This window comes from Lottia gigantea, assembly GCF_000327385.1.
Source record: "Lottia gigantea unplaced genomic scaffold LOTGIsca_114, whole genome shotgun sequence".
Taxonomy (NCBI): Eukaryota; Metazoa; Mollusca; class Gastropoda; family Lottiidae; genus Lottia; species Lottia gigantea.
Window position 1 is genome coordinate 266,134 of NW_008707106.1, and position 72,089 is coordinate 338,222.

Genomic DNA, 72,089 nt, shown 5'->3' on the forward strand with positions numbered 1-72,089 from the left:
CTTACCTGCAATAACGACTAATGTGGTGCAGACAACAATGGAACCAAAATCTCCTACTGATCAAATTCTTAATTACCATTCAGATTGGAGAAAATTGAAAAGAGCAACAGCATGGTATTTTGCTTACCTTAAAATAAAATCTGAAAAGAAAAAGATTGATGAAATACAACTGAAGTCCAAACTAACCCTGGAAGAAGTAAACTCAGCAGAAACAGTGGTGTTAAAATATGTACAGTATTCAGATGAAATTAAGAGTCTACAATCAGAAAACAGGGCACTGAAAACCAATGGAAAACTTACCAATTTACCAATCCTTTTCTAAAAGATGACTTACTTAGAGTTGGTGGTCGGCTTAGAAATGCCAAAATTCCAGAGAATGCTAAACACCAAATAATTCTTCCAAAAGATCATCACATTTCAAGTCTTATCGTCGTTTACACCCACAGCATGGTGAATCATCAAGGAAAGAATCATACAATAGCAGAAATAAGACAAAGATATTGGATTCTAAATTGTGGAGTATTGGTGAAGAATATTTTACGAAGATGTGTACAGTGCCGGAAATACCAATCAAGAGTAAACCAACAGAAGATGGCTGATCTTCCCAACTTTCGAGTTCAACCAGAAGAACCAGCATTTACAAGAACAGGTGTAGATTATTTTGGGCCTTTCCAAATAAAATATGGACGATCAATTAGAAAGAGATACGGCATGATCTTTACCTGTCTAGCCTGCAGAGCTGTGCATATTGAGGTAGCAGATTCAATGGATACTATATCTTGTATTGATGCAATACGACGATTTATTGCACGTCGTGGTTACGTGAGAGAGATGCATTCCGACAATGGGTCTAATTTTGTTTGAACCAACAACGAAGTCAAGTTAGCTATGAAAGATTCGAACCAAGATCAGCTGAACAACTTTGCCATAGATCGTAACTTCAAATGGATTTTCAACCCACCAGCAGCATCCCACCACGGAGGCGTATTGGAGTGTCAGATCCGCACAATTAGGAAGATACTGAATTCTATCTTAAGTGAGCAATACTTGAAAACATGTCAAAGTGAAGAGCAATTACGAACCTTCATGTGCGAAGTCGAAGCGACAATTAATAGTCGTCCATTGACCAAGTCATCAGATGATCCAAATGATTTACAGACAATTTCACCCAATCATGTATTATTATTCAAACCAGTAGGAACGTTTCCACCAGGACAATTCAAGAAAGAAGATCTTTATGTAAGAAAACGCAGGAGGGAAATTCAATATCTATCTTCTGGAAACGGTGGGCTCGTGAATACTTACCTATGCTCCAGCAACGACAGAAATGGTTACAACCTTCTAGGAACATCCAGAAAGATGACGAAGTTCTTATAGTAGATGAATCAGCTCCAAGAGGATCCTGGTTAATGGGACATGTAATTGAGGTGTATCCAGATAAACACGGACTTGTAAGAAGTGCGAAACTTAAAACCAAGACTTCAATTTGATCAGACCGCTTGATAAACTATGTTTTTTTTTAGAATTAGACAATTAGGATTATTGTCTGAAGGGATTTGACATTTGTGTTTGTTTCAAAAATTGTGTTAAATATTTTTATTAAAACAGTTTTATATAGTGAATCGTGATAGAATTTGAACATTTTAGTATTTGAATATCGTATTCATCGTTTTCATTTGATAGGGGCCGGTATGTAATGTCCAAATATCACATACACCTCTTAATCGTTAGTGACTAAAGGGACAGAACTCTGTTTAGCTAGTTAAAGGCGAAACTAGAATGACGTCATAGTTTTTCCTGAACGACATGGACGAAGTGAATGGTGAAAAATGTGATGGGTTTTATGTTACGTCCTGGCGTCTTCATATCGTCTTTTACCTATCTTGTGAACTATCTTTATGAACTATCTTGTGAACTATCTTATCTATCTTATGAACTGTGAAACCAAGAAGAACTTTATGTGTAAGAATATAGAAATGTGAATCGCTAAATCATCATTTATAGTCTAGAAACTTTGTTTACATCGATAGATTCGTGTGTATTATTGTTTATGTTTAGATTGATTGAGTAAAGACAAAGACACAATCTTTTCCAGAACGTTTCATTTACTCTTTCGTTTAAATCGCATTTCACCTTCCCCTATGAACGATATGTGGTCTCCCTATTCCCATAGGCTTGCTTCATTATAGTAGTCTATAGCCTACCTAAAAGCCAAATTTTACTAAGTCAAGGGCAATAACCCTGAAATCGTTCATCCAACTATTACCAACTTCAAACTTGACCGATATCTCATCAATATATTCATGCATACTAAGTTTTATCAAGATGGTATCAAAAGTAGCATTCATTGGACATACCAGGAAATTATAATACAATTTTACTATGTCAAGGGTAATAACTCTCAGACCGATTATCCGATTATTACCAATTTTGAACTTTACCGAAATCTCATCAATATATACATGCATATTAAGATAAAAATTGCAGACTCTATCGTGCATACAAGCCAAATTTAACGCGTTTTTACTAATTCAAGGGCAATAACTCTGAGACCGATTATCCGATTATTACGAATTTCGAACTTGACCGAGATCTTATCAATATATACAGGCAAACCAAGTTTCATCAAGATCAGATAAAAACTGTAGCCTCTATCGTGCATACAACAAATGTGGACGGACGGACGGCAACAGCAATATACGTCCACATTTCCATGTGGGCGTATAAAAATAATCTGCTATAGAAACAACTAAGTAGTCTTAAGGTCCAACATGTTTCAAGAGCACAAAGGCTCCCTTCCTCAGGGACAGATACACATCAAATGTCAGTTGAGGTGCAATGATGTCAACAACCAAGACAAATATATCAATTTTTACCCAGAACTTAAAATGAAATTTATATAAGTATTTACATCTATACAATCTATGCCACCTCAAACCATCCAGGTCTGATTAAACCTGTATTACTCCACTTATATGAAGAGATTGTCCATCAGTTGTTGCACACAAAGTGTACCACCACAATTTCATATTTACCACTAACAAAGAATATTCTCTGGACCTCACACTGAAGAACATCGATGAAGTTATTAACAATTCTAACAATGCTTAACCCACCGGCCAAGCCATAACCAGAATGTTTCTTGGACAAACCGAATGGCCACAAAATATGAATATATTCTACAGAGGCAACTCTCCATCCAAACCTACTTTAATTCCAGAACAACCCAAAAATCACTCATTGGTTCCACTGGCAGACTACCCTTCCCTTCAAAAGTACCAATTAGAGTCTAAATCAGCCCTATTTAAACATATAAATTTCCCAAATATGAAATTCTCTAAAACAACTGTTGATTCTTACGAAGAATTTACCTTAAATCAAAGAAAGATCTTGTAAAGCCTGAGAAATTCATCACCACTTGCCAAAATTAGACTGCAAAAACAGTTTCATTGGCTGCATAAATCTCCTAATTACCTAATTATTTTATCTTTAATCTCACCTTTAACTTGTTAAATCTTCCATTAGAGTTACATTGTTATTTGTAACTGTGTATTTTATTTTGTTTTCACACTTTACGTTTCCTCTCTGTCTTCATTAGTCCAGAAGATGCAGAAAAGTAGAACATAAAACTCCATAAATTTCATTTCATCTGATGAAAACACATGTTGAGAGATTATGTTTAGTTTTTTAAAGAAGTGAGTAACAACTTAATGTGACCTTTGTTATATTTAACATTCTCTTCTTACTGGCGTTTATTTAAAACATTTAAACCGTGCAGAATATGTAACTTGGGTAACTTGGTGCTAAGTGATTAAACCTTGGTCAAAAACATTTGTATCATTGGGTTTTTAATAATAATACTTGTATATTTTTATCACATTTACCTAAAGTCTGATGATAATAATCTCTTTAAAGCATCACCGAAATGGACAGCTGAAAAATTTTTCTTGGGTAAACATAAAAAACCTTCAGATCTGAAATCACAAAAAAGTGAGAAAAAACTCATTTTTCTACAAAAAACTTGAAGAGCATTGAAAAGTAAAAATTCATCAAACCTCTGTGCTTGTACATTAGGTCATTATACTTCAAATAATCATTCTGACCACATAAAATTGCAAGCTAATCTCATCCATTTTTGGAGCTTTGTCTCATTCATGTACATGTCGGGAAAACAAATTATTTGCCTTGAAAAATCTGGAGATTATAAATTTGTGAATTTTAAGCTACAAATTCCTTTATTTTTTTAAATTATGTATCATAGGCCCCTACATGATATATGTTGGTTTAATTCAATTTAGATTACATTTTCATTTCATTATTTTCCATTTCCGGTCTGCATTGCAATCTAAAAAGATTTATATCAAAGTCAGGTACTGTTGGATTTCATTTCAACTAATCGTAACTAGTCATGCTGAATCTGTTGTGGAAAAGCAAAATCCACAGTAGACCGATTTAACCAATGAAGCGTGACCACGAGTAGACAACCTTGGTATAAATCTAATTAGATTACAATGGAGACCAAAAAATAAAATAAAGAAACAAAAATGTTTATCTTATCCTGATTAAACTTGGTCTACATCATGCAAAAGTACTGTTCCAAAAAATTAAAGGAATCTAAGCCTCGATGTCATTATTTATTTAGACAAATAAAAATGCAGACTATCACAAAGTTTTGATGCGGGTAATACCATGCAACATTTGTCTGAGACAATATATTCAATCAAATTGTGGAGAATCGCTCAAAATGAATGTATTGTTTCAATTAAGTTTTTAGATAATTGCTTACGAACGCCCTGCTTTGTTTTCGAATTGATTTTGATCGGGTTTTCTGCATCGTATTTCTTGTAACAAAGGACAAATGATAGCAGTTGAAAATTTTGGAAAATTCGTTGCATACTTTTTTTGCCGAAATTAATCGAAAAATACTATTTCGGTTGTTATCGGACGGATTGACTTGAAACTTACGTGGTGTAGACCGCCAGCATAGAGACATAAAAGTACACATTCAATTTTTTTTTATCACTTCCGGTTTCGATGTTAGTACTTCCGGTGGTATCACTTCCGATGGAATTGAGTTATGTCAAAAGTAACATATGCATTATATTACCAGCCTTAATACAAACTTATTGAACTAAAAAAATCCGCACCGGAAGTAACATTTAGGCCGCCATTTTGGTTTGCCTCATTTTGCAGAAATTGCTATTCAGAGGCCATTTTTCATCCGATTTTCGTAACTTTTGTGTCAAACGATACGTTTAATGTCTGTCTACAATCCTTAGGCAGCATAATTTTGAATTTTGGTTTTACCTTTTTTGTACGACCGGATGTTTTTTTTCAAAGTTTGAACGCATATATCTCATGACCTTGACCTTTGATGACCTTCATATTTACTGTGATGATAATTTGTGACCTTGTCTATCTGATGACCTTTTGACCTTTGGGGTCAGACAACTCTTTCCGATTTTACAGGGGTCTAAAAATGGACCATTTTGAGTCTTTGCAGTGCTATATCTCGGTCCCTAATAGAGATATGGCTACAATTCTTTCGATTTTGTAATGTAGAGATTCCGAGCTTTCCAATGATATAAAACATGCATACCTTACATGCAAATTCAAAACCCCATTCACTTAACATGGGACTATTATTAGATAAATCTCCTAATTAGATTAACCCGGCTGTCAACCCCAATATAAATCAAAGTTTAAGTAGTTTTAAAGATACCCTCCCTTCAATATTTTTTTAAAATGTAAGTTGAGCTTTTGAAAGCACATTAAAGGCATACCCCCAACTTAATTTTCCAACTTTCTTATTTCTTACCAGATTTTCACCAAACTTGGTATTTATGTGTATAATCCAATTCTAAATTTGATGGATATATCGAATTTGCTTAGTGCGCATGCGCATTACCAACTTGCTTATTTCTTATCCGAATTTCACCAAACTTGGTATGTATGTATATAATCTAATTCTAAATTTGATGGAAATATTGAATTTTTGTTGTGCACTACCAACTTTCTTATTTCTTATCAGAATTTCACCAAACTTTTAATTCTAAATTTGATGGAAATATTGAATTTTTGTTGTGCGCATGCACATTACTAACATTCTTATTTCTAATCCGATTTTCATCAAACTTGGTATGTATGTGTATAACCCAATTCTAAATTTGATGGAAATATTGAATTTTTGTTGTGCGTATGCGCATTACCAACATTCTTATTTCTATTCCGATTTTCATCAAACTTGGTCTTTATTAATTGACAAATATTCTTTTATTCCTAGTCAATATACTTTAAACTCCAGGCACTTTTGGATATTTGCATTTAGAGATGCAGAAAATATTTACATCAATGTAATTGCAATAGACCATCTTCGTATGTATCTGAATGTCGTAACCCGCCCTGCATCAGTACTGTTATTAGAACAGTTCTAGTTTTTATTGATTTTTTTTTTTACAGCTTTCGAGTTGAGCTTGAAACTGTATTGTTTCCATTAATTTTTTAGGCATTTTATTTTTTGTAATCGTTGTCAGAGTACCCAGCAAAAATTGTATACTTAAAACATTTTTGGCATTGGGTCAGACATTCCAAACTGCGGAATTACCTTTTAAATATATTTCCAGACATCGGATTGTTTGCAAAATCTTGAATATTTTTTTTCATAGAATTTGCACCTTCAATATCTTTGTTTTGTACTTTTGCTTTATATGCAAACTCCTAACCGTTAAGACACCATCTTAAAAAAAGCAAAATATCGAAAAATACTACCTGTCCGCCATTTTTAATCCGATTTTTTTCAAACTTGTTTTAAATTGTGATTTTGAAAAATATCTAAGTCCTTTAGAAGCCCTTTTTTGAATTTTGAATTTTTCATTTCACAGCCTTCATTCAAAGTTTTATGTGATATGCTTTGAATATCAAAGCTGATAACTTTTGCCCTTGACCTTCTGCAACCTTTAACTTTCGGCAAAAATATCTTCTGTGGCTACACTTTCATTTGATACCTACATTTGTTATTTTGGTAAATTACTTTTGATTTTATGGGGTCTTGAAAAAGAACAACTTTCTAAAATTTTAAAACAGGAATATGATGTAAAAATTCACAGTTTTAAAACAATATATAAATCATTATTCATAATATAATTTATTTCATTTAGTAAATATATTGGGTTATCTCAGTGGAATACAATTATAGTGGGTTTGACCCGAACAGACGGCAGAATGTTTTATGAAATTTTATTAAATTAATCTGTTGACTTTAATTGAGAGCATGGTAGCTTTAACGTAACCAACTTACGCTCTTCTATGCTTACGTAATGATCACTTAGTAACCCGAAAAGGGGTTTGACATCATTTTATTCATCAGTATCTAAGCATTTTCAAACATCTTCGGGTTGTAGCGGATAAAGTTAGATAAAAGAGTAACGGCACTAAAATAAAATAACATAATAATAAAAAACTAGAGCCACTCGTGGCACAGAGTGGGACTTTGCAAATGTAGCAATTTGCTAAAGACCCCGAAAAAATCAACCATCGACGATAATTAGGTCAAGCGCAAGAACAAGTCTAAAGTTGATAATTTTTTATTTTTTAGAAGATTCTAAAACCGGAAGTAGACGTCAGACCTCACAAATGAAAGTATAGGAAAAGGTCTAAAAAGGTCACGATCAAGAGATATACGTCATCAAAATTTCTAATTGCATACGACTATAAAACCGGAAGTTGACAGTAGGACATCAAATATAAAAGTATAAATAGATAGCCAATGCCAATGACGTTTGATCCTAGAAAGGTCAAGGTCAACAAAGGTCAAGGTCAAAAATTGAAAATTTTGAATTTCCAAAACCTGTTCCTTTTTTTGATCTATGAAGCGGAAACAACCGAACTTCTAAGACAAAGTGACTCAAAACATGAGATAATTGTATGCAAAGTTCCATTTTGAACAAACGTATACTTTGCGAGTTATGTTCCTGGCCAAAAATGTCAATAATGAGTAATATAACCCAGATGTGCCACGCCCACCTTAATTTTTTTTGCATAGGGTAATAGATATTCCAAATGTTATGTTGTGTTTTAAATTTCAAGCTTCTACATTATTCAGGTCAAAAGATATAGGTCAACAAATGTCAATAAAGGTCAAAATCGAAAAATGAAAATATCCAAATGTTAAAACCCGTTCCTTTTTTGGAACTATAAAGCTGAAACAACTGAGCTGTTAACATAAACTGGCCAAAAGGATGAGGTAATTGTGTGCAAGTACCTTTTTGAACAAACGTATCCTATGCGAGTTATGCCCCAGCCGCAAAATGTAAACAATTAGTAATTCAACCCGGATGTGCCACTCCCACCCCAATTTTTTTGTCATAGGTGAATTCATATTCAAAGTGTCTAGTTGTATTCCAAATATCAAGGTTCTACATAGAATAGGTCATAAGATATACATACACCAAGATCAAAAAGACACAAATATGGTAAAACTAAACTCAAATTTGAAAAAATCACAAATTTCAATATTGCTTTAAAAAAGCAATTGTTCTATATCTATGTAAAGTGCATGAGAAGCACATTAGAAAACCGAAAAATTAACCCTCTAGGTTAATTAGGTCACGTGCTAGAGCAGTCGAAAGTTGCGAATTTGGCTTTTTACGGATAGCTATAAAACCGGAAGTACATGTCAGAGGTCAAAGGTCAAAGTATCAAATGATAGCCAAGGTCAATGACCTTTGACCCTATGAAGGTCAAGGTCATCAAAGGTCAAGGTCACGAGATACAAGCCTTCAAAAATTGAAAAAAATTCGACCGGAAGTTGCAAAAAAGCAAAAGTCAAATTCAAAAATCCATTCGCAACATTTTTGTCGCCACCAACTAAGGTATACACCAACATAAAAATTTGACCAATCCCATTCTCCCCCGAAGCCCCATTTTGAGTTTTATGAAAAAGTATCAAATCAAGATGGCGGACTAAATTTTATTTTAAAATCAGCCATAGAATTATGATTATTAACGATATACATAATTTCGTTGAAATATTTCAATCACACCGGAAGTTATTCAACCGGAAGTGAAAATCGATTTTCCACTTTAACCGGAAGTGACGCAAAAATTTTGAATACGTCAAATGGTTTACATTAGTGACATGCATCTTTTATCAAAATTTCAGATTAATCTGAAAAAAACTGAAAAATGGTCAAAAAATTTCGAAAATCGGCCAAAAAATGTATGCTACGAATTTTCGAAATTTGAAATTTTTTAACTCATATCACATCGGAATTTAGTCACAGATTCCAAAAATGAAGACCCGAGCAAAATCGGCCCAAAAATGTGGCTTCCAGGGTCAAAAAACCCGTTTTTGATCAGGTTGCAATGTGCAATTTGCTTTCTTGCAAAAATGTTCCAATTTATATTTAAAAAGTAGGTCGCCATGATGCGACGTCAGAACATATTTCAGAAATGTTGCAACTAGCATAGTTTAGGCTGTGTGCCCTGTGAAAATCGAAAAAAAAAACAAACTAGAACCGTTATAACGGTACCGAAGCAGTGCGCATCCAACCTGATACATCGATAAAACGTTGCATTTTAAAGTCACAATGGGATTTCTTACCGGAAAGAAAAGCATGTAAACGTTCAATAGTAGAAAAAATCGTTTAAACCGTTTACCGTTTGGTAGTGAAAAGACGCATGAATTTGATACCATTCGGTACTAAAAGGTGTTAACATTCGGTAGTAAAAAGTCGAATTTTCAAATAGCTGTAAAATTAAAAGTTCAATTCGCACAACAAAAATGAAAATATTTTTGGAAAGGTACAATAATTTGTGTTTCGGCCAAGAGGTCAACAGAGGTCAAATAAAAGAGAATATACGCCTTAAAAGTGTTGAAAATTGCTGTTTTGGGACGTTTGTAAAAGCGAAAATATATGTCGGACATCAAAGATAAAAGTATGAATGGACATCGTAGATCAATAACCTTTGACCTGGTGAAAAATGCAAACTTTTTGAGTTATAACAATTTGAATTATTTATGGTAAAGGTAAAAGTAACCCGGATTTGCCACGCCCACTGCAAAAATTTTGTGTTGTCTGTAATAATGTGTACAATGTCAAATAATGTTCAAAATTTCAAGTGTTTACAATCATTAGATCATGAGATATTTGTAATTAAAAGTTTTTTTAAGGCAACGGTGACTGTCGCTGGATTATAGAAACCGTTAAAATTACGCAAAGTTACTATAGAAGTCAATACAAAATTTTCAAATTCTAAAAAGCGCAATTTTAATCAAAATACCAAGTGTTATATATCATTTGAAAGAATAGATTGGGTGTAATAAGGACAAAAGATAAATTTTCGCTTATGTAAATTAGGTCACGTGATAGACCTTTTTTTTAAGTTAAAAATCGCGATTTTCAATTGGCTGTAGAACCGGATGTTAACGAAGCAGGACAAAAGTGAAAATATTATCGGATATATCTCGTAATGGGCAACTACCTTTGTTCAGGTCAAAAGGTCAACAAAGGTTAAATAAAAGTAATATAAGCCTTTGAAGTTTCGAAAATTTGACCATGCAAAGGTCAAGGTCATTTACGTTAAAGTTCAAAAATAAAAATTTTTAAAATTGTTAAACCTGTTCCCTTTTTTAAAGTGAAAAACGCAAACAACTGTAATCTTATCACAAATTGTCCTCAGCAGTGATCTACTTTCATGCAAAATTTCTAGGATGACAATTGCAAACTTTGCGAGTTATGACAATTGCAAATATTTCAGGTAAAGGTAAATGCCCACCGGATGTGCCACGCCCACTTCAAAAATTTTAATTTGTCTGTGATGATGTCTACATTGTTAAATAATGTTCAAAATTTCAAGTCTTTACAATAATTAGATCACGAGATATTCGTAGTTAAACTTTTTTTAGGGCAACGGTGACTGTCGGTAAATTATAGACACCGTGATTTTACGCACAGTTACTATAGAAGTCAGTACAAAATTTTCAATTTTAAAACGCGCAATTTTGATCAAAATATCAAGTGTGATATATCGCCAAAAAGGAGATTGTATGCACTCTAAGAATATATAAGAAATTTTGTTATATGTTAATTAGGTCACGTGACAGAGCTCTTCAAAGTTAAAAATCGCGATTTTCAAATTGCTGTAGAACCGGAAGTTAACAATGCACAACAAAAGTGAAGATATTATCGGATATATCTCGTATGGGGCAACAACTTTTGTTCAGGTCAAAAGGTCAACAAATGTCAAATAAAAGTAATATGAGCCTTTGAAGTTTCGAAAATTGCTGTTTTCGGACGTCTGCAAAACCGGAAGTATATATCGGACATCAAAGATCAAAGTAAGAATGGTCATCCTTAGTCAATGACCTTTGACCATGCAAAGGTCAAGGTCATTCATGTTAAAGATCAAAAATGAAAATTTATAAAATTGTTAAACCTATTCCCTTTTTTAAAGTAAAGAATGCAAACAACTGTAATCTTATCACAAATTGTCCTAAGCAGTGATCTATTTTCAAGCAAAATTTCTAGGGTGACAATTGAAAACTATGAGAGTTATAACAATTGCAAATATTTCAGGTAAAGGTAAATGCACACCGGATGTGCCTTTTACGCACAGTTACTATAGAAGTCAGTACAAAATTTTCGATTTTTAAAACGCGCAATTTTAATCAAAATATCAAGTGTGATATATCACCAAAAAGGATATTTTATGCACTCAAAGAATATATAATAATTTTTGTCGTATGTTAATTAGGTCACGTGACAGAGCTCTTCAAAGTTAAAAATCGTGATTTTCCAATGGCTGTAGAACCGGAAGTTAACGATGCACAACAAAAGTGAGGATATCATCGGATATATCTCGTCAGGGGCAACAACTTTTGTTCAGGTCACAAGGTCACCAAAGGTCAAAGTCACTAGATATGAGCCTTAATATTTTTGACAATTATTGAAAACATAAAACCGGAAATAAAAAAAATACGAATCCAAAATTCAAAAATCGGCTTCCTAAGTTTTGTTAGCAATCGATTGCAGATTCTTTAGACACCAAAATCACACAAATCAGATTTACCCCTGAAGCTTAATATCGATTTTTACAAAAATTGGTCACATCAAGATGGCATCTAACACGTTACTTCCGGTTCAAATTTTTTCATTCCAAAATTGTTATAGGGACAATTTTAACTAATTTCAAAAAGAATTTTTCAAATACCTACAAAATTCCGGAAGTTGAAATTTCAAGTTTAGAGGCGAATGACGTCAAAACCGGAAGTGATATCGAAATTTTGAAAATAGATTTTTGTCAGGAATCAAAATGCTTATCTACCATTAAATTTTTAGACCGATTGAAATAAAATTGTACAAGTTGAAAAAACGCTAAAATTAAAACAAAAAAAGTCAGCGACAAAAGTCAAAATCTGAAATTTTATAAAGTGCTATCTTTTAGTCATTGTTTTAAAGTAATGAACAAAACAAAAGTTACGGTCAAAATAGATGCAGAATTAGAGCAGTAATTCGAAATACGTAATGAATGGTTAACGTCATACGTCATTTCCGGTTGGAAGAAAAAGCGTCATTTTACATTTAAACAGTAGCGACACGCAAAGTATAAGAAATAATAGTGTCGAAGAACGCACTGCAAAAAGAATAGACATTTCGATAACAAACTGGGACTTTGCTTTCAGCAAATAAATAACAATAAATGGTTAAAAAATCTGGTAACATGAATAAAAACAACAAGAAATCTTCGAGGAAAAGGCCAGCTTATAAATCGTCAAATGAGTCAAGCAAGTCAAAGTGCAAGTGCAATCACAACATTATTGATGTCAATGATGAAGGCGAAGGTTATTTGATTGCTGATCAAGTGGAGCCTGTTTTTGTGGATAGATCTGACGGTGTTAATCAAGGTGAGAACATAACTTCACCTCTTAATTTCCCTCAGTTGACTCCTATAAGGTCCCACCAGGAGCGCCTGGGGAATGAAATTTCTCAGGCAAATAGAGATAGAATAATAAATGGCCAATACCTTGATTTGTCAATATTTTTGGAGAACAAGGTCTCAGATGATGAAAAAGATGAGAAAAGACTATCTATTATAAACGGAGAATTGTCCGTAGTTCAAAAACAAAAGAAAAAAATCAATGATGTAGAAAAGTGGACCGATACGAAGTTAGCATACATGTCAGTTTACATTTCTACACATCCTAATGAAGCTCAAGATCTTTTAAAGTACATCAGCAATATCAGACTCGGGCCTTCTCGTATTTCAGGTTTAGGTTGGAAAAAATATGACGAACAATTTCGTTTGAAACGTGCTTTTAATTTGGACATGTCGTGGTCAGACGTGGACTCAGAGTTATGGTTGTTGTATATGTATAGTCCTAATCAATATTCATTGAGCCGTAGCGTCAATAATTCTAACGCAGTTAATATTAGACAGGGGGGTCAAAATATTTCGGGTTTTGGTAAGTGCTTTGATTTTAATTACAAAGGAATTTGTTCAAGGGCAGTTTGTAATTTCCTACATCTTTGTACCCGTTGCAATGGTTCACATGCTTAGGTTAATTGTTTGGCGCATTTGATAAATGTCTGCCAATGGGTTGCTCAAGTTCATTTCGAACTATTTTACAATGGAAGTCTGGTTGTGACACTACAGCCCATTATTTAGATGATTTTTTATTTGCTGGTAGAGAGGGTACAGGTGAGTGTAGGCATTTGATGACAGTATTTGAGTCATTGTGCTTGGATTTAGGAATACCTTTAGCTTCCGACAAAACAGTTGGTCCATCTCAGACGTTAGTTTTTCTAGGTTTGGAAATTGACACAGTTCAGCAATTAGTAAGAATTCCGTTTGACAAAATTGATAATCTGATCAATTCCATAGAATCAATTTTTTACTTAAAGAAAATTACTTTAAGGAAGCTACAATCTTTGGTGGGCTCATTAAATTTCTGTACAAGGGTGATGTCATCAGCTAGGGCTTTTAATCATAGGTTTTATGATGCAATGATTGGTATAAATAAGCCCCACTACCACATGCGTTTAAATGATGGAATTAAAGAAGATTTACATATGGTTGACTTTAGTTTTGAATTGAGTTGAGAATTGAGTTAATTCTAGTTAATACATGATCACCTTTTTCAGGGCATAGTAAATGCTCATTTATATGCTCAAGATGAACAGTTGATGTAATGTTTTTTTTTTAAAAGATAACATCAATTAAACATATAGAAATTTTTAAACTTTTAAACCTCAGTTGATTGATTATATGGTATTGTAGTTAAAATGGAGCTACCAAATTAGAGAAAAAAAGTAAAAAATAAATCTGAGCTGAGTATCTCAACTTTATTATGGTAGACTGGTATTTTACTATACAATTAATCCATTAGGTCCATTTAGGATTTTGTTAGTTGCCGAGAGTAAAACGTCATTTGACAAAAATGTTTTGTTAAGAAGCGACGTATACTGTAGTAAGGAGGAACTGATCATTCATTTGAGGTTTTAAAAAACTGACCAATTTGGTAAAGGTCAAACACTTTGTACAGGGAAAGGTAGACAGAATTTTTGTCCAGTTATTGCAGTTAAAAATTATTTAGCTTTTCGATCAGCAGTTGATGGACCATTCTTTTGTCATTTTGGGGGTTGCCCATTGACACGTTATCAATTCTCGGCAATGTTGGAAATGGCAATCAATCAAATCGGTCTTGATAAGAATCGCTTTAAGTCACACTCTTTTAGAATTGGGGCTGCCACCTGTGCAGTTTTATCTGGGTTTTCAGAGGAAGAGGTGTTGAAATTTGGGAGGTGGAAATCGAAGGCTATAAACAGTTATATCAGAATACCGTCTAGCAAGTTTATGTAATTTTTCCATATTTTGTTTTACAGAAAATCTCAGAGTATGGATTGTAGGTTCTTCTTTAGTCAAAAAGGCATTTCCAGCAGCACATGCTACAGGAAGCAATCTGGGCTTAGATCACTTCGGTTGTTCAATTTGGTGGCAAGGAAAATCAGGTTTAAGATTAATTGATATGGTTCCACATTTGAAAACACTGTCAAAGTTTGAAAATCCTCCAGCTTATCTAATTATTCACTGTTGTGGAAATGATATTGGTACAGTTCCTTGCAAGTGGTTGCGGGATAGAATTGATGAGACGTTGGATGATATTAAAATTCATTTCCCAAATACCATTTTGATTTGGTCGCAGATTCTACCAAGAAAGGTTTGGAGATCGGACCTCATGGGTGAATCCTCGAAAACACTCAAAAAGTTGCATGTTAGGATCAATTCTTATGCAGCAACAAAAATTTTGCAAGAAGGGGGAAGATATATTAAACAACCGGAATAAATCCTGGAAAAACCAGAAAATTTTTCGTATGATGGCGTACATTTGTCAGCAAATGGGAATGAACAATTTTTAAAACAATTTAGGAATGCCATTTTCGAGTTTAAAATGAGCAACCATGTTAAAGTTTATTTGGGGGTTCAAAATATTTAAAGTTTGCAATGCTAACTATATTTGTTATTGTTGTTGAACTTTGAATTTTGCTGTTGTAAATGGAATATATATATACCGGTACAAAAAAAAAAAAAATAAATTGCTGTTGTTGACTATATTTGTTTTTATATACTTTTTAAGTATGCTCCACCATATTGTTGGCGGTGAACGTTTTGATGAACGTTCTTGTGGCGTTTAACGCATACTTAAATGCTTTGAATGAACACTATTTATAAATTTTGATGGACCTAGCCTATGATTTACATTGGTTTTAATTAAATATGTCGAAAGTTTGTTTCACAGGATTCGACATTTCTTATTTATTTTGGATACTTTAACTTATTATCTTGTTGTTCGGAATTGCCCTAATAGTTGAAGGGTGTTAAATTTTCAATGAGCCGTGGCCAAACCCGCCAGTACTATTAATAAAATAATAATTAGAATTTTTTGTTTTGTTATTGTCTTCAGTCTGTAATAATATAATTTATTTCATTTAGTAAATAAATTGGGTTATCTCAGTGGAATACAATTCTAGTCGGTTTGACCCGAACAGGCGGCAGAATGTTTTATGAAATTTTATTAAATTAATCTGTTGACTTTAATTGAGAGCATGGTAGCTTTAACGTAACCAACTTACGCTCTTCCATGCTTACGTAATGATCACTTAGTAACCCGAAAATGGGTTTGACGTCATTTTATTCATCAGTATCTAAGCATTTTCAAACATCTTCGGGTTGTAGTGGATAAAGTTACGGTTAGATAAAAGAGTAACGGCAATAAAATAATATAATAATAAAAAACCCACCAACCTCCCACTTCAGTATTTCTGCCGATTTCTTTCTTTTTGTTATTTCAGAATAATTTGGTTCTGTTCGAAATAAATCATCACATTGTTGGAAGCCTTCTAACAGTTGAAGACATGACGGTGGATTTTATTGGTGGATAATGAGCCCACCAAAGATTGTAGCTTCCTCAAAGTAATTTTCTTTAAGTATAAAATTGATTCTATGGAATTGATCAGATTATCAATTTTGTCAAACGGAATTCTTACTAAATGCTGAACTGTGTCAATTTCCAAACCTAGAAAAACTAACGTCTGAGATGGACCAACTGTTTTGTCGGAAGCTAAAGGTATTCCTAAATCCAAGCACAATGACTCAAATAATTAAATGCCTACACTCACCCGTACCCTCTCTACCAGCAAATAAAAAATCATCTAAATAATGGGCTGTAGTGTCACAACCAGACTTCCATTGTAAAATGTACAAATCAAAGAGTAACAGCAATAAAATAATATAATAATAAAATTTCTGCCGATTTCTTTCTTTTTGTTATTTCAGAATAATTTGGTTCTGTTCGAAATAAATCATCACATTGTTGGAAGCGTTCTAACAGTTGAAGACATGACGGTGGATTTTATTGGTGGATTAGAGTATTATTATCCTGGAAGTGAATAGCTCGTGTTCGAGTCTTTTCGTTCCTGTCAAGGCTGAATTATTAGCGTTTAACGCATACTTAAATGCTTTGAATGAACAATATTTATAAATTTTGATGGACCTAGCCTATGATTTACATTGTTTTTAATTAAATATGTCGAATGTTTGTTTCACAGGATTCGACATTTCTTATTTATTTTGGATACTTGAACTTATTATCTTGTTGTTCGGAATTGCCCTAATAGTTGAAGGGTGTTAAATTTTCAATGAGCCGTGGCCAAACCCGCCAGTACTATTAATAAAATAATAATTAGAATTTTTTGTTTTGTTATTGTCTTCAGTCTGTGATAAACAAAATTTATCGAAAATATTAAAATAAAATCCATAATCCACAAGATAATTATTTTACAAAGGGTGAAAAGGATTATGTAACGAGTCAACTAGTCAATAATTGCAGGTGTTAACTATGGGACCATAAACTTAAAACAGTACAACAACAGCTGTCAATCAAAACAGTGTACTAAAATCTTTATCAGAAAAGGGCTGGCTATGGGCGTGGTCATTGAAAATCAGTTGTAATTGTTCTCAGAGTACCCAGCAAAAACTGTAATACTTAAAACTTTTTTGGCATTGGGTCAGACATTCCAAACCGCGGAATTACCTTTTAAATATATTTGTTGATACAGGAATCTTTCTACTGTCAATAAAGTGGATGGACATTGAATTGTCAAGTGCTAAATCTTGCATTAATAAGTACAAAAATATCTATATTAAATCCTTAAATAGAACTTATTAGAAATTATACATATAACGTATAATAGCTCGGAAGTACCTTTTAAATATATTTCCAGACATCGGATTCCGACCGGAAGCGGTGTAGCGGAAAAAAAAAAATTTTTGTGTGCCATCTGCGGTTTCAGAAATTTGAAATTCGAAAATTTTATCCATAAGTTTTGGTACCGAATTTTGGTCAAAATTCACACTTCTTTAATTTTTTTCGATTTTCACAAAAATTGGGAGGTGGGTAGAACACAAATTATCGATTAAGATTCTCAAAAAAAAATTTCGGAAATTTCCCCAAAACATTTGAAAATTACCAAAAAAAAAACCCATTAAGCCGCCATCTTAAAAAAAGCAAAATATCAGAAAAATACTTCTTGTCTGCCATTTTTAGTCCGTTTTTTTTCAAACTTGTTTTAAATTGTGATTTTGAAAAATATCTAAGTCCTCTAGAAGCCCTTTTTTGGAATTTTGAATTTTTCTTTGCACAACCTCCATTCAATGTTTTTTGTGATAGGCTTTGAATATCAAGGCTGATAACTTTTGACCTTGACCTTCTAGTCGGGGCTGTTATGATTTTAAATGTTTGGTATCATAGGATAGATATTTTAATGAATCATCAAAATAAAATGTTTTCAAGGTGATATTATGAAATGAACAAATCTGTTATGACGTCACCCACATTTTCCACATATTTTGTCTATTTATCAACATTAAGAGACAAAAACACAGAGATTTAATAATTACTGCTTTGGGTTTTTTAATTTGTAGACTCCAACTAGATGTATGCTAATACTTTCAGGTTTGCATAAGTATTCATGAAGTCATTCTGTTGTCATTTTCTGTATTAATGATTTTCGAAGGATGGTGGTCTTGGTAACTTATCCCTAATAGGACCCAATTATTGTTCATGCAGGACAGAAGGGTTGATAAGGATGCAAATTTCGTACATAGGCTGAAGAATCCTCGAAGTTTGGGATTTTAAAAAAAGAGTTTCACAAGCGGAAATATCTGAGATAAATTGAGTTTAAATTTTTATAAACCATGGTATTTGTACAAGTACATACATACTCATACTTACAAAATTAAATTTCATCGTCAGAATCACAAGTTGCTGGTTTTGGGTCAGTGTTTTCACAGCTTTTGCATTGACAAAGATCAGTGCACTCCAAATTCTGCTTAGCACAAGAACACCCTTTTGTTGAACAACCAGATGAAGAGCAATTGCACTTAACAAGTTCAATAATTTGATTAGGAGCAATGTCTCCATTAAATGTTAATGGTTGGTAACAATCAACTCGCACATTAATGGGTCTAACACACGCGGTTCGTGGTTCACTGCGTTTCACCAGATAAATGTTTGATGGTGTGCTCTTAAAAGATACGGGATTAGGGAACCTTTAGTTGGTGGAATTTTCTCACAATGATCAGGATGCATGCAAAAACTCTTCCACCTTGCCTCTTCTAAAGACTGACTTCCTGGACAGTAACAATTAGCAACAAATATTGAGAGGCTATCAACAATGTAGTCGTCAAGAGTTTCAAATTCTCCCAGATTGCAGAAAGCTGGTACGATAGATGGTGACATTTTTTAAACTGTTTCCACCAAGTGGTTTCAGACCTTCCCGAAAATTTACCTACAGTATCGCAACCAGTAAAAACATGAAATCCAACAAGAGCTTTACTTCTATCTTTTCCTAAGATTTGATAGATCTTTTGGACATCTACTTGCCTTGAAGGTGTTAATTCTACAAAGCATTTTGTTGATAATTTATTTGCATGGGTGACGGCAATCACAAGGACACCAGTGTCCGGAGAAAAGATAACGATGGATGAAGAAGGATCTCTGGAAATATCAACAGCATGTAGAATCATAACAGTATCTGCTTCTTCCTGGTTATTTTCTGTAAATCATATCGTTCCTATGTTACTTCCATTGAATGAAATGGTGAAGAATCTCTTCTCAGCCTGGAGCATTCTATTGGCTTCATAAGCAAGAAATGTTACTATTTGCTTCGTTCTGCAATGAATCCCAAATTGATTGTGAAGCATCTTCACCTAAACGATTCTTGATAAAATCTGAATAAAGACTTTGTCCTTTATCTTCTACCGCTACTTGTTCTGATCTAGCTTTCTCAGGAAAAACAGTTTTTGTTATTATGTTGTAAGCATTGGTAGTACATGGTGGAAATGAAAAAATATCTGTTAATTCTTCTCTAAACGTGTTTTCAAACTTTCATATTATATCAGTTTGACGTCTCTTAAAAGATGCATTATTATGATGGTGTGCTGAAGAGTGACACAATTTCCATGACAAGTTGTTTAAATATCCCCTTGAAATATCAGCAAGGATTGGAGCTACCAGAAAGTATCGAGTTCGCGCAATTTCGTTGTTGAAAAATTCCAATCAAACCACCTTCTACCTTCATAATTTTATTCACCTGTTCACTGGCATGATCCATTCCAATTGATGTGAACGGAATCGAGGTCTGTTTCACTAAAAATTCTCATTCATGAAAGCGTTCCATATTCCAGGGTCATATTGTTCCAGACTTTGCATATCAGCGATATAGACAGGTAACATTCTTCTTTATTTTATACGGTCAATAATGCATATATCTTGAGACATCAGTGTTGATGCCTCTAAGTAAAGCTTCCAATCCCGTTGGCGAGTTGCTTGAATAAAGAGCAGAAGGCGTTCAATCATTCGCATATAAAACGTAGAAACTGGAACATTTGGTTGCTTTTAACACAATTGTCCAAGGAGTCCATTGTTTGAATTAATTGGCAGAACTGAATCTCTCGTTGCAACTTGTTGTGGCCACTCTGAACACTCTCCTTACTTTGTTGACGGCAGTTATTCACTTGATCATTTATAGCTTGATACAAACTACTGGATGGTTCAAGAAATTTTTCTGGAAATCTTGCTTGCAGTCCGATGAAATAAAACTTATACAAGGTAACTAGTGTTACACAGATCTCTTCATGTGGGAGCAATTAATAATTTGTCTTATTGTATTAGGGCCATAAACATCAGCTTCTAACCAACTGACATCTATTCCTGAATTTTCAATAAAAGATCCCATAGCTCGTAAATGTGCAAATATGGTATGGAGTTCACCTAAGTGTATGATAAATTTATCTCTAAGATCAGTTCTGCAATGTACAAGATTATAAGCTCTAGTATATAAATCCAGGTCCAATGAAATCACTGTTTTAGAATCATCACCACCTACCCAGGTTGATATCATCTGTGATCGTTTTAGAGCTGTATAAACTGATGAAATATCTGATGCTGGTGCTGGTATCAATGGAAACATAAACATATTTGTTGTGAAATCTTTCTGATTGAAAACGTTGATTTTCTAATGATTTCACAAGAATCCATGATAATTGTATAGAACATGGGTACGTTAGAGGTTTATCAATAACTGAACGATTAATGGAACAACCTACAGATTTTTTAAACTGCTTTCCACATGGTTTAGGGCAATCAAGAATTTTGTTAAAATCATTTTCGAATTTAGGTGCCTTTTAATATCAAAACTCTCTGTTAGTAAATCCAAAGTACAATGTTGGAATCCAGAAATCATAAGTACATGTGTTGTTCCCTTGCCATCTTCTGTGTCTTCTTCAAAATCTACATTATCGATATGGAAATACATTCTTCTGCATTAATTCAGGTATATAAACTCCATTATTATCAGATATATTTCCAATTGCAAGCATCTATCATTTGAGATACAAAGTTTCATTCTATTGAGAAGATTGATCATTCGTTTACTTCTTCCTAACTGCCTCAAAGTCAGTCCTAGACGAACAACTTGGTCGTTTTCGTAGGTCTGTTGGAGGTGTACTACATAATGTCATCCAAAAAGTGTCCGTAAAAAGTGGGTCAAATGGACAGAGGGGCAACACCTCACGTTCCCACTCTGCCATGAAAAGGTTTGTGTACAAAGGGGCGAATCGTTTGCCCATAGCTGTCCCTGAAATTTGTAAATATGTTTTATCATTAAATGTAAAATTGGATCTGGGTTAAAAGCTTTACGAACCAGTCGTATTATTGATATTGGTATACATAGAAGAAACGTCGATAGAAATTAAAATAGCATTAGAGGGAACTCGAAGATTTTTCATTTTATTGACAAAATCGGTTGTGTCTTTAATGTAGGCGCGATGCTGACATGCTAGAGATAGTAAGAAATGATCAATGTATTCTGACACTGCATATGACTCACTACCACAGTCAGATATAATCGGGCGGCCTTTAGGGATTTTATTCGAGATAAACCACTCCTTGGTTGGATTCTTATGGATTTTAGGCAAAGTGTACAAATGTCTCTCCAACAATCAGGTTTGGCAGACAGATAGTCATATTGTTTCTGTTTGAGATAACTAGTTTTGACTAAATCGGCAAGAATATTGTTAATCATATTGGCAGTTTCTTTGAAAATTGGTTTCGGTAAAATGGCATAATGTTTAGGATTATTCAAATGATTCTCTGCTTCTGAAACGTAATCCTCCCTATTCAGAATGACACAACATGAACCTTTGTCACTCTTTTTAATAACAATGCTATCGTCTTTCTTAAGTAAGTTTAACGCTTCACGTTTCACTCATGTGAGATTAGGCTTTTCGTGTGTTATGGAAAGGTTCGATGTTTGGTTATTCATACTCGCAAATGCTTTCAATATTTCAGGATGGATGGCGGCCTGAGGGGGTGTCCACGTGGATTTAGGAATGCACATTGTTCTAGCACCATGTGGGGGGTGGTATCGAAAAAATATGTGCAGCTAAGATTTCGTTAAAATCGTTCAATGAATGGTTTGAGATAATTTAAGTGTGGGAATAAACTTAAGTCCACGGTCTAAGATTGAAAGCTGAAGGGGAGTGAGAATTTTGCGGCTCAAGTTAACTACAGTTTGGCCTAACGGTGGCCTCTCAGTGTTTTTATCCCCAGTAATTAGTTTTAAGACTTACTTGATGCTTGAAGCTGGGGTATCCAAAATAAATAAATACTGTTTGCTGTTTCTGGAGACCAATGAAGATTATCAACTGGTTCCAATTCTTCTTCATAGGGTGGTAAGATTGTTGCGCTGTTGATATTCGACTCCATCATCATATTGTTGAGGGTGCTGAGGTTCTGTTGTGCTTACTTCGAGATTTTATTTTAGATGGGTATACACGTGAAGAGGGTCTTGGCGTTTGGGAAGGCTTTGTTGGCGGTAGCGATTAATTTCTGAGCTTGGTTAAAGGAGGTCCATGGTTGCTGATCACGGTTGTTGAGGCCTACATGAAGAATAACGGTTGTAGGTTTGGGATCATGGTCGTTTGATTCCAGGATTGACTGTATGTGATGGATTTGGGCACTGGGGTAAGAATGTATTTCAGTGTCTGAACTGGTCTTGGTAATTCGATTCAGGTTAGATGATCCAATAATTAAGATAGATTTCTTCAGAGTAGGTAGATTCCATGAAGATTCAGATGGTGTGGAAGGGGAAGATGAGTCTGAAAGTGAAAAGAGAAGAGGAGTGCCCTGTGAACGAGAGCATTTATCTATGTTTGCTGGACTAGGAGTAGGTGAACTTTGGGTTTTGGTTTTTGGTTTTTGCTGATGTTTTCATTGCTGGACGAATAAAACTAACTCAGAGACTTTTCGCTTGAAGGTAAACGCTGGCTGACCTTGCTGTTGAAGGGTAAGGATTGCCAAATGATGGAGGCACTGCAAAACTTGGAAGAACACCTCATAAAGGGTTCTTCCTTCTTATGAGTGGGGACTGGTTGGCGTCGGTGGGCTGGAAGTTGTTTCTGTTGTTGGTCAGGTCGGTGGTTACCTCTGGATTGGTAGGCTGTGTTGTAGGTAGGTTGGCGATGGGGTGGGATGTAACTGGGATATATCTTTGAGGATTTGGAGAAGTTTACTTCTGCAGTCATAGTAAATTCAGATGATAAAGGATTAATTTTCTTTAACTGCTTCTGCACTGTTTCACTGCTGCAACATATATCAATTGCCGAGACAATTGCCGATAAGTTTTTCTTGTCATAACATTCTTGGTCGAGCAGCACTATTCTTGGTTCCTAGAACAAGTCTGTCCCTAATCAGGTCATCATGCAGAGTTCCAAATTCACAAGTACTGGCGAGATGTTGCAGTTTTATAATGTACTCATCGACAGACTGATGTTCTCCATGATCACAGGTAAAGAATATGTAGCGCTCATATACTACATTTTGTCTTGGTATGAAATAAGTTTCCATAGCATCAAGTGTGCCCTCTACTGTTGTACGTTGTTCAGCAGTAATGTTTTGTTATACGAAATGTCAATTCTTTTTTTTTTTTGTTATCATATTGTCAATTCTTTTTGTGGGACTTTGCTACTGCAAAGTCCCAGTTTGTTTTCAAAATGTCAATTCTTTTTTTTTTTTTTTTCGAAAGTTACACACCTTCCTGAGCCTAGACTACAGTAGTTGCAGCAACCATTCAACTTCTCTAGACCTTCTGTAGTTGCGACGTGTTCCTTAAATATATATTGGAACATTTTTGCAAAACCGGAAGTGCCACAGTTCAACGTGCAAAAAGTCGAAAATCGGCTCTAGAAGGCGTATTTTTGCATCTATTTTCTTCAGGTTTTCATTTTTACAATCTACCTGTAATTTCTGACCTGATAGCACTTGAAAAAGCAAAAAAGTTGCAAAAATATAAAAAAATTTGATCGAAAAAAGTGAGGTACGAATTTTCGAATTTCGTAATTTTTCAAGTGCCCTCAGGTTAGAAATTACAGGTAAATTGTAAAAATGAAAACCCGAAGAAAATCTACCTAAAATGCGACATCTAAAGCTTTTTTTCTACTTTTTACACATGTCAGACCTCACAAATGAAAGTATCAGCAGATAGCCAAGGTCAATGACCTTTGATCTTGTAAAGGAGAAGGTCTAAAAAGGTCAAGATCAAGAGATATACGCCATCAAAATTTCAAATTACTAACGACTATAAAACCAGAAGTTGACATAGGACGGCAAATATAAAAGTATAAATAGATAGCCAATGCCAATGACGTTTGATCCTACAAAGGTCAAGGTCAACAAAGGTCAAGGTCAAAAATTGAAAATTTTGAATTTCCAAAACCTGTTCCTTTTTTTGAACTATGAAGCAGAAACAACCGAAATTTTGAGACAAAGTAGCTCAAAATATGAAGTAATTGTATGCAAAGTTCCATTTTGAACTGTATACTTTGCGAGTTATGCCCCTGACCAAAAATGTCAATAATGAGTAATTATATGCTTTAAAAAAACGATTGTTATATATCTATGTAAAACGCATGAGAAGCACATTAGGAAACCGAAAAAATTAACCCTCTAGGTTAATTAGGTCACGTGCTAGAGCAGTCCAAAGTTGCGAATTTGGCTTTTTACGGATAGCTATAAAACCGGAAGTACATGTCGGAGGTCAAAGGTCAAAGTATCAATTGATAGCCAAGGTCAATGACCTTTGACCCTATGAAGGTCAATGTCATCAAAGGTCAAGGTCACATGGTATGGGTGATTCAAGTTGGAAAAAAATTTGCACACAATTACCTCATCCTTTTGGCTAGTTTGTGTTAACAGCTCAGTTGTTTCAGCTTTATAGTTCCAAAAAAGGAACGGGTCTTAAAATTTCCATATTTTCAATTTTGACCTTTTTTGACTTTTGTTGACCTATATCTTTTGACCTGCATGATGTAGAAGCTTGAAATTTTGAACATAACATAAAATTTTGAATATCAATTAACCCATGCAAAAAAAATTGATGTGGGCGTGGCACATCCGGGTTAAATTATTCATTATTGACATTTTTGGCCAGAGGCAAAACTCGCAAAGAATACATTTGTTCAAAATGGAACTTTGCATACAATTACCTCACCCCCTTTGGCCAGTTTGTGCAAAAAGGTCAGTTGTTTCAGCTTCGTAGTTCAAAAAAAGGAACAGGGTATAATTTTGAATATTTTCAACTTTTGACCTTTACCATTGATGACCTTGACCTTTGTAGGATCGATGGTCATTGACCTTGGCTAAAGATTAATTCCTTCATATTTGATGTTCATCGTCAACTTCCGGTTTTACAATGTTTGTATTTTCAAAGTTTGATGACTCATATATAGTGACGTTGACCATAAATGACCTTCCCCTTAACATGGTTAAAGGTCATTGACCTTGGAAATCTAATCATACTTTCATATTTTATCTCTGGCTTCAACTTCCGCTTTCACAACCTTTCAAAAAAGCGAAATGGGTGACGGCAATATACGACTCCCATCTCATGTGGACTTGTAAAAATTCTACTTGTATTAATCGCGAGTTCATCTCCATTTCATGTTCTTGCATAAATTATACATCCAGAGATTGTCCCGTGTGGGTCACAAGGACATTGCAAAATATTTTGCGATATCTTGATGGGCTCATTAATGGTTCAGCTTGGTATAGGTAAAAAAGTTGTACCAATTAGAGCCACCCAAAAACTCCCATGAAAATAGACATAATGTCTGGTCCTAAACCCAGTTCCAATATCCCATCCAATTATTACATCCAAGGAACCTGATAGGGACCAGATTTGTCAGGCTAGTCAGATTATTACCTTCTTGTCCAGAGTGATTGATGGTTTAGTATCTTATCTTAAGTGGGTTGTAATAAAATTTTGCATCTTGACGATTCTGATCCTCAGACAATTGAGCTGCCTTTCCTAGCATGTTCATAAATTATAGTCAAATCTACAGCATTAATGTGAACATTTAGATAGTTTGATACCTTGTGACTTGCAGAATCTAGGAACAACTGGATTTTCATCATCTGCTAGCAACATGCTAATCTGATCAATCACTGAATTTAGTCAACCTCAGCTCAAGGACAACAGAGTTGCAGTTGCACACAGTTAGGTCTACTATGCATTGCTTATGATCTCTTTTTGCAAAATTTGGTTAGAATATGTGACAGACGACTTCATTCATCTGTCTATTTTGAACATTGGCTGCAACAGACCTGAAAAGATGTTTTGAATATTTATTTGACCGGAGCCCACCTTCATGTTTCAAATCGACATAAGAAACTTACCTTTCTGGATCAGTATTAATACCTATAATGGGTTTTGATTTATCCATTATTTTACTCGCAGCCAATAGAAATGTTCCATCTCCCCCTGCTGAAAATATTACATCAGCCCAATTTATGGCTTCTGTATGAAATTGCCATCGATTCACAACTCTAGCTTCTATACCAGCTAAACTATAAGAATCAAATGTTAAACATGTTTTATCACTGAAAAAATGAGCATTAATATCACACTAGCATTAAATGTAGGCCTACCCACTGGAGCTATGGTACCTGTTTTAACTCTATAAAGAAGGGTGTTTGACAGATCCTGAACAAATCCATTTGAGCTTTGAAATGAAAGGACTATGGCAACTTAATGTCTATCTTTTTTTAATCATCCCTTTATGCCCAGTGGAAGAATGTACTTAAAGGGATTGTTAAGAGGTATTCTAGCCTGTTTATGCGTATTAGGGACACGTTTGACTTCTAATTTGGGACATTCGAATTCTTCGTCCAATGCCTGTGGTTCCTGCAATTCCACAAAAAGTTTAACAGAAATGACATGGCTCCCTCAACAGAATTCTTATTTATGATAAAATGGTTGGTTTTGAAAACTAACTTGATTTACCAACTGTTTGCCTTACTGTATTCAAAACCAGCTATTTTGCGTATTTAACGCTCTAATTTGCCCAAATATCATACAGCTCTTCCATTCCATTAAAACTAAGCAATATAAGACATAGAAAAGAGTTATATAAAGCAACAGTATAACACAATGTGAATGAGTCGGCAATTTTTAGTTGGAAATGCCACCATCTTGTAAGGGAAGATAACATATATATTACTATGTTATTGTGGTCTGGTGGTATAATGATTAAGAATTCTCTTGCGGGAGCTACGTCATTTCCAGTTAACTTCTTCTGCAATTGCAGGAACCACTTTGGAAAAAGAATTGGAATGATTATATGCTTTTACTGTTAAGCTTAGTTTTGATTCTTGGGTTGTACCACTAAAAAGTTGATGCCTGTCAATTTTCTTGAGAAGTAGACAACAACAGACCCATTTTCATTTTAAGAAAATTTAGAAAATCAAGATGGCGGCCAAAGTATCACTTCCGGTCTGGATTTTATATTCTTCGTTTTTTTGTATTAGCATTTACTTACGACCTGCATAAATTCCGTTGACCTATTTCATTTACACCGGAAGTTACTCGACCGGAAGTAGATTGTACTTTCAATTGATTCCACCTTCAAAACCGGAAGTGACGTCAAAACTCTGACTGTATCATATCATTGACTTTATTGATGTCTGTTTGCATTTTAAATTTCAGATCAATCGATGCAAAAACAAAAAAGTTGCAAAAAAATTGCAAAATTCAATGAAAAAAGTGTGCGACAAATTTTCGAATTTCGTAATTTTTCAAGTGCTATCTGATCAGAAATTACAGCCAGATACGAAGATGATCTATTGCAATTACTTTATGTAAATACCTTTCTACATCTCTTAATGCAAATACCCAAAAGTGCCTGGAGTTTAAAGTATATTTACTAGGAATAAAAGAATATTTGTCAATTAATAAAGAATAAGTTTGATGAAATCCGGATAAGAAATAAGAAAGTTGGTAATGTGCATGCACTCAACAAAAATTCAATATTTCCATCAAATTTAGAATTGAATTAAACATATACATACCAAGTTTGGTGAAATTCGGATAAAAAATAAGAAAGTCGGTAATGCGCATGCGCACAACAAAAATTCAATATTTCCATCAAATTTAGAATTGAATTATTCACATACATACCAAGTTTTATGAAAATCGGAAAAGAAATAAGAAGGTTGGCAATGCGCATGCGCACTACTCAAATTCAATAATTCCATCAAATTTAGAATTTGATTATACACATACATACCAAGTTTGATGAAAATCGGATAATAAATAAAAAAGTTGGCAATGCGCACTTCGCAAATTCGATAATTCCATCAAATTTAGAATTTGTTTATACACATACATACCAAGTTTGGTGAAAATCGGATAAGAAATAAGAAAGTTGGTAATGCGCATGCGCACTACTCAAATTCTATAATTCCATCAAATTTAGAATTTGATTATACACATACATACCAAGTTTGATGAAAATCGGATAGTAAATAAGAAAGTTGGTAATGCGCATGTGCACTACTCAAATTCGATAATTCCATCAAATTTAGAATTGATTATACACATACATACCAAGTTTGATGAAAATCGGATAGTAAATTAGAAAGTTGGCAATGCGCATGCGCACTACGCAAATTCGATAATTCCATCAAATTTAGAATTTGATTATTCACATACATACCAAGTTTTATGAAAATCGGAAAAGAAATAAGAAGGTTGGCAATGCGCATGCGCACTACTCAAATTCAATAATTCCATCAAAGTTAGAATTTGTTTATACACATACATACCAAGTTTGATGAAAATCGGATAATAAATAAAAAAGTTGGCAATGCGCACTTCGCAAATTCGATAATTCCATCAAATTTAGAATTTGTTTATACACATACATACCAAGTTTGGTGAAAATCGGATAAGAAATAAGAAAGTTGGTAATGCGCATGCGCACTACTCAAATTCTATAATTCCATCAAATTTAGAATTTGATTATACACATACATACCAAGTTTGATGAAAATCGGATAGTAAATAAGAAAGTTGGTAATGCGCATGTGCACTACTCAAGTTCGATAATTCCATCAAATTTAGAATTTGATTATACACATACATACCAAGTTTGATGAAAATCGGATAGTAAATTAGAAAGTTGGCAATGCGCATGCGCACTACGCAAATTCGATAATTCCATCAAATTTAGAATTTGATTATACACATACATACCAAGTTTGATGAAAATCGGATAAGAAATGAGAAAGTTGGTAAATTAAGTGGAGGTATACCTTCAATATGCTGCCGTGAGCTTAAACTAAAATATGAAATGATTCAATCCACCCGAGAGCTTAATTTTATACCATAACTGGACAAAGATCATTTTTAAGAAATATAAAAGGGAGGGTATCTTTAAAACAACTTAAAATTTGTTTTCTGTTGGGGTTGACAGCCAGGTTAATCTAATTAGCCGATCTAATTATCTAATAATAACCCCATGTTACGGGAATGGAGATTTGAATTTGCATGTAAGGTATGCATGTTAAATATCTATGGAAAGCTGAGAATTTCTACATTACAAAATCGAAAGAATTATCGCCATATCTCTATTAGTAAATATGAAGGTCATCAAAGGTCAAGGACAGGAGATATACGCCTTCAAACTTTGAAAAAAACAATCCTGTCTTATAAAAAAGGCAAAACCGAAAATCAAAATTATGCTTCCTATCATTTGTAGACAAACATTAAACAGATCGTTTGACACAAACGTTACGCAAATCGGATTAAAAATGAATTCTGGGAATCGATTTGGGCAAAAATGAGGCAAACCAATATGGCGACAAACATGTTACTTCCGGTAAAATTTTTTTTAGTTTAAAAGGTTTGTATTAAGGCTGGTAATATAATGCATATGTTACTTTTGACATAAATCAATTTCACCGGAAGTGACGCCACTGGAAGTACTAACATCCAAACCGGAAGTAATGAAAAATTTTTGAATGTGTGCTTTTATTCCACTTTGCTGGCGGTCTACACCATGTAAGTTTCAAGTCAATCCGCTAAATAACAACCAAAATAGTATTTTTCGATTAATTTCAGCAAAAAAAAGTATGCAACGAAATTTCGAAAATTGAAAATTTTTAACTGCTATCATTTGCCCTTTGTTACAAGAAATGCAATGAAAGAAACCTGATCAAAATCGGTTGATAAACATGCCCTCTAGAGGCGATTTTCTGTTTGTTGCTAACGTCGCTTCATGTTGCTCAGAAAATTTTCATTTTACATTCATTCCACAATTCTCCACAGGTTAGAAAACATGGTGAAATCCGTTTTGCCGTACCCGTTGCCGTTTCCGAGAACTAAGCTCCCGGGATGAAGAAAAAAAATAAACAGTTAGAAAACAATGCAGGGTGTTTAGTAAAATTGGTAATGTGCATGAGCACAACAAAAATTGGTTATTTCCATTGAATTTATAATTGTATTATACACATACATAGCAAGTTTGATTAAATTCGGATAAGAAATAAGAAAGTTGGTAATGCCCATGCGCACTATGCAAATTCGATACATCCATCAAATTTTGAATTTGATTATACACAAATATACCAAGTTTGATGAAAATCGGATAAGAAATAAAGTTGGTAATGCACAAGCGCACTACGCAAATTCGATACATCCATCAAATTTTGAATTTGATTATACACATACATACCAAGTTTGGTGAAATTTGGATAACAAATAAGAAAGTTGGGAAATTAAGTGGAGGTATACCTTCAATATGCTGCCATGAGCTTAAACTACATAACATGATTCAATCCACCCGAGAGCTTATTAATTATATACCATATCTGAACATAAAATATTGGGTGGGTGTCTTAAAAACAACTTAAAATTTCATTTCTGTTGGGGTTGACAGCCAGGTTAATCTAATTAGCCGATTTATCTAACAATAACCCCATGTTAAGTGAATTGAGTTTTGAATTTGCATGTAAGGCATGTATGAAATATATCTATGGAAAGCTCAGAATCTCTACATTACCGAGATGTAGCACTTTAAAGGCTGAAAATGGTCCATATTTAGACCCCTGTAAAATTGGAAACAGGTATCTAACCCAAAAGGTCAAAAGGTCATAGGATAGGCAAGGTCACAAATTATCATCACAGTAAATATGAAGGTCATCAAAGGTCAAGGTCATGAGATGTTGATTCTAAATTAATCTTACTTGTGTTAGTCTAAAGGTTAATTTTAGGCCGTCTGAATTTTGTATTTGTCTCCCTTTAATGGGGAACCAAACTCGGATTATCTGCCCCTGAAGATGGCGCCACTGACTAGGGTCCTGGAAGTCGACCGTACGCTTTAGTAATATTGTTTGACAGCTACAGAACTCAGATTACGACATGCCTAAAACTTGTTGTTGTGTTCCTGGATGTTCAAATAGAGGAGGGATTTGTCACCAATCGACAAAAAGCTTCGAAAGAAGTGGATTGTTGCTGTGAAAAGGCGGAAATCACTGAAGGGAGATGCGGTGAGAGCTTACTTCGTCCAGCGTAGTTTGCAGAGATTTCGTCCAATTTACATCCTCTGGCAAGTGTTTTCATTTGCTTTATTAGATAAGTTTTCTTTTGTCATTGTGATATGTCTAGATATTCTTCGGAAGCCACTTGACACTAGTACGGCGGTCTGACTCAGTGACTGAGTCTTATTTACATCATAGAACTGTATGTCAGACTACTGACAGTAGGCTATACAGTTCTAAGTTTACATTATTACTCCCATTTTGTCTATCTATGGCTATGGCCTGGGTTGATAAAAATGCCTGAGAACACAAATACTTGTGCAATGACATGTGCTTGATTATTTTTACACGTAACCTTCTACTTATACCTATTTTATTTTTATGATTACAGGCATACTTCCTTTGAGACATCAACGCAAAGGCCCCAAGATATTTTTAGCAGCTTTTACGATATTGAGATCATACAGCGCTTAGTTGAAGTGGAATTACAGAAAACACAGATGTCTGAATGAAAATTGGAATGGTGCAAAATAATGTCCCAAATACACATTCAAAGATTAGAAATTCTAAGAATACCAGTTTACAATCCCTTCAATTTATTGAATGAAAAATGACTTGATTGGTAATTATATCATTAGCCTGACAAATCTGGCCATACCAAGGTTCTCAGACATGATATATAGGATTATCATATGATATTACCACAGGTAGGATCAGACATAAAAAATCCACTATCTTCAAATGACAAAATCTAAATTTATAAGAACTTTTGGTATCTATACAAAGTTGAACTTTAAGAGTCCATAAAGTCATTACTAGCTATTTTACAAACTTGTTTGTTTTGGTACCCTGTATATAGAATATCTGGTAACGTTTTTATAGTTCAACTTAGTATGGATACCAAAGGTTTATAATTTTGGCAACTCCATTAAAAGGTGACATTAGATGGCTTTCTCTACCAGTGATGATATCACACTAATACCAATATATTATATAAATTGGTAGGACCTGATTTGCCAGGCTTGATGATAATAAACTTTTTTTTTTATCTTGTAAATATGATAATAAACTATTTATTTACACAATATTCTGATGTACAATTTGTTAGAATCTATGCACAAGTACATGTGTATGAAATGGACAGACTATGTTGCTGTAATACAATCCAATCAAATTGCTTGATACAATAATAGTGGCTATTGCAGTCAATGTAAAATTACACAGTTTGTCATAGCTTGACATTATGAACATGATTGACATTTTTCATTTTAGTACAGCTATTTCTAGCCAATTTAAAATGAATAAGCTTATTTATAATAAAATTTGTCTAACACAGCTTTTTTAAAGTGATTATTATAAAAAAAAGTTAATTTCTGTACCATACTTTGAATAAAAGTGTCATTCTTGTTGATAGTTTTGAATTTCATATCTTTAAAGGTGTTAACAATGAAAATGCATTCTTGGCGTCCTGTACACCCTGAACTTGAAAATAATAGTCATGATTTTCTGAAAGATAATACTTTTGATTTGTCTCGCAAAATTTCAGATATGGCACAGTGTCTGTATTAATGCATTAGTCTTTAGATGAATATTGACACTTCACCTCAATCACTTTATGATTATCCATCAATCCATCTGGTGAGGAAGCTAGAAACGGTCTACCTTTACAAACAAATGTTCCACATTGGTCGACTGTATCCTGTGTTTAACAAATTCGTCAATAGCAAATTTTTCAAACTTCTTTCCATAGATAAGAGGAGCAGCTTGTATGTCTTGGGAAGGTTCAGTCATGGACTTAAAAAGTTTTTCAAGGTTTGTTCTATCAGTTGCCTTACATATAGTAGGTACATTTCTAGCAGCACACTCACTCTGGGATTCAGCTATAATGCCATCTATGTCAATGTGATACGAAACTTTCTTCTTCATTTCTGCATGACATTCGGATTTGAAAAAATATTAACTGTCAGTAGATGCTATTCTCAGAAGACGATAGGTATAAAGTTTCTATGAGTCGTCATCAAGTTTCTTTTGAAATTGTTCATGGTAACACAGGATTGATTCTAACTTCAGTTATGAAAATTTGGTATCAGTGTTAATGTCTTTGTAGAGATCATAATTAGGAATTTCCATTGAATATTCATTTTCCAATTCTTCATGTTCAATATCTTTATTTCTGTCAAAAAATTCAAGCCTAAAAAGTAAAACAAAAAGATAATTTTTGTCAAGAACTTTCTAACCCCAGAAACTATTATAATAGGAAAATTGTAGGGCCCAGAACTACCATCCTACATGAATTGAACTGCCCATTATCATCACAGGAGTTATCCTAAAATTTGAAAGGATTAAATTGAAATTGGAAAATGATAAGGCCTAGATCAATCACACTACCGCCATCGATAGTCTACTACTACTAATCTAGTCACTAGCCTAGGCCTAGCCTATTAGGCTAGTGCCTTATACAGGTAGACTACTTGATGTGTTTTTCTTAATCTAATTGTCTCAGATTATCAACACCTTTTCAATTATATTGTCTTTCAATTCACACTACACAACTGCGAAGGAGTGGAACTGTCGAAGACACCTGACCACTTGTCATTTTTAACTACTTTCGCTTTTTTGACAGGACGTATTGATCTAGTTAATAACGGATGCTTAAAATAATCAAAGAAACTTACGAACCTTTCGATTGAATCCCTCTTTCTTCCAGATACTTTTCCCACTCTAGATTTCAATTCCTTTCTCAGTTTAGTTAAGTCCCATAGACCATAATCACGCTTCGTCCATTTACATGATCAGCCATTGTTGCAGAACCGCGGGACCGCAATAGCCGTCGCGCCATTTACATCAAGGAACGACAACTCGCGAGTTTGGTTCCCCATTGCATTGTCTCTGGAAAGGTACTGTGCTGCATTATATTTTTTAGTTTGATCTGAGAATTATCTCCCTTACAGGAAGTGAAGTTGTCACTCTTTCTTTTCAAGATAAGTTAGTTTATATGAAGAAAATATGTTAAGCCGTATAAGTTAGTTTATATGAAGAAAATAAGGCCACAACGTGTCTGTAAGCATAATTTAGTAAGTTTTCAATGTATTCCAGATAATCTAATAATCATTGTGTATGTTCTGCAAGTTCCAGTTTTATTCAATCTCTGTATTATTTAAAGGAAAACCTCGTTGGTCAATTTATTTCTAAAAATGTGATAGAACTCTCATTCATCACTTGTCACAATCATACATAAACGGCCAAGAATAAATAAAGGAGTTTTCGTCTTCATATGAAGTTGGTGTTGTTTGATGAGCCAGAAGCATATGGGGTCCGATCGAGTCAGTGCATTTAGATGTTAAGCCGTATAACACCAGTTCAAGAAGACTAAACGCATTGGCGGATATAATCATTTAGACACGTTAAGAGCTCATTTAGAAAGATAGAGCTTATTGAGAAGTAGAATAGAAACAGTGACTTCATTTAAGTTAAAATTTAAATTAAGAGATAAAGGAAGGTCTAACCAAGAAGGCTACAGGTGCAAATGATAATGCTAATGATAGGATCTTTCAAGACGTTTTACAAGCAACTGTAGAATTAACAAGAAGAAGAATAAAATTAAGAAAGTTAATTACTGAAGAAATAAAGGAAATAGACCAAGATTTTATTGGAGAATTGAATAGATGCAATGAATTAATGGAGGAGTCCTGGGATAGACTTCAATACTGTCATTTGAAGATTTTAGAAATTTTAACTGATGAGCAAGGTATCGAAGAAGAATATATTAGATATGACGATCAGAAATCAATGACTAATGATATTAGAAGAAGATTAGCTGTTTGGATGAAGAATAAAGTGAAACAGAATGCATCTGAAGAGGATATATTTAGCTCAAATTTAAGTCAGACAAATGAAGGTATTACTTCACCTTCAATCTACAAGAAAGACTTGATTTAGAAGCAGAGATAAAAACAAAGAAAATAGAAGCAGAAGAAAGAGCACATGATTTTAAAGAAGTCCTTCAAGAAAGTTCCTTTACAAGATCCCCCTTCCAATGACAATGCCAATGGACAAGAATCAGATGATCACCAAACACAATCAGCAGATGCTCTTCAAGAAATACTGACAAATCAAATGAGATGTATGGAAAGAATGTTAGCTAGTCAACATCAAAATACTATGCTGTTAACATTACCTAAACCTGAGATACAAGTATTTAATGGAGAACCCCTTGACTTTTATCCTTTTATAAGATCATTTGAAAATTTGGTTGAAGGAAAAACTGAGAATTATAGTACTAAACTGTATTACTTAGGAGAAGTTCAGAAACTGATGAAAGGTTGTTTATCTATAAAGATGGATATCTAGAAGCAAGAAGATTATTAAAAGAAGATTTGGTGATGATTACACTATAGCGACAGCCAATGTTGATAAAATACCCAAATACCAACAACTCAAGTCAGAAGATGGAAAGGGTTTACAACAATTTTCTGATGAACTGATTACATGTAGAAATACTTTGAGAGTAATTGGGTACCTAAGTAAGATACAGAATCCTGATAATTTGCAGACAATAATTAGTAAGTTACCATTTGACATCAGAAAGAGGTGGAGAATGAAAGCTGATCATATAACAATTTTTGATCAAAGGGAAGTAACTCTTCATGATATAACTGATTATGTAGAAAAGGAAGCCAGGATGGCCAATCACCCTGTATTTGGAACTGTACAAACTGATAGACAACAACAGAAACCTAGAAATGAACAATTTAATTCAAGATACAACAAGCCACATTACAAACCTACATCTAAGTTGATGAAAACAGTAAATGGAAATCAATTTGTAAATTTTGCAAGAAATATCATTTTGTATCAGGCTGTAAGGAATTTCTAGGCAAAAAACTTGATGAAAAAAGAAAATTTGTAGCAGACAACAACTTATGTTTTAACTGTTTATGTAATAGTCATAGAGCAAGATTTTGTAGGATGAATAAGAATTGTGATATATGTAAAGGTAGACATTCTGTATTACTCCATCAACCTGAAGAAAAACCTGAAGTAGCCAATAGATTTGTCGCAACAACTACAAGTCAAAGCTCAAAGATTGCTTTTATTACCAGTTAAAGTGAAGACAAGGGGCGGCTCCACTCTAATCTCTACATATGCTCTACTTGACTGCGGTTCCAATGGAACATTTTGTACAGAAAGACTGCCGAATTTACTACATATTACTGGAACAACAACCAAATTAAGATTAACCACATTAGACAAAGAGAAATCCGAAGTTGAAAGCAGCTCTGTGTCTTTAGAATTACACAGTATTAATGATACAAGTTTCACTGAAATATGTAATGTATATTCGAGACCAACTTTGCCACTTCAAATGATATACCTAAACAAGAAGATATTGATAGATGGTCGTACTTAGATGGTATTAACATCCCTCCTTTGAATAGTGGTGTGGATTTGATAATTGGTCTTGATCACAGAAAAATACTAGAAACAAGAGAAGTAATACAATGTAGAAACCACGGACCATATGCAGTAAAAACTATACTAGGATGGGTAATAAATGGACCTCTTGGAACCAAGAATAACTTAAGAGAAAAGACTTGCAATTTTATTAAATCTGATGTGCAATTAAGTGAACAGTTTCAACAGTTTTGTAATATGGAATTTGATACTATTGATGAGACAAGATTAGAAATGTCCCAAGATGATAACAAAGCTGTGGAAATCTATAAGAAGTCGATTGAAATATCTGAAGGCCATTACCAAGTCGCTCTCCCTTTGAAGACAGACCCACTTGACCTACCTACTGCAGACCAATGGTGGAACATAGATTTAATTTACTAAAGGAAAGATTCTTCAAAGATCCAGATTTATATCTACGTTTTGAAGAAATTATCCAAGATTTATTGAAAAATAACTATGCAGAAAAGGTTCCTGATGACGAAGTTGAAAGAACTGATGGAATGTTATGGTATCTCCCTCACCTTCCAGTATTTCATGAGAAGAAACCTGGTAAACTACGAGTAGTATTCGACTGCTCAGTGAAATATCAAGGCATTGAACGATGTGTTATTGAAAGGACCAGACATGACATCAAACTTAGTTGGAGTTCTGACAAGATTTAGGCAGGGTTTCTATGCAATGATGGGTGACGTCCAGTCGATGTTCCATCAAGTAAATGTCATTCCAACTCAAACAGATTTATTTCGACTATCGAATGAAAGTACACGTATTTGGCGCTACAAGTTCACCAAGTGTTTGTAACTACGCCTTGAGAAGAACAGCCGATGATCAAATTGAGAATTATAGCCCTGATATTATTGACTTATTATCCAATGGTGGATTCCAACTTACTAAATGGACTTCAAATTCAAGAAAGGTCCAGAGATGTTTCAAACCTAGTAACTTTGGAGAAATTAAGTTGTCTCATCTCCATCATTTTGCAGATAGTTCAGAACAAGCTTACAGTGCAGCAACCTATCTGCGACAGTTGATACCAATGGTAAAATTTGTCATTGGAATGTCAAGAGTAGCACCTTTGAAGACGCTGAGTATCCCAAGATTAGAGTTATCAGCTGCAACTGTTTCGATTCGTTTGAACAATATAGTCAACAAAGAACTAGAATAAGAAGTAGATGATACATATTTTTGGACAGATAGTACAAATGTACTGAAGTAAATTAATAACAATAATAAAAGATTTAATACATTTGTTGCCAACAGAATCACAACTATTTTAGATGGTTCATCAAGATCACAATGGAAATATGTAGACACATCACAGAACGTTGCCGATTCAGGTTCAAGAACCCTAACTGTCAACTCATTTCTCAAGGATTCGAGATAGTTATTGGGGCGGGAATTTTTATGGAAAAATGACGATAAATGGCCCAAACATCCTGAAGAATTTCATTTAGAAGAAAATTTTCTATAGGGTTTCTATGCAATGATGGGTGACGTCCAGTCGATGTTCCATCAAGTAAATGTCATTCCAACTCAAACAGATTTATTTCGACTATCGAATGAAAGTACACGTATTTGGCGCTACAAGTTCACCAAGTGTTTGTAACTACGCCTTGAGAAGAACAGCCGATGATCAAATTGAGAATTATAGCCCTGATATTATTGACTTATTATCCAATGGTGGATTCCAACTTACTAAATGGACTTCAAATTCAAGAAAGGTCCAGAGATGTTTCAAACCTAGTAACTTTGGAGAAATTAAGTTGTCTCATCTCCATCATTTTGCAGATAGTTCAGAACAAGCTTACAGTGCAGCAACCTATCTGCGACAGTTGATACCAATGGTAATATAGTCAACAAAGAACTAGAATAAGAAGTAGATGATACATATTTTTGGACAGATAGTACAAATGTACTGAAGTAAAGAACAATACCAAAAGGAATCTTAAAGTTGGTGATGTTATTCTATTTGAGGAAAAAAATAAACCTCGCGGAGCAATTTCTAAAGTTTTCGAAGATGATAGTCAAACTAAAAACCAGAACCCAAATATTTAAGAGACCAATTGATAAACTTGTTTTGCTCGAGAGTGTTACTGATTGACTCTAATAAGATATTATGTATAGTGACTTTATTATCATCAGCAAAGTTTCAAAGTGTGTTATTATTATATTCCACTATAGCCCTTCGGGCATCTCGGATTTATGAATGCATTATTCTTGCACGCAATCAATGTTCAAAGAAAGAAAAATTCATGTGCTTGTATGTATACACAAGCAATCATGTGACTAGATATGGTGACTATATAACCCATAGCTCGATTGTGATCAATTGTCTTTTTTCTTGTTGAAAACTAGACCTTGCACGTCGTTACGTTCGTGGCAATTTCGTAAGAAATATTTACTTTTACTTTAGTTTTGTGAACGCTGCTGGTTTTCACAGTTTAACATTTCGATTCAATCCGTTAGATCTTATCTATTTTTGCTATCAATGGCTGAGTCAGACAATGATGACATTCCTGTCAACAATGATATAATTATCAGTTATGATCCCTTAGATTTAAATTCGCAAGATACAGATATATCGCCCTCAAATCGGGCCACTGTAAGTAATGTTTGTGTTGGTTTTCAAACATCTGGGGCTTCAGGTAAACCAGAAGTCAATACTTCTAAGGTAAACAATCTGAGGAAACGCCGAATTTGTAATAAGCCTACTCCTGGTAAGAACAGTAAAAGTCTCAAATGCAAAAAAAATGATGCTAGCCATATACCAAAATCGACCGTTGTCCAGTCGGATCATAAGGTGCCTTCTACCGTACGCCATGTTAAAACCTGTAGGCCTATGAGTCGTGTGAACTTTGGAAACAAGTCCAACTATGATAATAATAATAAACCGTGTACAGTAGGTTCTAGCGACTTTGCAAATTTTGATTACTCTTTGGCACCTGGCAATGAACAGAATGACTCTGACCAGTTCTATGATTATGATCGTGATATTTATTTTGATTGTGACCCTTCAACTTTTGTTGGAAAGGTTAATACTAATCCTAGTTCTTATAGATCTAATGTCAATGATTTTTCTTCAAATAATGTTGTTCTTAATCGACAGGAATTTGAAGATATGAAGAACCAGATGGCTGCTATGAACAGTTTTTTGCAGGCAAATCTTCCTATTGTTCAGGAGGTTGAAAATGATAGGTCCTCTCTTATGGCTGAACTGAATGATATCAGATTTAGTTGACCCAGAGTCCATGTACAATGAATTCCTTGAAGAATTCGAGGACCCTGATGACTTCGACATTCCAAAAATATTTCAGGCTGATGACTTATTCGCTAAGCCAGCTAAAGAGAATGTTATTAACTAGGTCAATGTAGCAACATCCAAAAGAGTTGAGATTGGCAAGATGGCATCAAAATATCCTTTAGTGGACGGCGATGTTTGGAGTGTCTTACCAAAACCAGCCCAGGCTCAGGATAGTGCATTGCAGGATGTGCAAAAACTTATTGGACTTAGCAGAGCCCCCGTTCTCCCATTACTTTCCTCTAGCAACAAACAGGAAGTGAAAAATAATGTGGTTGATTCCATTGTCACTATGGGGAACGTCATGTTAGAGTTGTCCTTCAGGAGAATTTTTCTCGAATGTTTTTTGAGCAAGAGATATCACCCCCTGTGCTCCACAACTCGCCCTGTTGGAGACACTCTATTTGGTCCGGATGTTGCTACTCGGATGAGAGAGATTGATCAGTCCAATCGACTCTATTCTAACTTGAATAATTCTAATAGAAATTATCGTTTTTCTAACAATAGACCATCTTTTTTAGGGCAGGGCTCAGCGGGTCGTTCAAGAGGGAGGTTCCGTTCACGGGGAAGATATACCCGAGGACACGGACACAGTTATCAACAACCTCAGTCGACTGCTCAGCAGCAACAGTCTGCTTAAATGAAGTAAGTAGCTCTAATTCATTTTTTGCTGGTCAAATTGCCAATTTTATTCCCAACTGGCAAAGGCTGTCATCAGATCAATGGCTTTTAGAGACAGTTCAGGGATACTTTATTGATTTTATCAGTCCTCCTGTTCAGAGATGTCTCCCAGTTTCACCAAATTTTAACAGTGATGAGATGTCTTTGATAGACAAAGAGGTTTTTGACATGCTCTCCAAAGGGGCTATTGAAATTGTTCCAAGTGATCCCAGACAGTTTATTTCAAATATTTTTCTAGTTCAAAAGAAAAATGGCAAGTTTAGACCAGTAATAAATCTGAAAGCATTAAATGAATTCGTTAAATATGAGCATTTCAAACAGGAGACATTGAGCGTGACTCTCCGTACAATTCAGCCAAATGTTTTCCTAACATCCATTGATCTGAAGGATGCATATTTTTCAATTCCCATTTTTTCTGAGCACAGGAAGTTTCTCAGGTTCTACTGGTGTAATGTTCTTTATCAGTTTACCTGTTTGCCTTTTGGTTTATCATCTGCGCCACGCATTTTCACCAAAACTTTCAAACCTATTTTTTCTCACTTAAGAAAACAAGGTGTAGTCTGTTCTTACTTTATTGATGATTCTCTTTTTTCTGCCAAAACATGGGAACAAAGTATAAAAATAACTAGGAAGGCATCAGATCTTTTTGAGAGTCTTGGGTTTTGTGTAAATGCTGACAAATCCAACACTGTTCCATTTAAGGAAATAGTTTAGTTGGGTTTCTTGATAAATACAGAGACTTACACAGTTTCTTTAACGTCAGATAAGATTATGAAAATTAAGACTATGGCAAGTGATTTGTTATCATATGAAACTCTGACTATTCGTAGAACTGCATCTTTTATTGGGCTGTGTTCCTTTTCAAGAACGGCAATAATTGTTGCTCCTCTGTTTATTCACCATTTAGATATACATAAGACTTTAACCCTTTTCAGAAATAATCAGGATTATGATGCTCCAATATATCTTAATAGTGATATGAAATATGAATTGAAATGGTGGATTTACAATGTGGATTCATATAATGGGTTCTTCATCCAACCCCCTGTCTTTGGTGTTTTCCAAGGAAGTTTGATCCGCTGGATCCGTCCTTAGGGACTGATATAAATTATCTGGCTGATCTCTCAATCGAGAGCTCATATAGTGTTGTCAATACTCACAGATCAGCTATATCGCAAACATTGCAAATTCTTAGTAAAGATGTTTTAAAAGATCAGTCTTTAGTCAGGCGCTTCATGAAAGGTTTTTATGATAGGAAGCCTCCTAGGCCTAAATATTTGGTGACCTGGGATGTCTCTGTCTTGGTGAGTTATCTTTCCACCCTACATCCTTTGGAAAATCTTTCCCTTAAACTTGTTGTCACTTTGTACTGGTCAGAGATGTCAAACACTAACTGCATTTGATATAAACAATATTTTAGACAATGGTTTTTCTGTCTCATTAAGAGTCAATAAAGTCCTGAAGACTTCACGAGTTACCACTCCATTGTACTCCATTCATTTACAGAATTTTGTAGATGTTAAAGTTTGTCCTTATGCTACTCTTAGGAGATACTTGGAACAGACTGCAGACATAAGGAAGTCTGATCAACTCTTTATTTCTTTTCATACTCATAGTGCTGTCTGTGCATCCACCATCGCAGGATGGATCAAGAAGAGTATGTTGGTCGCTGGGATTGATACTAGTATTTTCACTGCTCACACTCAGTTCGGAGTGCAGCAACATCAGCGGCATTAAAATCTGGTTGTAATATTTCAGATGTTATGAAGACTGCCAGTTGGAAGAATGCTGATACTTTTGCCAAGTTTTATAAGAGGGAGACTGTAAATAATGTAACACAGGGTTTTCAAGAATATATATTAAAAGTCTAATATTGGTTGTGTTTTTTCAGTTGTCAACCCTTTAAAATTGCATTCATAAATCCGAGATGCCCGAAGGGCAATAGTGGAATATAATTCCCCTCTCATCCGAGCGCCCAAAGGGCTATGAATATATAGCCCGAAGGGCTCGAGGATTTATCCTCCCTCCCTTGTGTCCCTCCCTTGGCTTTTTTTGGTTGCCAACTTTTACTTTAAAAAGACAATTGATCACAATCGAGCTATGGGTTATATAGTCACCATATCTAGTCACGATTGCTTGTGTATACATACAAGCACGTGAATTTTTCTTTCTATGAACGTTGATTGCGTGCATTTTCTAGTGCAGAACAAGAATAATGCATTCATAAATACTCGAGCCCTTCGGGCGCTCGGATGAGAGGGGAATTTTCTAACAATTGATTAATTTGGAATCATTTACGCTTCGCTTTAACTCTACATTTACGGAGCCGGTATGTTGATTCTAAATTAATCTTACTTATGTTAGTCTAAAGGTTAATTTTAGGCGGTCTGAATTTTGTATTTGTCTCCATTTAATTGCATTGTTCTCTGGTGTTATAGTTTTATGTTGGTGTGGACTATAAACACAACGTTCAGGAGGACAGTTTTACTCAGAATGAATATTATACAATAATGACATGCGCAATAGACCGTACAATACGTCACGCAAGTGGTTATCACATGATACAACATCCCCCTGTTTTTGTAAGATAACATTAATAGTTAAGGTTTGAATTGTTCAATTATATTTAAATAAATATATTGGTCTTTGTAACGACTTGGTGTTTTTATTTCACGTCCAGATCTCGACTTCACATATTGATGTTCTGATGAAGGGCGCGTAGTGGGTTTGTCTTCTTCCGTTGTACTGTTGGTTGGTGGAATTATTGGATTCGATTCTAGACCGTTGTGATTTCCATGCAATGGTAGGGCAATGGTTGGAGTTGGTTGGGGTAGTGCAAATCTTACTGTTTTAACTGGTTTTGGAAAGGTGTTATAACTTAACAGTGTTGGCTGTGGTTGTGTTGATGCTCGTTGATGCACTTCCCGTAACTGAGATCTATTACGTCGGACTGTGGTTCCTAAACTCGTCCTGACGATATATGATCTGGGTGGGTGTAGTAGCTTTTCAACAATATGACCTGGAGTCCTTGTTTTCGACCTGTGGTCAATTATGCGGACCGGCTGGCCGGAAAATAGACGAGGCAATTCAGTTGGCAAGGAATGACTGTCATGATGGACTTTCATGATTTTGTTCCTGTTGATTAGATGGGATCGTTGTTCTTCTATCTTTGGACTCGGGGTCTGGTGAGAGGGTAAGGTGGTACGAATGGGTCTACTCAAAAGGATTTCGGCTGGTGAAGGTAAGTTATAATCAACTGGAGTAGCTCTTAGATGTAGAAGTGCTTTATCGATATCTTGTTGACTTTTAATACATTTTTTGATGATAGACTTCACTGTTCCAACTGTACGCTCTGCCATGCCATTTGACTGTGGAGAGGAAGTAGTGTGTTTTATCCCCCAGTCATAGCAGAATTGTTGGAACTCTCGTCCAGTGTACTGTGTACCATTGTCGCTAACAATTTCTTCCGGTACACCAAAAATCGAACATATAGATTTCATCTCTGCTGTAACAGATGCACTGTTGATTGAGTTTATCAGCTCCTTGATAATTGGGTATTTGCTGAAGTAATCAACAACTAACAGGAAATGTCTTTCGCTGATTTGAAAAAGATCAGTTCCAAGTTTTATCCATGGAAAAGGTGGTACATCATGTGGTTGGAGTGGTGCGGACTTTTGTCTAGGTTGGAATTCTTGACATTGGTCGCAGTTGCGGATCATCTTCTCGATATCTGCATTGATATTAGGCCAATAGATAGATTCTCAAGCTAATTTCCTAGTTTTCTCTATACCTTGGTGAGATGCATGAAGTTGGGAGAGAATATCAGCTTGAAGGGTCTTTGGAATAAGTATCTGTCGGCCTTTGAAGATAATTCCTGATGTGACAGCTAACTGGTCTCTGTATGACCAGTATGGTCGCAGCTCACGGGTCAACCCTTTTATCGTGTCCGGCCACTCCGTAAGAATAGTCTCACGAAGTCCGTTGAGTACAGGATCGGCAGTTGTCTCGCTTCGTAGTTGATCTTGTTTCGTTGTACCAAAATTGATTAGGTCTATGTCGACACTATCAATTACAAGCGTTTCGACACATTCATCTAGAGGTATTTCACTTGAATTCTTTGGGTTTGGTAGTCTGCTAAGGGTATCTGGTATGACTAGTTCTGGACCAGGTTTGTAGACTAGATCAAAATCGTAGCCGGCTAGTTTCAAAAACATGCGCTGAAGCTGAAGTGGTGCACTGGTAATTGGTTTCTGGTGGATCATCACAAGTGGTTTGTGATCGGTGATGACTGTAAAGCGTCTGCCATACAGATAGACATGAAAACGATTAATACCATGCACCAAGGCAAGAGCTTCTCATTCGATGTTTGAATAGGCTGCTTGAGTTGGCGTCAAGGATTTTGAGGCAAAGGCAATTGGCTTTTCCTGTAGTAGTGCTGCTCCAAGTCCTTTTTGACTAGCATCTACTTCAAGAATGAGAGGTTTACTGACATCGTAGTAGGAAAGGCAAGACTCGGTAGTGATGAGCGATTTCACTCTCTCAAAGCAGGTTTGGTGATCTTCCTACCATTCAAATGGTACATCTTTTCGTATGAGGTCACGTAGAGGCTGGCTCTCGGAACTGTAGGTATATATGAACTGAGGTAGCTCATCATTCCAAGAAATCGTTGAAGATCTTCTTTGGTTTGAGGAGTAGGCATTCTTTGGATATCACATATCTTATCAGGGTCGGGTATGATGCCGCGATCTCTGTACAAGTTTCCAAAGAATGGTATCTCTTTGCGGTTGATGATACATTTGTCCGAATTGAATACAAGTCCTTTCTCTACTGCTCGGAACATGAGATTCAACAGATGTTTGTCATGTTCTGCCTTGTTGGATCCAAAAACACAGACATCATCAGCAATTCCAACAACTCCTTTAAGTCCTTCTAGGATTTCATCCATGCGTTGTTGGAAGATGTCTTGGCTGATAGACAAACCAAAAGGTAAACGTGTCCAGCAGTATCGTCCAAAGGGTGTGCGGAATGTGGTTAGGGGTTGGCTATCTTCATCTAAGGGTACGGACCAGTATCCTGCCTTGGCATCGAGTTTAGAGAACACACTCGCACATGCGAATGCTGGGTTGAGTTCTTCAAGGGTTGGTATCTTATGAGGGCAACGTTTGAGTGCGTTGTTAAGTCGCTGTGGATCAAGGCATGCTCTTATTGTGCCGTCACGTTTCCTGGCATACACCATACTGGAGCACCAATCTGTGAGTTCCGTCATTTTCCGTATGACTCCAATCTTCTCCATCCGATCTAGTTCTTCTTTGATGGGTTCCTTCATGTGGATGCTACATTTTCTTGGTGGATCGATGAATGGCTCAGCATCCTCCTTCAAGAATAATTTAGCTGGATTCTTCAGGTTCCCAATTCTGTCGAACTGATCTGGAAAACGTTCCTTGAGATCCGCCATTGATTCAATTGGTTTCTGTGAGGTAGTCTGTGACGATCCAATTTCATCACAATTGATTGTAACAAGTCGAAGTGTTTCACAGGTGGGCAGACCTACAATGGCAGGTCCGGGGACATCAACCACATAGAATAGGATATCTTCAAACTGCGATTGTTTGAAACTACAGGAAAGTTTCAATGTCCCATGACAAGTGATTGATTGACCATTGTAGGCCAGGAGACGCAATTTTCCAATTGGTTTAAGGATGGATTTCGTGGGCATATCTCCATATATTTGACGAAATGTTCTGATTGGTAAAGTGTTTCCGGAAGCACCCATGTCCACCTTGAGAGTCAAGTTATGAGTTCCTGACAATCTTGGACCTCTAAACTGTAAAGTTGTAAATGCTTCATTGCGCACCGACTCCTGGCCAATAGAGTCAAGGCATTGGTTAGAGACAGTTATGGAATAGTATGACATAGAAAAATTATCACAATAAGAGTCTATATTGTCAACATTTTCATCTGTGCTGCCAGGGCGATGAGACTATCCTTTGAAGTTTCTGTTTCGCTTCTGTGATGGTTTCCTAGAATGTTTGGGGTTGTCGTGACCTCTTGATTTTGGTCGACCCCTGGAGTTTCCATCACGTTTCGATTTTCTGCAAAACTTCTGCCAGTGTCTTTTATTACCACAGTATCCACATGTGTCTTGGTATGCAGGGCATTCCTTAAACTTGTGGTTCAGACCGCAATTTTAGCAAGGTTTGGTGGATCCTTTTGTTACAGAACTAATAGTTTGTGAGGATGTGACTGGTTTGTGAAGATGTTCTATCTGTTGGTGTCCTGCCGCCAGAGCTTCATGTTTCCTACCTTCGACAAGAGCTTCTGTAAGGGTGTACTCTTTATCTTTGCCCAAAAGATCTCTTCTGAAAGATTCGAATGGGGTACTTGCTATCAGCAGTTCGAGAATTCTTTCTTGCAACTCAGCGTTTTCGAAATCACATTTTAGAGCCAAGGTTTTACATCGTGTTACGAAATTGTAAATATTTTCACCTGGTTCTTGGCGAAACTGCATCAGCTCCAAATGATGAACTCGAAAATTTACATGAAGTTTCAACTGTTTCTCGAACAACTCCCATAGTGTGGCAGGTATCTTCAATTCATCTTCCGATAAACCAGACGCATTCAATCGGCAAAGTCCTTCGTTTCCGATTCCACGTTTTATCTTCAAGGAAATCTTTTCATTGTCTGTAATTCCTTCATCGGCACAATATAGAAGAATTGTTTGTTTGAACAATGAGAATGTTTCTGCAACATCAGGGTGTGACCAATCCATCTCCGGAATGTGAGACATGATGAAAACAATAAATTCAACAGTCAAAAGCAAGTGCGTGTGTGAAGAACAGTCACGTGGTACGATAAAATCTGTGCACGCTGGAATGTTCGATATGGTTATCCAGTCTTTTTCACACAAGCACACCGTCACTGTTTCACTTATTTTGTTGGTATTTCCATCAGCAATTCTGTCAGGAATAGTATCCTTGACTTCTTGTTGCTGTGTAGAATACTAAACCGTATGGTACAAAGGAATACTTCAAACCATTTCTGACACCATGTTATAGTTTTATGTTGATGTGGACTATAAACACAACGTTCAGGAGGACAGTTTTATTCAGAATGAATATTATACAATAATGACATGCGCAATAGACCGTACAATAAGTTAAGTCACGCGAGTGGTTATCACATGATACAACATCTGGAAAGGTGCTGTGAGAATTATCTCCCTTACAGGAAGTGAAGTTTTCACTCTTTCTTTTAAAGATTAGTTTATATGAAGAAATTAAGGCCAAAACGTGTCTGTAAGCATAATTTAGTTAGTTTTCAATGTATTCCAGATAATCTAATTATCATTGTGTATGTTCTGCAAGTTTCAGTTTTATTCAATCTCTGTTTGTTCAATATTTAAAGGAAAACTCGCTGGTCAATTTATTTTTAAAAATGGAGGATGGCTGATGCAATTATAGGCCCACGTGCAGGTTCTCAATCCCTAATTAATTTGGCATAGACTTATATTGTATTAGGAGTACTATATTTCGGAAATCACTGACACTGTTATCTTTAATTAATACTGGAGGAGAATTTGATGTTCCTTGTTCTTAAATAATATCTCTCTCCACGAACTCAAATATTTCGGCTCTCAAGAGATAGAACTCTCATTCATCACTTGTCACAATCATAACTAACCTGCCAAGAATAAATAAAGGAGTTTTCGTTGGTGTTGTTTCATGAGCATTTAGATGTTAAGCCTTATAACCCCAGTTCAAAGAGAAAAACAGATTGGCGGCTATATGAGATATGCGCCTTCAAACTTTGAAAAAAACAATCCGGTGGTACAAAAAAGGCAAAACCGAAAATCAATATTATGCTTCCGATCATTTGTAGACAATCATTGGACAGATCGTTGACATAAACGTTCAGCGAATCGGATTAAAAATGGATTCTGAGAAAAACCCATATGTCGACAAACATGTTACTTCCTGTACGAATTTTTTTAGTTTAAAAAGTTTGTATTAAGGCTGGTAATATAATGCATATGTTACTTTTGACATAAATCAATTCCACTGGAAGTGATGCCACCGGAAGTACTAACACCAAAACCGGAAGTGATGAAAATTTTTTGAATGTGTGCTTTTATTCCACTTTGCTGGCGGTCTACACCATGTAAGTTTCAAGTCAATCTGCCAAATAACAACCAAAATAGTATTTTGCGATTAATTCCGGCAAAAAAAAGTGTGCAACGAATTTTTGAAAATCGAAATTTTTTAACTGCTATCATTTGCCCTATGTTACAAGAAATACAATGAAAGAAACCCGATCAAAATCGGTTGATAAACATGCCCTCCAGAGGCCATTTCATGTACCCGATTTTAACTTATTTTAAAACACTAGAACATGCTTAAAAAACACTCTGTTACATTTCCGCAATACAATAAAAATAATAACAAGATTCAACGAACTGTGGCGCGTGCCGAACGCCTGATAATAATTACAGTGCTGCAGTGCTTATTTGTTTAACCTAATTAACATAACGGTGCACACGGCTACTGTCGACAAACTATGACCATCGTGACGCGATTATCCAGAACGAGTACTTAGTTGAACTTATATAAAAAAAAAAGAGGCTTGTTAATCTTGACCAAAATTCTTGAAACTCGTTGGTGTTTTGATAATTGATACCCTATCTTGATTTATTAATCTCAATTATTCAATCAATAAAGATGTTTATTTACTAAAGAAAACAGCTCAAAGACTCATACAGTGACGAATTTTCTATCAAAAATGCTCTCTTTTAACTTCTTACAAAATTGACGGTTAACCGATAATCTCAAATCAGACCCGGTTACCCTTGAAATACTACCCGAAATCGGTTAACTGATTAACCGTTTCAACACTACTTTTAACACAAACTGGCCAAATGGATGAGGTAATTGTTTTCCAAATTTCTAGGTTCTACATCAAATAGGTCTTAAGATATACATACACCAAGCTCAAAGAGTAGGTGTTGCACTCCAAATGTCAAAGTATCAACTGATAACCAGAAGCAATGACCTTTGACATGATAAAGTTTAAGGTCAAGGTCAAAAATTGAAAATATTGATTTTCTAAAACCTCTTTCTTTTTTTGAATTATGAAGATGAAACAAACCAAACTTCTAGGCCCAAAGAATGAGGTAATTGTATGCAAAGTTTTGAACAAATGTATTCTTTGCTAGTTATTCCCCTGGTCAAAAATGTCAATTATGAGTAATTTAATCCGGATGTGGCAAGCTCACCTCATTTTTGGGCATAATTTAATTGATATTCTAAATTTTATGTTGTGTTCCAAATTTCAAGGTTCTACATCATACAGGTCAAAAGATATAGGTCAACAATAATCAATAAAGGTCAAAATTGAAAATATGGAAATGATAAAACCCGTTCCTTTTTTGGAACTATAATCCTGAAACAAATGAGCTGTTAACACAATCTGACCAAAAGAATGAGATAATTGTGTGCAAAGTTCATTTTTGAACAAACTTTTTTGTCATACGTGAATTCAGATTCAAAATGTCTAGTTGTGTTCCAAATTTCTAGGTTCTACATCAAATGGGTGTGTAACGTTCAAAAAAAAAAATGACAATTAGAAAAAAAACTTTATTTTATATGGGTAAGCATTAAATCCAAGACACCAAGAAATGGTCCTGTCTAACATTTAGCCCATGGGAACAATACAATTAATGAAAAATACATATGAAATAGAAAATGCATGCAACATTTAAAAATACACAAGTATATGTGTATCAGATGGACCTATTACGTTGTCAAGTACACAGCCTCAAAAAGATGTATAGACTCATGGAGGTCAATTTGCACCATTAGTCCATGCTCTACAGACAAAGACAAATGTAAAATATCTTATTACCTACTACTCATAATTCAAACAACATAAGGCCATAGTTTTTCAGACAAACCCGCCAACCGTAATTTTTTGAAAATGCAAAAAAAAAAAATAAATTTTCAAGTTTTTTTGTTCCCTATAGTATAATAGTAACTTCTGGAAATTCAGTGCTATCTCTTAACATTGTCATTAAGTCTGCTGAATTAGAACCCCATTTTCGCATATTAAACCCACCTTAATGCAATTTCACCTACATACAGAGAATCAATAATCTTATTTAAAAGTTTTTCTCAATTTTTTATTTGAATAGTGGCATTTAAATTAAAGAGACTTGAAGTCACTCCAATATAAGACTCTGTTAAATCTATACACTTAAACTTGTGGATTATCACTTAAAGGGTTATTGACCCATAAAAACATTAAAAAATCCCTATGACTTTCATCAATGCTAATATTCAAGAATGCTTTTTTAACAGGAAATATACGAAAGCCAAGTAAGATATCCATACATGTGTAATCTACCGATGTTGTCGGGTTTCTACCACTTTTGCATGCTGCATGCTCTACAGACAGGATGCCCAATTCTACCAATTGTTTTTTTTTTTTTTTCGTGACAAAATTTTCACTGGACCTACTGTTTTCAAATCAACAAAATATCTATCGTTACTTGTATCTTGACTGCCAGTAACACGAGTTAATCTCATACGTCATAATTTTATCATTGCCTGAATAATTAATCCTCCAATTAAGATGGTAATTTGATCTATTTCCACCGGATACTGTGTATTTTAAGCCCATTTGACAAACTTTTTGTAACAACATCAGGTAGATTCTACCCTCGCTTTTACAATAAATTTTACGGTAGCCTTACATTTACTAAAGATAGCTTGCCAGGCAAGGTAACATATGCCCACTGGCAGCTGTCAGAAATGATTAAAGTGTCTTTAGTGACTACAGGGTTGCACAATATAGCTAATAGAGTGAAACGTCAAGTCAGACACGATATTTCGGAGAAATATTATCCGATCATCGCGAAAATCGATAGGGATCATCTTCATAATGACATTGACATACAAAATAAAAATCAAAAGAATCTGTAAACAATTGGAGCCTGTAGAGTGAGCACGAGTTGCTCAATATAGCTAATAGAGTAAAACGTCAGGTCAGACATGATATTTCGGTGAAAAATTATCCGATCATCATGAAAATCGCTAGATCATCATGAAAATCAATAGGGATCATCTTCATAATGACATAGACATACAAAATAAAAATCAAAAGAATCTGTAAAGAATTGTAGCCTGTAGAGTGAGCACGAGTTGCACAATATAGCTAATAGAGTAAAACGTCAAGTCAGAAACGATATTTCGGTGAAAAATTATCCGATCATCACGAAAATCAATAGGGATCATCTTCATAATGACATTGACACACAAAATGAAAATCAAAAGAATCTGTAAAAAATTGTAGCCTGTAGAGTGAGCACGAGTTGCACAATATAGCTAATAGAGAAAAACGTCAAGTCAGACACGATATTTCGGTGAAAAATTATCCGATCATCACGAAAATCAATAGGGATCATCTTCATAACAACATTGACATACAAAATAAAAATCAAAAGAATCCATAAAGAACTGTAGCCTGTAGAGTGAGCACGAGCCAAATGTGAACGGACGGACCAACGGACCGACCGGGTGATAACAATATACGCCCATCTTACGTGTGGGCGTATAAAAAATCTTGAAGTCTTCATAATATTTTATACTGTCAATCTGTGAGGTCTATTTAACATAAACGTCGTTTCAGAAATCGTTTTTATTATCAGTAGATTATCATGGGCGAGTAGATGTCTAATACTTATATAAACTCGTTTGTAATTTTACTGTAGCCTGTAAACATTCATTCATTGCCTGCATGACGGGCTTACTTATTACAAGTCTTTCCATATCTGAAGAGTATCAAAATGGAAGCGGAAAATTTGGTTCAATACTTTGTGAGGGCGTTGCAGGGAAATTATTTTATGATCGGACTGGAGATATTTAAGATGTCATGAATTACACCATTACATGCCAGTACATAATATTATTTACTAAATATTTCTTTCAGAATATAATGATTTTTTAATATGGTATTGATGTAAACCTACCAGTACCATAATTTAATTTAGAGGGCTGGATCATGCTTGCTTTCTTGTTTTCACATTGACATTGTTTGTGATTCAATCAATACTGAAGAATAACAATTTTAAATTTGTTTGGTCCCCTAAATATGAAATATCAGGCACTATTTCTAGAAGTATTATACCTGGGTAGGTCTATCTCTAATTATAGATTTGTTTATTTTTACTGTGTCATGTATAATTGTATAGGCCTATGATCAATTTGATTAATTCAAGGCATAAGGCTTATTTAGCAAAAAAAAGACTCAATTTGGAGATAAAATTCATTAATTTATGCACTTTGGAAAAATCTCCCGACTTCTCACCCGATCTCCAGATTTTTTTTTTCTGACCTGTACACATGTATGAAGATATCAAATATAAAAGGATTTAAGGATGGCCCATCATATAGATTATCATTCAAACTAGATCCATTAGCTTTACATGAAGCATCATATACAATTCTTAATTTTTATGTCTAATCTCAAAACTTCCCTAAGCGGAATATAATGTACATTACCTGGCTTTAAATTGTTATCTTCATTTCCCTAATCAATTATACCTTCTTTTAATTGCTCCCTGATAATCTTGTCATATTCTAAAAGAATTTTAGGGTCTTTCTTCAGTCTCAAACAATAATTCTCTTGAAAATCATTAAATACACTTGATTCATCATTACAGATACTAAGGAATTCTAAATCCCAAATTTTTTGTTAATTATGATGTGACAGATGAAACATGGCAAATTCTGTATCAATATGTAGAACTTGAGTTTGAGATAAATTAAAAGTACATTGTTCCCTATTATTTGAATATCTAGCCACATGGCCTGATAAGACCCATCCCAATTTGGACAACATAGCAACAGGACCTTGATACTCCCCCCCGTCTCAATTCCCCACAGAAGAAGTAAAAGTCAGCGCCTAAGTCAGCGCCTATCAAAATATCTACTTTGAATTCAGAGGAATCTAATGAGTTGGCTAATGCAAATGAGGATAATTATTGACAGTTTTACTAGTACCCTAATCACTTATTGGTTTGCAAATAGAAGGAACACAAATAAATATTTACATACAATTCTAACCCATCATCACAAATAACAATAAATTGAACTAGAGCCACACATGTGGCACAGAGTGGGACTTTGCAAATGTAGTAATTTGCAAAAGGCCCTGAAAAAATCAACCTTCAACAATAATTAGGTCAAGTGCAAGAACAGTCTAAAGTTGAGAATATTCTAATACCGGAAGTAGACATCAGACCTCACAAATGAAAGTATCAGCAGATAGCCAAGGTCAATGACCTTTGATCTTGTAAAGGAGAAGGTCGTAAAGGAGAAGGTCTAAAAAGGGCAAGATCATGAGATATAAGTCATCCAATTTTCAAATTGCATAGGGCTATAAAACCAGAAGTTGACATAGGACAGCAAATATAAAAAGATAAATAGATAGCCAATGCCAATGACGTTTGATCCTACCAAAGTCAAGGTCAACAAAGGTCAAGGTCAAAATTTGAAAATGTTCCCTTTTTTTTGAACTATGAAGTGGAAACAACCGAACTTCTAAGACAAAGTGGCTCAAAACATGAGGTAATTGTATGCAGGGTTCCATTTTGAACAAATGAATACTTTGCGAGTTATGCCCCAGGCCAAAAATGTCAATAATGAGTAACTTAACCTGGATGTGTCACGCCCACCTCAATTTTTTTCCATAGGTTAATTGATATTCAAAATGTTCTGTTGTGTTCCAAATTTCAAGCTTCTACATCATACAGCTCAAAAGATATAAGTCAACAAAAGTCAAAATCGAAAAATGAAAATATGCAAACGTTAAAACCCGTTCCTTTTTTGGAACTATAAAGCTGCAACAACTGAGCTGTTAACACAAACTGGCCAAAAGGATGAGGTAATTGTGTGCAAAGTGCTTTTTGAACAAACGTATCCTATGCGTATCCTGCCTCTAAATGTAAACAATTAGTAATTCAACCCGGATGTGCGTCGCATACATAATTTTTTTTGTCATATGTGAATTCATATTCAAAGTGTCCAGTTGTATTCCAAATATCAAGGTTCTACATGAAACAGGTCATAAGATATTCATACACCAAGCTCAAACAGACACAAATATTGTAAAAAAACGTTTCAAATTTGAAAAAATCATAAATTCCAATTTTGCTTTAAAAACGATTGTTATATATCTATGTAAAGTGCATGAGAAGCACATTAGGAAACCAAAAAAAAACCTGCTAGGTTAATTAGGTCACTCGCTAGAGCAGTCCAAATTTGGCTTTTTTCGGAAAGCTATAAAACCGGACGTACATGTCGGAGGTCAAATGATAGCCAAGGTCGAATACCTTAGACCCTATTAAGGTCATCAAAGGTCAAGGTCACATGGTATGGGTGTTTCAAGTTCGAAAAAAAATTCAACCGCAAGTTGCAAAAAGGCAAAGCGAAATTCAAAATTCAGCTCCCAATTTTTTTTGCGCAATAGATTTTGGAATTCATACACATCAAATTTGAGCATATCAACATTTACCCTGAGGCCCCATTTAGAGTTGTACGAAAGAGTGTTTTTTTAATATGGCGGCCGAAGTATCACTTCCGATCTGGAATTTAATTTTACAAAAATGTTCCAAAATATATTCATTAGCAACGTTGCCACTACAGATGTGTAAAAAACAAACAAAAAAGAAAACAAAAAAAAAAACTTGGACTGCAAAAGCAAAGTCCCACAACTAGGTCACATTGTCTTCATTTAGGAACATTCTAGAAATTTTCTTGTATAATTACTTTTAAATTTAGTTTCATTTGAAATATAAGCTATTTGACTATACAAGTCAAATACCAAGTTTCTATTTACCCCATTAGTATATCTGTTACCACTGACATAAGCAACAGCAGTTTGCAATAAAATAGAATTGCGTCATTCATATCACAAGACATGTTTGATGTGACACTTTGATCAGGTTGCTTTACACTATGTGAATTGTTACTTTTACTCTGAGATGTGCATATACCTTTGTTTTATAATCTTTGTTTGGACAATTACGAATAACATTAAACATAAAAGATTGCTTGCCAGGCAAGGTAACATTGCCCACTATCAGCTGTCAAAAATGATAACAAAGTCTGTAGAGGATTAATATGTGAAACCAATCATCTGATTGTTACTAATTTCAAGCTTTACTTGGTCTAATACTAAGTTTTGTCAAGATCAAATAAAAAATGTAGTCTCTATCAGTTCTACAAGCAAAATTAGACGCATTAAATTAATTCAAAGGGCAATAACTGAAAAACCGTTCATCCAATTATTACCATATTTGAGATCATATCAATTTATACATGCATACCAAGTTTCATAGAGATCAGATAAAAACTGCAACCTGTATCATGAATACAAGCCAAATTTGAAGTGTTTTTACTAAGTCAAGGGCAATAACTCCAAAACCATTTATATAACCAACTTCAAACTTGACGGAGATCTCATCAATATATACATGCATACCAAGTTTAATCAAGATCGAATAAAAACTAGTTTATATCGTTGTTTATAAGAGATATAGAAGTAGGAAGATTACAATAAAACACTAAGATATATGGATATACTACTTCTGCATTTATGACATACTATGTTTCGGAACACATACAGGTAACATTATCAAGTAAAATGATTAAAACAAAAAAAAATACAATTTATAAGGAGATCTTAGAAGCCATTGGGAAGATAAAAGAACAAATTATAACAACAAAGAAGCACTAGTTAAAGGATTTATGCCAAGACGTAAAATTTCTCCTTTATTACAATCATTTTTACCTATAATCATTGACAAGGGCTTAAAAATGTCTCCCAGAACAATATTTTTGACAAAAACCTTCGATTTCTGACTCTGGTCGCTTTCCAGCCGAAAGTTAATTAGGCTAGCAGTCAGCTGATCTATGACGTCATAGACGACACTCCATAGACTGGCAGCCTGCCGTCTATAGTTGAAGCCTTGCATACATCGATCTTTCACTTTCATTACTGCTATGGAATCCAACAATTTCGACCTAAATATCCAGCCATATCAGTTTGAGCCGCTTGTGGAAGACAAACGATTAGTACTAAAATATTCTGATAGCTCTGGAAGTTCTGACAATTCCGATTTCTCAGATGACGAAACCGATTCTTTTTCTACAAACGCCCGAATCGGTACTACAGATGGTAAGTGGATAGAGTTTAAACAGTCGTCACCATAAACTATCAGGTTGAAAGGAATGATAATTAACATTGCAGAAGCTCATTGATATCCATTTCAAAAGAAAACTAGAGCCACACGTGGCACAGAGTGGGACTTTGCAAATGTAGCAAATTGCAAAAGACCCTGAAATAATTAGATCAAGCGCAAGAACAGACTAAAGTTGAGAAATTTTCATTTTTTAGAAGATTCTAATACCAGAAGTAGATGTCAGACCTCACAAATGAAAGTATCAGCAGATAGCCAAGGTCAATGACCTTTGATCTTGTAAAAGAGAAGGTCTAAAAAGGTCAAGATCAAGAGATATACGTCATCAAAATTTCAAATTGCACACGACTAAAACCGGAAATTGACATAGGAAGGCAAATATAAAAGTATAAATAGATAGCCAATGCCAATGACGTTTGATCCTACAAAGGCCAAGGTCAACAAAGGTCAAGGTCAAAAATTGAAAATTTTGAATTTCCAAAACCTGTTCCTTTTTTTGAAATATGAAGCGGAAACAAACGAAATTCTAAGACAAAGTGACTCAAAACATGAGGTAATTGTATGCAAAGTTCCATTTTGAACAAATGTATACTTTGCGAGTTATGCCCCTGACCAAAAATGTCAATAATGAGTAATTTAACCCGGATGTGCCACGCCCACCTCAATTTTTTTTGCATGGGTTAATTGATATTCAAAATGTTACGTTATGTTCCAAATGTCAAGCTCCTATATAATACAGGTCAAAAAATATAGGTCAACAAAGGTCAAAATCGAAAAATGAAAATATCCAAATGTAAAAAACCCGTAAAGCTGAGCTGTTAACACAAACTGGCCAAAAGGATGAGGTAATTGTGTGCAAACGCCCTTTTTGAACAAACGCATCCTATGCGAGTTATGCCCCTGCCTCTCAGTGTAAACAATTAGTAATTAAACCCAGATGTGCCACGCCCACATAAGTTTTTTTGTCATAGGTGAATTTCATATTCAAAGTGCCTAGTTGTATTCCAAATATCAAGGTTCTACATCAAATAGGTCATAAGAAATACATACACCAAGCTCAAAAAGACGCAAATATTGTAAAAAAAAAAGTAAAATTTGAAAAATCACGAATTTCAATTTTGCTTTAAAAAAAACGATTGTTATATATCTATGTAAAGTGCATGAGAAGCACATTAGGAAACCGGAAAAATTAACTCTCTAGGTTAATTAGGTCACCTGCTAGAGCAGTCCAAAGTTGCGAATTTGGCTTTTTATGGATAGCTATAAAACCGGAAGTACATTCCAGATATCAAAGGTCAAGGTCACATGGTGTGAGTGTTTCAAGTTGGAAAAAAGTTAACCGGAAGTTGCAAAAAAAGCAAAAGCGAAATTCAAAATTTGGCTTGCAATGTTTTTTGCGCAATCGATTGCGGAATACATTCACATCAAATTTGAGCATATCAACCTTTACCCTGAGGCCCCTTTTTGAATTTTACAAAAGTGTGTTTTTTCAATATGGCGGCCACTTCCGGTCTAGGGTTAGTCTGGACGTCAGAGACTAGACTCAGTCTGTATTTCGGTAAACTTTGATGAATGTGGCTATCATGTTGAAATACAGATATTACTTATTAAATAGCTGCATTTATGGATTGTGTAGAGAAATACCAACAAAACTTGAGAGCCTTTGCTGTAAAGAGGTTAATGACATAGAACATAAAGCTCTGGAGGAGATGCAGCCGTGCATTTGTCAACATTCCGGGTTCAGGGCGAATTGTCTCAATAGAGATGTTCTAGATGTATCGCTAATGGAGTTTGTTGAAGTTGACGGACCCATAGATGACAATGAGCCAATTCACGAGTAAGTACTGGTCAATGCCACACAGTACACCATATGAAAATTAAGTTGTGTGAACGTTTTGCTTATGATTCAATGGCGACATCAGAACATATGTCTAGTATGACGTCATCAACCGAAGATTCCAAAGTAGTGTCGGAAAATATGCATAATTTGAGAAGCACTAAATTAGCCTTTTTAAATGAAAAAAAGTGGTAAATAAAAATATTTTTTTCCAGTAAAATCGATACGAATGCAATAATGACAGTGTATCTGAAATATTTCCAACGTAAAAGAGCAATTTGGCATAAATCCTTTAAGGATAAGTATATGACAACAAAGGGTACAACAAACAACCAATTGACCAAGGGGAAATTAAGAGCACATGGTGAGTAGGAGTAATAAAAGAATGAATAACAAAGAACAAAGGGGGGGAGGGGGGAGAGGAGGAGTCTCCGTAGTATGTAATAAATACAGATGTAGTATATCCATATATCTTAGTGTTTTATTGTAGTTTATATCGTGCCTACAAGCCAAATTTAACATATTTTTACTAGGCAATAACCCTGAAATCATTCATCAGATTTTACCAATTTTGAACTTGACTGAAGTCTTATCAATATCCACAAGCATACTAAGTTTCACAAGATCGGATAAAAATTTTAGCCTTTATCATGCATACAAGCCAAATTTGACGGTTGAACTAAATCAAGGGCAACTCTGAAACCTTTGACCAAGATCTCATCCATATATATATGCATAAGTTTCATCAAGAATGGATAAAAAGTGCAGCCTTTATCATACATACGAACCAAATTTTATTAAGTCAAGGGCAATAACTTTTCACCTGATTGTTACCAATTTCTAACTTGACCGAGATCTCGACAATATTTTCATGCATACAAAGTTTCATCAAGATCTGATAGAAATTGCAGTCTTTATCGTTCATAAAAGCAAAATTTAGAGTTTTTTTACAATGTCAAGGGCAATTACTCTCCGTTCATCCAACATTACCAATTCCAAACTTGACCGAGATCTCATCAATATACACATGCATACCAAGTTTCATCAAGATCAAATTAAAGCTGTAGCCTCTATCGTGCATACAAGAAATGATGGACGGGCGGACAAGGGCGACGGCAATATACGTCCACATTTCCATGTTGGCGTATAAAGACACTGAGCCTTTCACCTTAAAATAGATTTATGTACAGACACATCCATTAATGTTGGACAGTTTACTAGTAAATGTGGTTGTACGCAAAATACACAAAATGGAACACGATGATCACTTCAGCCACTTACCAAAGTTGATGCAGTTCTACTTTTATACTGAGGACTGTAATGATTGGTCGTTGCAGTTCATCTGGCATTATTGGTATAAACACACTACCATATGAATCTGACTCTATGCCTAAGGACTTTAAATTTCTTATTTGAACCTCAATGACGTCATACAGTTTTCTTTTACATTTGATTCATCTACAACTGCTGTAAAATTAATGAGTTCTTCAACATGAACAGAAATAGATATTTGTTTATCTGCAAACCTGTCAAATAATAGTTTCACTGCATAATCATAATTGGCTTCTGTAAGTTACAGACCATCGATGAAGGCTGAAGTAGAACCATCTAATAAACTTTTTAAATAATTGAGTTTTTCCACCTTTGAAGCGACACTTTGGCCAACAGATCCCTGGCAACTATCCCAGAAAGATGCCCATTTCGTGTGTTCACCTCCAATTTTTGGCAATGTCAACTTTGGCAGTTTAACTTTTGAGGCTACTGGAACAGGTTTATCATCCTTAGCGGGCATGGTAACATTTTGAAGGGCGGGAACCTAATGCTTATTTAATTTCAAAAGAGTTCTGTTAATTTTATCTGAGAATTCACTGGATTCCACTTTGTCAGCCATAATCTCTTCTTCATCATCCATCAATTCTAACATTTTTTTCATTAATTATATCTTTCATATATTTTGTTGTACTAATCCAATCTTTATTTTAGAGGAAATGGCCAAGGCACAAATTCCACCTAGGTCAACTATGCTGATTTTGCACGTCGGCCTACTGCTAGCGTGCAACCTAGGGTAGTAAGGACGGAATACACCAACATAGTCATAGTGAAGCCAAGCGGGAGCAAGATTTTTGGCAAAACTAAGTCAAAGATTATCGGAGACTTTATCCGAAAGGGGTGGAAATACACTTCTCTTCCGAAGGTTAAAGTTCTGGCCAACGGCAAGGTGACGCTGAATTTCGAGCACCTGGGCCCCGTTTCACTTAAGTGTGTAAGTATACGACAAAATATTACACTTACAATAATCTTACGCAAATTCTTGTGCATGTTTCACTAACAAACTTAAGAAGATCATAGCTACGAAAGATTTACGCACGCAGTCCACGGCATTGTTTTGTTGAATTTACATCTTTATTTCATCAATTTACAGAAAATAAATATATTTCATAAAACTTTTAAGTCCCATAAATACTTTTAAAAAGTCTAGAGTTGTGAAAATTTGCTAATTTTTGCTCAAAATGATCGTAAAATTTTGAAGTGTGACATGACATCACTTTGAAATTTATGACGTCATCTTAAATAACGATTGACAGTCGAAAAAATTGAATAGTCATAATAGCGAAAATAAGGAAAATTATGCAGAGAAAATGCGAAAACACCAAAGGCTTGGATATTAATAAGTTCTCGAAACAGAAATTGGATAGTTTCATCTATTCTAAAGCATTTCTTGAATTAAGAAAAAGTTACGATAGAGTATAGCTGTCGTAAGTTACGCCAAAATTTCTTAGCGTAAAAATTTTAGTGAAACTCAAATTTTCGATTTTTTCTTACTTAAGACAGACTTAAGAAAGTTTTGGACTTAAGAAGTTTAGTGAAACGGCACCCTGGCACATGCAGTTTACACTGCAAACCAACCAGCTGTGTGTGTAACGAAGATGGGCCTTGTCATTTATGGCATCCCATTCGAATATTCTGAGGGTGAATTGCTGGAGGATCTCAAACTCCACAATCACACTGTAGAGGGTTTTTTTTCCTTTACAACCCCGGGAAGGCACGTGTGTTAGGACTGTCCAATTAACTTTTGTCAGCGAAAAGTCCCTTATAGCCCTGTTCTCCTTCTTTATTCCAGGTACCAGCACCACCCGTACATACCAAAGGGATGAAGATGTCAGAAGCTGGGTCATCTAGAGAAGTCCTGCCGTAGCAAGCTTTGTTGCAAGAAATGAGGTGAGGGACACAGTACGAAGCTGTGTAAGCCAAAGAAGGTTCGGTGTGTTAATTGTCAGAGTCAAATGAGTACGTTGAGGCCAATGACCTAGTTAGCTTAAATGATGGTAGCATTACTTATGTCAGTGTAATTGCTCCTCTTGGTTCGCATCGCGATTTCATTTTAGTAAGCAGGTTAGCTAAGGACTATACATGGGAAACAACCAGTGAGACCCTTGGAAGTGAAGTCAATCTATCATGTAATGTTCTGAAGCAGGTCATGTGTCAAGGCACATTTAGATTAAGGAAGGCAAACTGGGATTTCTTTAGGCATCATTTCACTTGTTCAAGGGACAAGGACGTTGCTAGATTTTCTGGGAAGTTTACTCAGGTTATTACCAATGCTGCTATGGGCTCTATTCCCCGAACTAAGGATGGCATTGCACTGCACGTAGGTCACCCAAGTCCTGGTGGTCCAGTGAACTCCAGGCTACTGTGGATGTTCGCAAGCGTGCTTTATAGCAGTTTTAGAGGAATTCTGACCTGAACTCTATGTGAAACATTTGAGACGCTAGCCCGGGGTCTCAGGGGGGGCCAAATTTTTTTAAGAGGGGCTCAACGCACTCCAGACCAGTTGGTTCCCCGTTAGTCAAGGTGTGAAACAAGGATGTGTCTTATCCCCAACTTTATTTTCCATTTACGCTAATGATCTCGTCGGTGACATAAATGAGTTGAATTGTGGAATTGAAGTCGACAATGGAATGATTACAATTTTACTATATGCAGACAATATTGTGTTACTAGCACCGAACAAACTAGCTTCAAAAACTGATTGATACGCTAAGCGTATGGTGTGAAAAATGGAGACTGTTAGTAAATCAAGACAAAACTAAGATTATTCATTTCCGAAATAAAAATGTTGTGAGGAGGGCGTTTTTATCAACCGATTTTATTGGGGTTTTCTTCATCGTAATTCTTGTGACAAAGGACATATGATAGCAGTTGAAAATTTTGGATTTTCGAAAATTCGTTCTAGACTTTTTTTGCCAAAATTAAACGAAAAATACTATTTCGGTTGTTATTCGACGGATTGACTTGAAACTTACATGGTCTACAACACCAGCATATTGGAATAAAAGCACACATTCAAATTTTTTATATCACTTCCGGTTTGAATTTTTGTTGTGCACATGCGCGTTACCAACTTTCTTATTTATTATCTGAATTTAATCAAACTTGGTATGTAGGTGTATAATCAAATTCTAAATTTGATTGAAATAGTGAATTTTTATTGTGCGCATGCACTTATTTGAATTTCATCAAACTTGGTCTTTATCAATTGACAAACATTCTTATATTCCTAGACAATACTTTAAACTCCAGGGGCTTGTTTCTCGAAACAGTCTTTAAGCAGTCTTCACCTAAGGATTGTCTTTAACCTGACCTTATAATTTTGAGGGTGTATCTCAAAGCAATCCTTATTTAAAGTGTAGTCCTAAACTTGGCATTTTAAGGACAGTGTTAAAGGTTGTACCAGACCTGTCCTTAACCATGCGCTAAACTGTTTCTGTCAATTCACTTATTAAAATGGCCATGTACTTGTACATTGACAGTTCTTTGGATGTTAAAGAATTAAGGATAACTTTGCTGAGTGTGAAAACCATGCAGGGTAAAATCTCAGTGAGTTTTACATCATAGAGTTATGTGCGGAACTGGAAGCCATGTAGTTTACGGACAGTGATACAGTCTTTATCATCTAAGTCACAGGTCACTAGTATATATATATCTCGTGCGGTATGTTTACTTCTGTCAGATTTAAGGAACACAAGATCTCCGGATGACACGCGTTACGTAGTTGGGATGCCTTTCGTAGGATTGAGCATCGGCCAAGGCACTGTCAGAAAAATTGAGCTGCTCTCCTGTTATCAAGTCACGCTGGAAAAGTATTTCTCTAGCAGAAAATCCACGATTGCGAATACGACCATTTAACATGGCGACAACAGTAGCTAATTGACTGGAGGTTACAGAACAACCGACGGGAAAAACTTTTCTTAACTGTTTCTAGTTTTTTTCAAACGGCCAACTTCTAATTGAAGGTTATTCCGGGACTTTTTAAGAGGGATTGAAAGCCAGATGCACCATCAGCGCGCACAATAATATGTCCAGTTTAAAGATGAGCAGTAGTTTCAAGCAGCACGTTTAAAAGTTTGTCTCTTTTCTCATCCGAAATAATCAAAGCTTTGGTAAAGGACGAAAATGAGTCTCTAAGAACAAATATTTTTTGACGACTTCGACACAATATGTCACACGCAAAGTCAGTGCCAGGAGTAGATGCATTTTGTAACAGTTGTAAAGTCCATAAGTTCACTAGGCACCTTTTGTAATGAGGAGCATTGGATGCAGCTTGTTGTTGTCTACTAAATAGTTTTCTTAGTTGAGACTAAGATGGGTGGTTGAACCGTAAATGTAGAGCAGTTAGCAGTCCTGGTAATATATGATGTGGAACGATTATGAAGGTTCTAGTGGCACTAAAAACTACCTTTTGGGGTACAACAAGGACACCGTCACTACCGATTGAAGCAGACTGTAAATATCGTTTTACATCCTTAGCATTTGTCACATTCTTAGACGGACGAGTTCCTTGAGAGAGGTGGGAATATACTCTACGAAGATGTTGACATTCTTGTTGTGACTTCTTCCATGAATCAAAGCTTAGGAAAAGCATACATGCTTTGCCATGGAAAACGTTGGAAACAGAAACGCCTAAGACAGGTGTGTTTGATGTGTGCAATAAATTTACAGATTTGACAGTTTGCATTGTTATATTCCATTAGATTTCGGGTTAAATAGTCCCTAGGTATATTAAGCTGTCCGTTAAAATTTGAGTTTGGTGAACTGAAACTAAAATATAGGGACTCCAGTGATTATAGCCAACGCCACGACTTCACAGGGTAACCATTTCTGTTGATGGGATTTTAATTTGGCAGAGAAGAATCCGCCTAAAAGCATGCGATCACCATGTCTGATGTATAGTATAGTACAGAACCGATGCCAGCATTCACAACAGCTCCGTCATGAGTGATTATAAGATGATCAGTACATCATGGATTGTGATACACTTGGGGTCCTTTAAGGCATATTGGGCATCTTTAAATGCGTTTGTGACGCTTTTCCAGATTCTAGAACTGAAAGGAGTTTAGAGTATCAAGGTATACAAGCCTTTATATGTTTGAAAACCCCTAACCATGAACGAAGTCCTTTTACGGTTTGTCGCAGATAGCTAATGGATTAAGCTTGTGGGGAGATACACTTGTGGTACCAGAAGATCATATCCATCCAAGCACAGTAGTAGACGTAGAGCATATCACAGTTTTACTAGCCAAAATTATTGAATGACATTGTTTGTAACACCTTTTCCCAATTCTGTAAAAGATCTGGCACGTTGGAACCGCCGACATAAAGATCGTCAGCTAACTTTATAACCTAATACAGCCTAATACAGTACATGAACTCATCTAAAATTTCAGTGGAACCGGGCATTCCCATTGCGGCTTGCGTTTAAACACGTATTTCTTTAAATGGTGTTACTACATCAAAAATTGTTTGGTCATATCAGTCTTAATAATGTAACCCCACTGTGAAAGAAAGCGAAGGACGGCTTCAGTTGATGTTGACCTAGAGGGGATTGGTTTTGTAATGGGCGCAATATTGTTAAAGGCTGTAACTAAGCTAGTACCACCCTCAGGTTTTCTTGTGAGAAAACTTGGAGAGACACATTCAACGCTCACATTAACATCTTCAGGCTTAGCTTATACACCTAACATTTCTAATTCGTCCATCTTATTCTGTAATTCATCAAGGTTCTTTCTCTCGTACATGGGTAGCCTCCCTTTTTGAGGTGGGGTTCCACCGGACCCATATTTATAGATGCTTTAATGTTACCGGAGGCACCATTGTATTTGCCAATTTTATAGTCAAATACGGAGTCATATTGTGAGTGTAAAGCGTCAAAAGACTGATGATCGCGAAGTTGTAGTTGTTTGATAGGATTAATTTGAATTGATTGAAAAAATGGTTCATCAAGTTTTGAAACGTATGTATCTGCAATTTGAGAAATATTGACGTCAAAAGGTAAAATATCTTCATCAAGTATATGTCGAACCTGTGCAATATGTTGATTCTTTTTAATTGATATAATACTGTCACTTTCATTAGGTATACAGACTTTACCAGCAATTACCTTGATAATATGTGGGGACGGCCACGTTGAAACAATTGAATCACAGCGTGGTTCGAGAGACACATTCGAGTCATTAAGGTCTGGTGGTACTGAGAGCTCAAGAAATGCAGGATGTAGAACGTTGGGAGAGGAGGCCCGTAACAGAAACGAATCAGTATGCCGAACAGTCGCTGAACGGACGGAAGTTTTAGAAAAATAGTATTTGATAACTTGAATACCTATGCGGATTGCATCATTAGGTATATCCAGAATTATATTATTTTGTCTCATGAATGGCATGCATGCAAGAATGTCAGCATCTAGATCTTCTACAACAAGTGCTTCCAATCTTAATTGAATGTCACCACGCCTTAATCCAATATGAATCTCGCCAATGATCTTTAAGGGAGATTTTCCATCGGCCTGGCTTGCAAAGTGCTTAGTTGGGAATATAGATACTTGGATTTGCTTAGCCACGGTATGCTTTTTAAGGGACGACGTAGCACCGGTCATGCTGACTCACTGTCCGGTATGTCAATAGGGTCCACATCTTCTTCAAGATCATTGGTAGTGTCAATTCGAAATGATTTCGCAATATCCCATTTTTCGGTTGTAGAAATGTGGTCGCATTCCCTGATTGTGTGGCCATAGCTGCGGCAATTGGCTGCTTTACATATATAACACAATTTACTGGGAGTACTAGTATTTGAAAACTTCCTTGAAGTGTTAGTTTGAAATTTTCTGGGGAAGGTTTTACTGGATTGGGAGTTGAAATTGTACGATTCGCTTGGAGAAAGTCGGATCCGAGCGGATTTCAACACTTCTTACTGAGGAAGTTCTTCGAGAAAACCATCTATTGTGTCAGCAATTTGAGGCTGCATATCCTTTAGTGTCATGCGTTGTAAATCGAATGCAAAAGTTTTTTTTAGACATGTGCGGAAAGCTCGGGGTGAATTAATTACTTCCATTTCAAAACAGCAAGACATTCAACAATCAGTGACATGATTTCATTCGCAGCAGGAGTTTCTCCGTCGTGAAGAAGTTGTGTGTCTTGTCACAATAAATTGTCTTGCAAGTAGGTTACCACACGTTGATACAGTTTTTCAGGCCGTTCGGCAGGTTCCCAAGTGATTTCGACATATTTCATAAAGCCCAATGCAGACGAGGAACATTTTAAGCGAACAATCGTAAAAATTTTGTTACGATCATTTTTTTCTCCGTCTGCGGATTACAGAAACACGAACAAAAACGTTTGTGAGAATTGTTCGTGAAATCAAACATGTTTGATTTTTTAAAATTGTTCGCCTCCCGAACAATTCTTTGTTCACCGTCTGCGTTAACGACAAACATTAGCGCTGAACATTCATCGACGAAAGACCAATCAGCGATTCCGCTTTTAAACAGGAAAGCTCAAAATAACGAATTTCAAATCTACTTCCGTTGAATAACTTCCAGTGTAATTTAAGTAGGTCAACAAAATTTAGCTGATCTTTAGCAAATAAAATTCTATGGCCGATTTTAAAATAAAATCCAGACCGGAAGTGATACTTCGGCCGCCATATTGAAAAAACTCAAAATGGCGCCTCAGGGTAATGTTGATATGCTCAAATTTGATGTGTATGTATTTTGCAATCGATTGCGCAAAAACCATTGGAAGCTGAATTTTGAATTTCGGTTTTGCTCTTTTGCAACTTCCGGTTGAATTTTTTTCAAACTTTAAACGCTCATACCACGTGACCTTGACCTCTGATGACCTTGACCTTTATGTGGTCCAAGGTCATTGACCTTGGCTATCAGTTGATACTTTGACATTTGACTTTCGACATGTACTTCCAGTTTTATAGCTGTCCGAAAAAAAGTTAAACTCGCAACTTTGGACTGCCCAGCACGTGACCTAATTAACCTAGAGGGTTAATTTTTTCGGTTTCCTAATGTGCTTGATATATAACAATTGTATTTTTAAAGCAAAATTGAAATTTCGTGGTTTTTTTAAAAACATTTCTGTCTCTTTGAGCTTGGTGAATGTATTTCTTATGACCTATTAAAATTGTTTACATTTAGGGGGAGGGGCATAATTTGCATAGGATACATTTGTTCAAAAAGAGACTTTGCAAACAATTGCCTCGTCCTTTTGGCTAGTTTGTGTGAACAGCTCAATTGTTTCAGTTTTAAAGGAACGGGTTTTAAATTTCCATATTTTCAATTTTCGACCTTTGACTTTTGTTGACCTATATCTTTTGACCTGTATTATGTTTAAGCTTGAAATTTGATACACAACATAACATTTTGAATATCAATTAATTCATGTCAAATAAATGAGGTGGGCGTGGCACATCCGGGTTAAATTACTCATTATTGACATTTTTGGACAGAGGCATAACTCAAAAAGCATACATTTGTTGAAAATGGAACTTTGCATACAATTACCTCATGTTTTGAGCCACTTTGTATTAGAAGGTCAATTGTTCCAGCTACATAGTTCCAAAAAAGGAACAGGTTTTGGAACTTCAAAATTTTCAATTTTTGACATTGACCTTTGTTGACCTTGACCTTTGTAGGATCAAACATCATTGGCATTGGCTATCTATTTATACTTTTATATTTGCTGTATTATGTCCACTTCCGGTTTTATAGCCGTGTGCAATTTGAAATTTTGATGACTTATATCTCTTGATCTTAACCTTTACAAGATCAAAGGTCATTGACCTTGGCTATCTGCTGATACTTTCATTTGTGTGGTCTGGCATCTACTTCCAGTATTAGAATCTTCTAAATAATAAAAATATTCAACTTAAGACTGTTTTTGCACTTTACCTAATTGTCGTCCAAGGCTGATTTTTCTAGGGTCTTTAGCAAATTGCTACATTCCGACTCAAGTGCCACGAGTGGCTCTAGTGATACTATTGGATCTTGTCAAGGGCAGCAACTTTTTAGGTCACCAAATAGATCAAAGGTACAAGATAAAAGCTTTGAAAGTTTTACCCAATGATGAAAAAAATCAACTGGAAAAAATTGGCTCTCATAGTTTTGTTAGCAATTGATTTATAATTCTGTAGGTTCCAAAATATCGTTTTCAAGAACGAGGTCAATATAACTCATATAAAATAATGTTCAATTAATTTGTTTTCAATAGGGTTCATCCATGGGTGATAGCAAACACCCACACCAAATTTCATCAAAATCCGTTAAGAATTGTGCTTTGTGGAGTGTTTATGAGTTGGACAAAAATTGGACAAAGGAAAGAACAAATACAATAATGCTGAACAATTCTCGATTTTTCTGATTTTCAACAGGGTTTATCCTTGGGTAATTGCAAATGTATGGAAGGGGATCGTTGCCAGAAGTATTTACAAAGTCAAACTTGAAAACAAGACCTCGACTTTACAAAGTCATATTTCCACATTACACAATTACAAAATAAACCTTCCTAAAATCAAAAAGTCAATGTACTTATTACAAAGTAGAGATATTGATAGTTTACTTTTCAAACTTTATTTCACATCAGATACCATTCAAACTTTCCTTTACATTATTGACATTATCAACTATGTCTTCTTGACTTTGCATTCGTGAAAGATGTAAGTTTGACCACTGTATTCTTGAGAGTTGTAAAGTAAACTTCTGCATTCTTGAACGTTTACCATATAAGTTAACGTGACCTACTTCATTTAAATCATCTGGAAATTCACGGAAACTAATGGAAATATAAATCAATAATTGCTCCGTGTCAAAGGGATTTAAATAAGCCTCAAAACCGGATGTTGAAATGCGACATTGGTCAATTGACACTTCGTCATTACTTCAGAGGCCAGCCAATTTTTGTGGCCGATGGATACACTAATTTTTTGGATTGATTGTAATTGTTGTAATTAAATCAAAAAACGAAAAATTTGTAGTTCATTTCTTATTCAAATAAAGCCTCTAAAATGTCGTGTAATGAATAGAATCATTACATAGTTATCAACATTTCTTTGGCCAGTGACAGATATCCAATATGGATATTGAAAAATGGCCAATTTTTTCCAATGGTCTCCTTTGGACTTATGAATGCAATTGTTGGTGTCATTGAGGTCCTGAGATGCCAATTTAACATATTAAGGTGTACAATGGGGAGAAATGCTCTTTATTCCTATAATTTCTCAAATATGGCCAGTGACGAATATCCAATATGGCGGACTGGCCAGTCAAAGACGTGGCTAATTTTTGCACAGTCTACAGTAATGAGGGTGGGGCGGACTGGATGGAATTGGCACAAACCTAATCACATAGTGCCTTCCAACATAATGGTACTTTCATGCCTAACTCTATTATTGGCCAGTCCGCCATACTGAATATTCGTCACTGGCCATATTTGAGAAATTAACAGAGTTGGGCATGAAAATATCATTATGTTGGAATTTTAGAGATATTCACAGGTCTGAAGGCACTATGTGATTGAGTTTGTGCCAATTCCTTCCAAAAATCTGCCCCACCTCCATTACTAAGGACTGTGCAAAAATTGGCCATGTATGGGCTTTGTCTTTGACTTACTAGTCCACCATATTGAATATTCGTCAATAGCCATATTTTAGGGATTATAGGAATAAAAAGCATTTCTCCCTATTGTACACCTTAATATGTTAGATTGGCATCTCAAGACCTCAATGGCACCAACAATTGCATTCATAATTCCAAAGGAGACCATTGGAAAAAATTGGCCATTTTTTAATATCCATATTGGATATCCGTCACTGGCCAAAGAAATGTTGATAACTATGTAATGATTCTATTCATTACACGATATTTTAGAGGTTTTATTTGAATAAGAAATGAATTACAAATTTTTCGTTTTTTGATTTAATTACAACAATTACAATCAATCCAAAAAATTAGTGTATCCATCGGCCACAAAAATTGGCTGGCCTCTGAAGTAATGACGAAGTGTCAATTGACCAATGCCGCATTTGAACATCCGGTTTTGAGGCTTATTTAAATCCCTTTGACACGGAGCAATTATTGATTTATATTTCCGTTAGTTTCCGCGAATTTCCGGATTATGTAAATGAAGTAGATCACGTTACCTTATATGGTAAACGTTCAAGAATGCAGAAGTTGACTTTACAACTCTCAAGAATACAGTGGTCGAACTTACATCTTTTACGAATGCAAAGTCAAGAAGACATAGTTGATAATGTCAATAATGCAAAGTTAAGAATTCATTTTCGTACAGGAAAG

General features: G+C 35.2%; 7 protein-coding genes across 7 annotated transcripts; 3 read left to right on the forward strand and 4 right to left on the reverse strand.

Moving 5' to 3' along the window:
• Positions 1-12,720: 12,720 nt before the first annotated feature.
• Positions 12,721-16,950, forward strand: LOTGIDRAFT_171395 (hypothetical protein; the record flags this gene model as incomplete). The annotated part of the gene is made up of 4 exons (XM_009047588.1): positions 12,721-12,904; positions 13,268-13,462; positions 14,883-15,217; positions 16,834-16,950. The coding sequence occupies 4 exons, from the start codon at positions 12,721-12,723 to the stop codon at positions 16,948-16,950; spliced, it is 831 nt and encodes a 276-aa protein (XP_009045836.1).
• A 3,728-nt stretch (positions 16,951-20,678) lies between these two features.
• LOTGIDRAFT_171396 (hypothetical protein) lies at positions 20,679-22,831 on the reverse strand (the record flags this gene model as incomplete). The annotated part of the gene is made up of 2 exons (XM_009047589.1): positions 20,679-21,010; positions 22,690-22,831. The coding sequence occupies 2 exons, from the start codon at positions 22,829-22,831 to the stop codon at positions 20,679-20,681; spliced, it is 474 nt and encodes a 157-aa protein (XP_009045837.1).
• A 918-nt stretch (positions 22,832-23,749) lies between these two features.
• On the reverse strand, positions 23,750-23,989 carry LOTGIDRAFT_137350 (hypothetical protein; the record flags this gene model as incomplete). The annotated part of the gene is made up of 1 exon (XM_009047590.1): positions 23,750-23,989. A coding segment is annotated over one exon (240 nt), but the record flags the coding sequence as incomplete, so codon positions are not given.
• A 2,798-nt stretch (positions 23,990-26,787) lies between these two features.
• LOTGIDRAFT_171397 (hypothetical protein) lies at positions 26,788-33,859 on the reverse strand (the record flags this gene model as incomplete). Its single annotated transcript, XM_009047591.1, has 3 exons — positions 26,788-26,995; positions 27,196-27,299; positions 33,596-33,859. 3 exons carry the CDS (start codon positions 33,857-33,859, stop codon positions 26,788-26,790), a joined length of 576 nt encoding a protein of 191 aa, XP_009045839.1.
• A 6,019-nt stretch (positions 33,860-39,878) lies between these two features.
• On the forward strand, positions 39,879-40,628 carry LOTGIDRAFT_171398 (hypothetical protein; the record flags this gene model as incomplete). Its single annotated transcript, XM_009047592.1, has 1 exon — positions 39,879-40,628. One exon carries the CDS (start codon positions 39,879-39,881, stop codon positions 40,626-40,628), a length of 750 nt encoding a protein of 249 aa, XP_009045840.1.
• A 1,874-nt stretch (positions 40,629-42,502) lies between these two features.
• Positions 42,503-42,772, forward strand: LOTGIDRAFT_137348 (hypothetical protein; the record flags this gene model as incomplete). The annotated part of the gene is made up of 1 exon (XM_009047593.1): positions 42,503-42,772. A coding segment is annotated over one exon (270 nt), but the record flags the coding sequence as incomplete, so codon positions are not given.
• A 23,710-nt stretch (positions 42,773-66,482) lies between these two features.
• On the reverse strand, positions 66,483-67,388 carry LOTGIDRAFT_171399 (hypothetical protein; the record flags this gene model as incomplete). The annotated part of the gene is made up of 1 exon (XM_009047594.1): positions 66,483-67,388. One exon carries the CDS (start codon positions 67,386-67,388, stop codon positions 66,483-66,485), a length of 906 nt encoding a protein of 301 aa, XP_009045842.1.
• Between the last annotated feature and the right edge of the window lie 4,701 nt (positions 67,389-72,089).